This window comes from Magnolia sinica, chromosome 4, assembly GCF_029962835.1.
Source record: "Magnolia sinica isolate HGM2019 chromosome 4, MsV1, whole genome shotgun sequence".
Lineage (NCBI taxonomy): Eukaryota > Viridiplantae > Streptophyta > Magnoliopsida > Magnoliales > Magnoliaceae > Magnolia > Magnolia sinica.
The window spans coordinates 40,657,786-40,729,874 of NC_080576.1; the positions used below are offsets into that span (position 1 = coordinate 40,657,786).

At 41.1% G+C, this 72,089-nt stretch overlaps 2 protein-coding genes across 2 annotated transcripts; both read right to left on the reverse strand.

The window, feature by feature from the left end:
- Positions 1-15,894: 15,894 nt before the first annotated feature.
- LOC131243057 (uncharacterized) lies at positions 15,895-26,034 on the reverse strand. Its single transcript, XM_058242120.1, has 8 exons — positions 24,774-26,034; positions 24,432-24,704; positions 24,283-24,353; positions 23,425-23,515; positions 18,535-18,719; positions 18,064-18,169; positions 17,850-17,975; positions 15,895-16,223 (listed from the first exon to the last, which is right to left on the reverse strand). Exons 1-8 carry the CDS (start codon positions 24,963-24,965, stop codon positions 16,083-16,085), a joined length of 1,185 nt encoding a protein of 394 aa, XP_058098103.1. The 5' UTR covers positions 24,966-26,034; the 3' UTR covers positions 15,895-16,082.
- A 3,289-nt stretch (positions 26,035-29,323) lies between these two features.
- Positions 29,324-47,560, reverse strand: LOC131243058 (ras-related protein RHN1). The gene is made up of 8 exons (XM_058242121.1): positions 47,347-47,560; positions 47,136-47,213; positions 44,196-44,363; positions 43,062-43,110; positions 42,722-42,795; positions 33,526-33,619; positions 31,347-31,447; positions 29,324-29,644 (listed from the first exon to the last, which is right to left on the reverse strand). Exons 1-7 carry the CDS (start codon positions 47,383-47,385, stop codon positions 31,347-31,349), a joined length of 603 nt encoding a protein of 200 aa, XP_058098104.1. The 5' UTR covers positions 47,386-47,560; the 3' UTR covers positions 29,324-29,644.
- Between the last annotated feature and the right edge of the window lie 24,529 nt (positions 47,561-72,089).

The window sequence follows — 72,089 nt, forward strand, 5'->3', positions numbered from 1 at the left end:
CTTCTGCATTAGAACACAATCCAAACCAACACGAGATCCATCAGTGTATATCATATATCTGACCTCTTGCTCTGCCAATACTAACAAAGGGGCGGACGTTAGCTTGTCCTTTAATTCCTGAAAGGATGCTTCTACCTTCTCATTCTAGCCAAACTTAAGATCCTTTCATGTGAGCTGAGACAACGGCCTGGCTATCTTGGAAAAGTCCTTAACAAACCGACGGTAGTAGCCAGGAAGTCCCAGGAAGCTCCTCACTTCTGTAACCAAACTAGGCTGCTCCCAGTCCTGAACTGCGTTCACCTTAGCAAGGTCCACAGCTATTCCTTCTTTGGACACCACATGTCCCAGGAACTTGACTTCTTCTTTTCAGAAGTCACGTTTGTTGTACTGAGCAAATAACTGGTTCTTCCTAAGAGTATTGAAAACTGCTTACAGGTGCTCTTCGTGATCCTTTCGACTCTTGGAGTATATCAAAATGTCATCTATAAATACGATGACGAACCTGTATAGATACAACCGAAACACCCGGTTCTTGAGGTCCATGAACACTGCTGGTGCATTTGTGAGTCTAAACGACATCACAAGGAATTCATAGTGCCCAAAACTGGTTCTGAATGCCATTTTCTACACGTCTTCATCCCTGACGCGCAACTGATGGTATCCAGATTGTAAGTCAATCTTCGAGAAATAATGTGCCCCTTTCAACTGGTCAAATAGGTCATCTATCCTAGGCAGAGGATACTTGTTCTTGACTGTCACATGATTCAACCTGCGATAATCAATACACAATCGCAGCAATCCGTCCTTCTTCTTCACAAACAACACAAGTGCTCCCCACGGAGATACACTCGGTCGTATGAAACTTGCATCCAATAGATCATCGATCTGTCTCCTCTGCTCCTCCATTTCACATGGAGGCATGCGATACGTCGATAGAGAAATGGTTGTCGCAACAGGCACAAGGTCGATAGTAAAGTCGATCTCACGCCGAGGACGTAGTCCAGGTATCGTTCTGAACACGTCCATGAAATTTTAGACTACGGGCGTGTCCCCAGGTGTCGGGCCATCAATATTTTCTAACAAGGTAGCATAACAACTAATGCGGTAGTACCAATTGACCAGAACTGGGAAAGTAAAGGTCGTGCCCTCAGGTGCATGTGTTGTCACGAATCTGGTATCACAATCAATCTCTGCCTTCATCTCGGTGAGCCAATCCATACCGAGGATGACATCGTAATGATATAGCGGGGCCACGATCAGGTCAACGAGTACTGTTCTGCTTCCTAAGTCTATCGAGCAACCCTTACAAATCTTGGTAGAGTTTGAAAAAGTTCCTTTGGCGGTAAGGAGTCACACCCGAATCATAAGAGTAGTTTCCAACACTAGTCGCTTAACTGTTGCGCATGATATTATCGAGATAATGGACCCAGTGTCCACCAATAGGAAGATTGGTGTACCTTGGATATATGTTGTGACTTCGAAAGCCAATGGTGCTGCGATTGTTGACTCGGATGCTTCAGCTGCAAGTGAGTGCACATAAACTTATTGAAGACGATTCGGTTATACTACCATAGGCCGTTGAGGCAGCCTATTTCGAGGTACATTTAGTCTGTAAGAAGGTTGTGCTGGCAGTGCTGATCGCAGGGGTGGAGCTGAAATGGCTTGTGGTAACTGACGATTGATCTTCTGAGGTGGCGTGAAGCCGTTATCCCTCATCTTGATAAAGCAATAAGTGTCTGTATGGCCCAACCTCTTACAGTAGGTACACCATAGATCAGATTGCCTCTGCTGTGTTGGTGGAGCCATGAGCCTGGAAGGCGAATCTGCACGTAGCCTATTACCGAGGAATGGTCGGTTTGGCAAGTCAGGTCGGGGCCTCGGGCCCATGGGCACACGTGTACGGGATAGTCTATCTTGATCCTGCTCAACTTGCAGGGACATGCTCACTAGCTCAGCATAGTTGGGAATGCTAGCGCAACACATCTTCGTGCAAATTTCAGGCCGCAGACCCTTAGAAAATCGCCGCATCTTCATCGTCTTGTCTGCTAGTATCAAAGGAGCATATCTGGCTAGCTCCATGAAGCGATTCTCATACTCTACCACGGTCATCCCTCCTTGTTGGAGGTGAAGAAACTCACCCTCCTTTTCATTACAGTAAGTGAAGGGGAAGTATTTTCTATGGAAGCGGGTCTCAAACGTGTCCCACGTCCATACGTATCCAGGGAAAACTGTTCATAAGATGCTGTCCCACCAGAGACTGGCCTCCTTCTCGAACATGTACGTAACCAACTCTACCTGCTCTGCCTCAGTGCAGTGTAGCGGCTTCAGCATCGTAAAGATGTGGTCGAGCCAATATTTGGCCTCCTTGGGCCTATGGGTACCCACGAAGGTGGGAGGTCGAAAGCGCTGGAAGCATTCAAATAGACCGCTGGTATTCATATGTCCAGCAAACTGCACAGGTGGTGCAGGCGGGGCCATATTCATATTCTAGGCAAGGGCCCCTGCGATCGTGGTTCAAATTTACTGTTGTTGCTGCATCTAGACCATCATCTGCTCTAACCTATCAGGAGGAGGAGCCACCTGAGGCATGTGTGGCGTCGAAGTAGACGCACGATTCTGTTCTGGAACCGGTAGTGCACTAGGTGTTGGCCCATTCGTGGGGCCAGTGGCCGGCTAAGAATCCAGCATGGTGTCACTATCAGGGCCTAAACTGGGGTCCGTGTGGCTATCGCTTAGGGGAGGTACCCCGTCAAACGATCCACTAAGTACGAGACATGCAGTGCTCCGAGTGCTCTTAGGTGGCATTCCCTATATACAACATAAGGTGCAACCCGTGTAAGATTTTAAATGTCAACATTCAAATTTTTCCAAGCATTTTGCACATTCCAAATAAAAAGAAGCTTCATGCATTTCATTTAACCAAAATTATCACAATACATGAGATGCATTCTTACATGGATCATGACAGAAGATGCATGTGAGCTAACCTAACAAAAGCTTTAGAACTACTAATATCCAACTAAGCCAACAAGGGCTATTACATAGAAAGCAAGAAATAAAACAACCCAAAAGATGACTACAACATATGACTAGTCATCCGAATCTGGTGATGGTGGAGGAGCACCCTTGTCCTGCATACAGTACAGAAGAGCCTTTAAGGTGCGAGACACCTTCTTAAATTTCTGTTTCACATAAGCCGGATTCTCTTCAAGCTTCTGCTTCAGATCGGCCTAGGTCTCCTTGACTTCTTGTCTCAGAGTGGCCTGGTTCTCTTCAATCTGTGCCAGATGGCCTTCCAGGGCGGCCTGATCACGGCGATGCCCATGTGTAGCAGTAGGAGGTCCCTCATCAGACTCTTGGGCCTCCTCCTCGTCTTCCTCACTTCCTCTATTTCATCTCCTTCCTCTTCTTCATTACTCTCTTCCTCTATTTCATTACTTTCTTCCTCTTCACTTTCTGTCTCGCCCCCATACTGATCGAGTCGGGCTTGACGTTGTCAAGGGCCAATTCCCATGTTGTTGAGCGTAGTGTCATTTATGAAGTAGATTAGTGCAAGCTCATCCATTTTAAGTCTGTAGCCGAACTCTCGAGCAATCTTGCATATAAGTTGGCCAAATGGAAGTGAAACATCCCTCCTAACAAAGCATACGATCTGGATTATCTGTAGTAGGGCGATCATAAGCAGACACATCTTGTCTCCTTGCCCAGCTCTGTATAGGAAGTCCACCATCAAATGAGTGCATTCGGTACAGTTGCCCCACCTAGGAGACACATTATAAGTGAATATGTGGTGGAGCAAGTGAAAGTCATTTGTCAATTTGGTCAATGGGAGGCAATTGCCACAGAGAAACTGCGTGCGGCGATCTCTTTCTGGCATACTCTTGAGATGAGATTCATTAGCATGCACTTCTCCACGTGCAATTCCCATAATTCGGGCCATCACATTTACATCGACTATGACTTCCCGCCTTCCTACGAGAATAGTGAACTGTAGAGGTTCCAATAGTGGATCCCGAATGTGGGTGTAGAAGGCTCAGACAGTGCTCTCGCATGCATGAGACTTGCCTTCAAATATGGGACCCCACCCAGAGTTCAACAAGAGGTCCATTACTGGATATAACCCAAATAGCCTTTCGTCCACACGTGCTTCAAACACAACCTTATGACCATGAAACTTACTGTGTTCGATGCCCGCCAGTAGTACTCTTTCGAGTGGAATCTGGGGATCGAGATCCCGCTTCATCCGTTGCTCTCGTGTTGTGCTTGTACTTACTTCTACGCCTTCTTTCTTCCTTGATTGGGTTGGGCAGCTAGGCCCGGCTTCAGCTGTGGACGCTCTTCTCTTTCCCATGAGGGAAAGGAGCATGGAAAGCAAAAAGATGGCAGCTACTAGCTCAAAAAGAGCCATGGAGTGGAAAATCTTGAGGATAGGGTGGATTTTAGAAGTTTGAAAGTTATGAGACACAAAGATGTAGGCTTTGTGCTCAAATAGGTAGGTAATAGGGAAGATAGGGAGTTATATGAGATGGGTTTGAGGAAAATGGTGGAGGGAAAGGAAGATATGGAAGAAGATGAAGTTTGATGGGTATGGGAGAGAGATTTGGAAGAGAAAAATCAGATTTTTGAGGGTTTAAAGGGTTTAGGAGTTTGGAAATGGAAGAAATGAAGCAAAGGGGACAAAATAGAGGGCCCCACATGTGTTTGGATGGCCCCACACATGTGGGAAGGGCGGCGGGCTGTCGGACCCGTGGGCTTACCACGGCCCACTCGACTTAGGCGCGACTGGACCGGGCGCAGTGTCGCCACCCCTGGGCGGTGGCCACCTCCTCCCGGGGTGCTGAAAATGTGCGGAGGACCCCCTGGGTCCCACCAATTTGCGTGGTTTGGGCACCCTCATCCGTTTGAGGTGGTTTCGGGTCCCATCGTGCGCATATTCACACCTTTTGGCGTGATTTAAGTTTAGTATTCGTCGAAAAATAACTTAAACCCATCAATTGACGATTTAGAAAGGAGTTGGGATCATTTTCCATTATCACAGATGCATACGGGTCACATTTCGACGGTCAATTCCGTCCGTCGGTGAAACTCGGGATCCTATGATCATTTCTACATTTTATCGCCCCCACCTAAGGCAAAGTGCGTTAATGAGCATCATGTTACCATAACCCAGGTCCAGTTTAACCCAAATCATGCTCTGATACCAACTTGTAACGCCCCAAAAATCAGGGGTCGAGCAGAGCTCAATTCCCGAGTTCCAATGCATCATTTATGGCAACATAGATAATGATAATTAAATGTTGTCCATATTAGTGCATTAAATATGAGAGGGATTACATCAAATCAGTATATCATACTCCAAAGATATTTAAATTAAACAAGCGGAAGACTGAGATGAACATATAAAGCATGTGAGTGTTTATCAATCCCCAAAGTATATGTTGTCAGGCTAAATAAATACAAGTATTTGTTCCAAAATTTATGAAATATCAAAATGTAACTGTCCAACTAATCCATGCAACCCTTTAATCCCGTCGAATCAGAACTGGGTCTACATAGACCCATCTGATAGCTGAATATAGGAGAATTCCTCCTCATCCATGAAGTCTAGCTCCATCGTGTAAGCCACATCGGAACCTGCATCTAAATCAAAGTCTGATTGGCGTTTTAAAACACCGTCCCAGAGTGAGAGTGAGTGATCAACTCATTGGTACTATAAGGCAAAGGTTAACATGTTATCAATTCAGTCAAGCAGTAATGATGAAGCAGTACAACAATCATGTCCTAAGTACTCTTGTTAAAGCAGGAATGATATGTGTAATGATACATGCCCTCGCCTGCACTCCCTCAGCAACTTCATCTCACAGTCGCGCATGGCAAACTCCTTAAACGTGCGTTTCCTCACCAAAGCACATGAAATGTGGTGCATGGTCGTGTTAGCCAAGTAATTTATTAGGCTTATTCATCTAACAGATTCGGGAAGCTAAGGTACCTCCCTTTATATCACTTACCCAAACAATGATCCATCTAGGGTCGTCAATCCTAGTTAATCACATACGATAGGCAAGTTGTAGGGCATCATCCCTAATGAAAAGTAGTGGATAGGTAAGTTCACGAGTCTACACTCGAGGTCACTACGGGGAGGCTCATCACCTCAGCGTAGGCCTAATTTATACTCGAGGTCACTACGGGAGGCTCCTCTCCTAAACGTAGGTCGACAGCTTGAATACGGTGTCCCATACACTACCATATTCGGCTCATGAGTTTGGGTTGCTCACTGGTCACTACGGGGAGGTTCGTAACCCCAGCGTAGGCCGACAGCTCGATCACGGTGTCCTATACACCACCATGTCTGGCTCATGAGTTTTAGCGGATCTTGGTACCATGATTAAATGGGCTTTACATTGGTAAGTGGTACCTTAGATTCAAGCAGTAGTGTCCATGCATGGTGAACACACAATAAGCCAATCGGATTATTTGACAAGTGTGATTGGTACGAGCACACATTGAATTGATTGGCATGGAACACATAAGCACTCCACATGGCCTAACCACTGCCGACAACCAGCGTACGACTCGAATTCATCGAACGCATCTAATGTAGCGAAATTATTTCAGCCACTCCATCGGGAACAATTACCAATTACCTAGACTACGTAGTAGTCCCAATCATACTTAAATGCAATAAGTAGACACATGTAAGAATCATAACAGCACTTAGCAAGACAATCTAAATACAATAATCATTTGAGCATTTTATCAAACATACAAAACATATTATTATACATAGGCATTTTATACATAAATCACATATTTGAAATTAAGGCTACAAGAAGAAATTTATACCTATAGATAAGGTAGTTGAGAATCCTATCTCAACACCCTCGGTAAATGCAATTCATCAAACAATTACTCATTCAGACATTTTATCAAACACTTAGCCTACACATTATTACATACATGACCTAAAGTAGTTAAAGCATATATTATGGCAAATCCTTTCATAAGGGAGTTGTCCTACATGCAACAAATATATAACCTAGATTTATAGTCATGGCATGCACAAATCATAAGAGCAATTTCATTTAAACATTTCAACAAACACATGAAATGCATTATATATTCAACATAGTTCATACAAGTGAGATATATGGAAAGCGTTGTATCTAAGTGCATATAGCAGCAATCAAGTTAGTCATAAATAATTAACTGACATTGAAAGCCTTAAAAACTATAACCTAAACGTTTATAGTCTGCACCTTTCATCGATATGCTCGTTACAAACTCAGTTCGTACACTACACTTCCGTCTACAGCACAACGGCTACCCAAATCACGAAATAGGTTAGCTATTTCGTCGTTTCCTCTATTTGGATTTCTAAAACGGGATTAGGATTAGGGTTTCTTACCTAAATCGAAGTTGAAATCACTCATGTAGCTAGATGTAGAGGCGATCTAACGCATGTAGTCGTAAGAGAGGACCTCCGCCTCGATCGCCCACACACTCTCTCTTCTCCTCACTCTTTTCTCTTCTTTTCTCTCTTCTCTCTCCTAAGGTTTGGAGAAAATTCGTATGGAATGAGAGAGGGGTGGTTTAAGGGCATTATATAGGTCCAGAACTGATGTCAATGGCCCCAGGGCCTTGGTATACTTGAGTTATAGCCAAAAAGCATCTGTTTCAGGAAAATGGGACTCATCTGAAGGCCCATTACTCACCTATGTCATGGAGTAAATTTTCTGACCATGGATCTAAGCCAAGTTAAGGTTTTAATCCGATTGGATTTGTGGATCGACCGTGGAGGACCTGTTTCAGTTCAACGGTCATCGCCACTCGATCAGGGCCACAAGTATACTGACATGCACAGGAAAATTTTTCTGATCCACGGGTAAGGTTTGGTCTGAAACCTTCAATTTCACCCACAAGCGAATGGTCTAATTCACTTAAGTTCGAGTTCATTTTCTAAGGATATTTGCGTTTCTCACCCTCTTTGCTCAGGGCTCAAGTTGTGCATTTCTGGATACTATTTGGGCTCGATTCCTGCGATGCTTGTCAAGCCCAGTAAGGCGGTCATAACCTTATAGTTTCGCGGTAATCGAACTTTCGACGCGTGGTCCAAGTCCAATACAGAGTTTCAATGTGCTCCCGAGAGCAACTGGGTTTTGAGACTGCTCCTAGCTTTTTAGGTAATGTTGAGTTAGCGATTCTAATGGTTTTGGGTCTTGCAATTTGTATAGATAGTAATTCAAGATAATTCACTGATTAATTTAGTTTATCACTTAATTAATTTTCATCTAATTTCTAAAGGATTCGGTCATTAAGGATTTCTGCCTAAGGTGGTACTCGAGTCTTTGTACGAATTTTTTCAACACGTTACAATCTACGGCCCTTAAAGAAAATTTTCATCCTTGAAATTAGCACCTTTTCGTACTCCTCGAGAATCTGAGGGTAGTTATTACGGACTTCGGCTTCCGTTTCCCAGGTAGCCTCTTCCTCAGTGTGGTGAGTCCCCAATACTTTCACAAGAGGGATAACTTTGCTGCGCAGCACTTGTTCCTTCCTATCAAGAATACGTGTTAGTCGCAGTACATAGGTAACATCTTCACTCAACTGCACCTGCTCCCACTTGATAATGTAGTAGGATCAGGAACGTATTACTTCAACATCGATACATGAAATACGTTGTGCACGCCTGCGAGTGGTGTGGGTAAGGCGAGGTTGTATGCTACCACACCCACTCGGTCTAGAATTTGGAATAGGCCAATAAATCACGACATAAGCTTCCCCTTGTTACCAAAAATGAAGAACTCCCTTCATTGGGGAAACCTTAAGAAATACATGGTCCCCCACTTCAAATTTCAACTGCCGCCATCGTGTATCGACGTAACTCTTGTCTTCTCTATGCTGTAAGAAGTCGACGCCTGATAATGTTAATCTTCTCAGAGGTCACCTGCACTAAATCTAGGCCAATCAGGATTCTTTCGCCAACTTCTGCCCAACAATGGGGTGCTCGACATGGGCACCCATACAGTGCCTCGTAGGGAGTCATGCCAATGCTCACTTGAAAGTTGTTGTTATAAGCAAACTCTGCATAGGGAAGATAGTCATCCCAACTGTCTTTGAGATTGAGTACGCATGCCCGCAAAATGTCTTCTAACACCCGATTTACCCATTTCGTCTGCCCGTCAGTCTGTGCGTGGAACGCGGTACTAAACTTCAGTTTTACCAGTTGCATAATTCGAGTGGTCGAGAAATTAGAAATGCGTAAAGGTAGATGTGAAATAATAATTTCCCGAGCACCTTTTCTTTTAGAAAAGGGAGGTTGATCTGGTCGAGTGTATCAGCAGCACAACGTACTCTTGGTCGGAGGACTTCCCAAGTTCTCAAGAGTAGTAGATCTTTAAGTGTTCGACATTCCACGGATGAGGCAAGGGTTATCTATCCATATATTCAAGTCGATATAGCCCTAGTCACAATGTACCTGTTATTTTGTAGGGTCCCTCCCAGCATAGTCCCATAGTTCCTGAGTCAGGCTCCTTTCTGTTCTGAAAGGTCTCGCGAATGACCCAATCTCCTATCGAAACCTCCATACCTTGACTCTGGAGTTATAGTATTGGGCCACTCGTTGCTGATGGGTTGCGATCTTCAGCTGTGCTCATCCTCTCTCTTCCTTGAGCAGGTCCAAACTTAGGGTAATCTGCTCGGCATTCTGTTTCTCATCGTAAGAGTCAATCCGCATAGCGGGAAGTCCTATTTCAACTAGCACTACGGCCTCAGCACTAAAGGCTAGGGAAAAGGGGGTCTCCCCTATTGAAGTTCGAACAGTGGTTCGGTATACCCAGATGACATGTGGCAATTCCTTGGCCCAGGCCCCTTTAGATTTCTCGAGCTTAGTTTTGAGGTGGTTCTTTATAATCTTATTCACTGCCTCCACATGTCCATTGGCCTAGGGGTGCCGGGGTGATGAGAAGGCATTACGAATCCCGAACCTTTCGCAAAGACCTCGGAATCGGGCATTGTCGAAATGTTTGCCATTATCCAAGACGATAGTATGTGGGATCTCATATCTACAAATGATGCTTTTCCAGACGAAGTTGGTAATCTTCTGCTCGGTGATTTTGGCTAACAGCTCGGCCCCGACCCACTTGGTGAAACAGTCGACTAGTACCATGAAAAACTTGGTTTGGCCTTTTACCCGTTGGCAACAGTCCTATGATGTTGATCCCCCAATTGGGCAAATAGCGAGGGGCCAGTCATGGGAATCGGTTGCTTAAATGGTTGTTGAGGTATCGCAGCGAACCTCCAGCACTTGTCGCATTTCTGTGTATAGTGTTTGGCATCTTCTTGGATGGTCAGCCAGAAATATCCTTGTCGAATCACTTTATAGGCGAGAGCTCTTCCTCCCGAATGGTTGTCGTAGACCTTCATGGATTTCCTTCAAAATATACTCCACCTCATCGGGTCAGAGACACCTCAGATATGGTAAGGAGAATCCTTTCTTGTAGAGGACATCCCATACCATGGTGTGCCGAGCTGCTCTGCTCCGAACTCTCTATGCCTCGAGCTTGTCACTGAGTAATTTGTTCTCTCAAAGATAGTCTGTGATTGGGTCCATCCAGCTTGGAGTCAATACAAGGGGAAGTACTTTCTCTGATTCAGGTTGATCAATGCTGGGTTTGGGCAGGAACTCAATCAGGATCGATTTGGCGATGTCATTATCGTCGCGACTACCAGCTTTGTTAGGGCATCTACTCAGGAGTTTTGGGTCCGAGGGACCAGAGTGCGTTCACACTTGTTGAATTGGCCGAGAAGTTCTTTCGTCTTCTGGAGATAGGCGATCATCTTCTCTCCCTTCATCAAGTATTCGTCTACCACTTGGCTGACGATGAGCTGAGAGTTGCCGTGAATTTTTAAAATTTGAGCTCTTATGGCCTTTACCAATCTGAGCCCAGCAAGGAGGGCCTCATACTCCGCCACATTGTTAGTTGTCAGGAATCCAAATCTTAAGGCATATTGAGTGCAGGTCTAGTCGGGTGCCACAAGGATTATCCCCACCCTACTACCTTTAGAGTTGGAAGACCCATTGACGTGAAGTGTCCATGCATGGGGGTCGGTCTCTTCCTTGATTTCCTTGGGTTGATCCGAGAGTTCGATGTTGGTGAACTCTGTGATAAAGTCAGCCATTACCTGGCCTTTGATAGTAGTTCAAGGGTGATAGTTGATGTCGAACTCACCGAGCTCAATCGCCCATTTCGTTAGTCTCCTCGAAACTTCGGGCTTCTGGAATATTTGACGAATGAGTTGATTGGTCGGGACCACAATGATGTGGGCCTGGAAGTAGGGGCGAAGGCAGCGAGATGACCCTATCAGTGCCAACATGAGCTTTTCTATATTAGGGTACCTAGTTTTAGCTAGGACCAATGCTTTGTTGACGTAATATATGGGAAGTTGCTTGCCTTCGACCTCTCGTATTAGTGTTAAACTGACTGTTGCGACCAAAACGTCCAGGTAGAGCAACAGTGGTTTTCCTTGTTCAGGTTTGAAAAGTAAAGGGGGCGACCCCAGATATTGCTTGAGCTACTAGAAAGCTCGCTCACAATCATTTGTCCATGTCGGCTTGACTTTACCCTTCAGGTATTGAAAGAATGGAAGGCATTTGTCAGTAGCTTTGGAAACAAACCTATTGAGGGTGGCGACTCTACCTATGAGGCATTGGATTTCTTTTGTAGTTTTGGGTGAGCTCATGTTCAGCAATGCTTGTATTTTGTTGGGATATGCCTCAATCCCCCTGTGGTTGACCAGAAACCCGAGGAATTTTCCTGAGCTTACTCCAAAGGCACATTTGCTTGGATTTAGCTTTATTAGTTACTTCCTCAGGGTGGTAAACATCTACTCGAGATTGATGACTTGGTTTGCAACCTTAATGCTCTTGACCAACATGTTGTCAACATAGACTTTCATAGAGCGTCTGATCTGCTGGGCAAACATTTTGTTGACAAGTCGCTAATATGTGGCTCCAACATTCTTCAGCCCAAAGGGCATGACCTGGTAGTAGTAGAATCCCTTGTCGGTGACGAAGGTTATCTTCTACTTGTTCGGGGAGTACATGTCGATCTGATTGAATCCCGAGTAGGTGTCCATGAAGCTGAGTAGCTCATGCCCTGCTATATTGTCGACTAGCTGGTCGGTCCTCAGGAGAGGAAAACTGTCTTTGGGGCATACCTTGTTCAGGTCCGTGTAGTCGACGCACACCCAACACTTTCTGTTGGACTTCTTCACCAGCACAACGTTGGCGATCTAGTCGAGATAGTAGATTTCTTCAATGAATTCGGCTTCGAGGAGTTTCCCGACCTCCACTCCAATGATAGCATACCGTTTCGACTCAAATGCTCGTCGCTTTTGCCTTATTGGTCGATGGTTGGGATCAACATTTATCCTATGGACCATCACTTATAAGTTGATGTCGGGCATGTCCAGGTAGGACCACGCAAAGAGATCAGTGTGTTGCTTTAGTCAATTGATGATCTCGTCTCACAGACATAAGGGTAGCAGCGAGACAATCTATACTGTGTGGGATGGGTCGGTCTCGCAAAGGGAGATAGCTATCAGGTCTTCCACGAGGGATCCTTCTCAAGCGACTCCTCTTGAGGGTCAAAGGAGGTGATAGCCATTGCATGTTGTCACGCTCCTGCTCTTAACATCGTGGAGTAACATTGACGAGCCTCATGTTGATCACCTCTGACGTGCCTGATGTGCTCAGTTGGGAACTTCATAACAAGGTGATAGGTCAACACTGCTGCCCGCGTAAAGTTGAGGGATGGTCGTCCGAGGATAACGTTATAGACAAAGGAACAGTTGACAACTGAGAAGTCGATCATCACTGTAGTTTGGTTTTGTCCTTCTCCTGCGGTCACTAAAAGTAATATATTGTCTTCGGAGGTGACCTTTTCTACTGTGAATCCAAGCAAAGGAGTTCGGACAGATCGGAGTCGGGATCTTTCGATCCCCATTTTGTCGAAGGCAATGGCGAAGAAGATGTCGGCTGAACTACTCATGTCCACCAAGATGTGGTACACCTTATAGTTAGCCACTGTCATAGTCACCACTAGGGCATCGTCGTGGGCCTGGTGGACTCCACGGGCATCTTCCTAAGAAAATGTCAGGCCACAGGGGACGATCTTTTGTTCTTTTGGGGCCCTGCTGGTGAGGTGGACATGATGCTCCGAGCTGCTTATGCTCCTAGTATGAGCCCTGCGAGCTATGTTTGAGTCCCCTCCTCCAGTAAGTCCTCCGAATATTCCTATAAATGACCATTACAGATCAGTGACTCGATCTCTTCCTTGAGATCAAAGCAGTCGACATTAGTGTGGTCGTGGTCGCGATAGAAGTGACAATACTTTCATTTATCGCACTTGTCAAAGTCAGCCTTCATCTTACTCGGCCACTTCAGGATCTTCATGTCGCGTACTTCCATGAATACTTGCTCAGGAGTAGCGTTCAAAGGAGGGAGGATGTTCTTCTCTGCATTTTCGATCCTTGGGTGAGCTCCCTACACTTCGAGTGGCCTTTCATGAGCTGAAGAGTTCTTCCGCATTGGAGTACTTTTGTGCTCTGTTGAGTAGGTTGGCCAACGTGGTCAGAGGATTTTTGCCAATTGAGAAAAGAAATCGGCCTTCCTTGAGGCCGGATATCATCGCGGCCAGGGCTATTTACTCAGAGTAGCCTTCCACCTGTATTGCCTCTGCATTGAAGCAGGTAATGTAATCCTTCAGCAGCTCATCCTCCTGAGTAATGGTGAGTAGATGAGTTGTTGGTTTTCTCCGATCTTTCCCACCGATGAACTGGGTGATAAAGGCTTTGCTAAGTTGTGTAAAAGAGCTAATGGATTCTGGCTTCAGCTACATGTACCACTTCCTCGCTGCTCCTAACAAGGTCAGGGAGAAAGCTCGGCACATCATCGAGCTGGTCGCACCGTGCAATTCTATCCATGCTCTAAACAACTCTAGATGCTCAATTAGATTACCAATCCCAGAATAATGAGTGATTTGTGGCATCCGGAATCTCGATGATAGTAGAGATGCCATTAGACCGTAGGTGAACGGTGGTCTTCTTCCAACATTACACGTCTACTAAGTTAGGCCCCGAGATCGATACGCTTGTTGAATATCGCCGATCTAGCCTCGTATCTCCTTGAGCTCGGCCTCTCAAGGGACCTCATTCTCAGCCACTACCTCGGGAGCCTTCCCCTGCCTTTTATTCTCCAACGTGTGGTGTAGATCAGAGTCAACAAGCACAGTAGTTCCCGCAGTGTGGTTGGGTGCTTGATTATGCTATCCAGGTTGTTGCTTGGCTCCATATGAGTCATGGGGAATCTATGGAGATCGAGATTGCTCAGTGACTGCGGCTGCTTCTACTTCATGGTCAGGCGGCGTGTTCTGCCTCTCTAGCATTTGCACAATGCGGCCAATATTGCCAACTAAAACCCAGCTCAAATCGGCTGAGGTCCCATAGATCGAGTTAAACTGTTGGTAGTGGTCGATGTCTAAGGTTGACATTGATATCTACCCGACGTCAAGGTAACAAGAAGTCGACTAGAGCCGACCTCACTGCTGGTGTTCAATCCTCTTAGTATTCATAGAGATCGCACTTGGTCGGCAAGGCTGAGCTCTTATCTGACCTCCCTTTACTTATGCCTTGTACCCTCTCTCATTGTGGTTGTCTTGGTTGGTCCATTTTCACACACACACACACACACACACACACACACACACACACACACACACACATACATATATATATATATATATATATATATATATATAGGAAATGGTTCTATGCGTTGAGCTCATGGGAACTTCCCATGAGATCGAGCTTTGTGGGCCCCACCGTGGTGCGTGTCGAACATCAACACTGTCCATTTGATGGGTCCCCTTTAAATTATGGGATGTCCCAAAAATCAGCCGTATAAGGAACTCAGGTGGGCCATACCATCTAAAATCATGTCAAGGCATGCCTAAAACATATATAAGTACTTGGTGGGGCCCACTTGAATTTTGGATGCATCTGAAACTTGGTCTGACCCTCATCCAGGTGGGACACACATAATTGTGGGCTAGATTTGTGAACATCTTAGTGGGCCCAACAAATGATTATGAATGTTTTAATGGAGGATAACCCCTCTCAACATTTGTATGTGGTGTTGCCCACACAAGTCACGGATTGATTTAATTTGTAAGCTCCAAGCCCACCATGGAATGATGCATCTAACTGATGGGGTAGATGTTCGACACGCATCACGGTGGGGCCCACATGACTCGACCTCATGGGAAGTTCTCATGAGCTCGACCGCATAGAACCTTTTCCTATATATATATATATATATATAATGACACTAGTCGAATGAAAATGATAACAAATTGAGCAGCCATGCCTCGGAGGATTTTACCTGGATAGTCCTTTGAGATACCTCATTCCCAACTCACGTTTTCTTCGTAGAAACAACTCACAGTTCTATTCAAGATAATACGTATTATTTTAGTCAATGCTTAGTTAACTCTGACTTTCTTTTTAGTCTTGGCATTTTGATTATTTTGATGAGTTGAAGTTACTTTGTATGTATCAAAACTATAGCTACGAATTAAGATGGAAATAACAAGGATATACTTCAGAGTACTGATTCTTCTATGTAAATCTAATCCGCCCCAATGCTTTAAGGCTTGTTTGGATGCACCACTGAATTGAATTGCAAAATGACCAAATTGTAATGGGGTGCTTCCTATCAAGTTCAACTTGAAAGTCATTTAATTGCAATTTGGAGGATTCTCTAGTCCCGCAAAATGAATACTGAGGGTGGCAATTATAATAGAGTCATTTGTGCTCTGTGAGACTAAAAGCTGTAAATTCAATTCAACACTGCATCCAAGCCTTGAATTAACAAATGAAGTTTATAGTGAATAGAAAGGAACGGAGAATCATCATTCACTTGGCTACAGAGCAGTAACAACATCCCAAATACAGGCAAAACAAGAGTGTCGAAGATGCTTCTGTGATGGATTTTTTCCTTACAGGAGAACCGTGCTACAGAGTCCTTACGTCTTCCTATGCATCTTGGAATCAGGTGAATTGTGCTGCAGAGGTGACAGAGGCTGTCTCGGTGAATCTGGTCCATTAAAATCAATCACTTTCCCCATGATTGAACCAGTCGTCTTTGGACTTGATTTTCTTTTCCCCTGCATAAGAAATATAAATAAATACATATAACTGTACAAGCGAAAAGAAAACCACAAAACAAAAGAGTCATACAAAGGTTTAAATTAAAAACCATAAACTCCATCATGATTTTGAGTTAGGCTGAATTTTGAACATGATGCTTCAAAGTTTTAAGAACCTTACATCATATTCACTTTTTCTTTCTTTTCTAGTTTTTGAGTAGTCTATCAAGATTTTTGAGAATTCAATCAGGATTTTTGGGTTTTTAAGAAAAACAAATTACCCTTTTAACTGGAACAGCATTTAAACAGTGGACCATATTGAAATCCTTGTCTCATCACTTAGCATTGCAGGTATTTGTGATTTGAACTGGGCATCTTCAAATCATGAATATCAATAATAGAAACATTTCAGTGGACATTAAAAGGAAATGTTTATCCATGTTCACAGTTCCGAGGGCCCAAATAAGATGTATTAGCAAACCCCAAGCACACTAAAAGCGGACTCGAGAAGTGGCAACCATCACAACCACACACACACAACCCCCCAACAGATTGGCAGTACACCCCAGAAGACTAGGACCTGCATTTATTGATAGGCAATTTTTGAAAAGCATGGGAGGCTTGCACCTTGGCACTTGCCTCAAGGTCAGGCTCTCCCAAAAATGCCCCTAGGAATAGATCTTGAGGTTTAATACAGACAGGCTTACACGCCACATTTAGTGACATGTGAGAGGCTAGCACCTATATTTATTGGTTATGGGCAATTTTTAGAAAGCAAGGGAGGCTTGAACCTTCTTGAGGTTAAACACACACACACACACACACTCACACACACACAAAGCAATCATCCAATAACGAATTAAATAAAACATGTTTTAGAGCAGCTTTTAACCCCATTCCAGGGTTCCAATCCTTGCCTGAGTGGTAGACTCTTAAGGAGTTTCTACACGAGGTCTTGGGTTCGAAACCCATAGGTGGTGAAATCCCACTACAGTGTACATGGTTGTGTGGCGGGTGCGTGTGTAAAAAAAAAAAAAAAATTTTTTAAACATTCCAAATTTCTCCCAATTTCCTCTTTCTACATAATGGAGAGTGACCCCATGATTTTTATTTTCTTTTCCTAACTGTTTGATGTTTCCATAACTTTTTTCTTGGTTAGTTATTCATTTTTGAGTTATGCATTTCGATCTAGCATTCAAATGTAATACCAATTGAATAGATAATCAACAATATAAAATTCACATGAAACATGAAACATTAGAATATCTTATGTTTTCATATACTTTTTATAGTTTATTCTTAAATTTGTCTATTTTCCTATATTTTCATTCTTTTAAATAAAAAGAATTACACAGTTACACCACGCCTCTTAGGAGACCTAGATAATTCACCTCATACTTTCACCTTTTCAAACAGCACATATAGGGTACATCTAACATGCGCACTGGAGGTGAATCATGATCTGCAACTCATCCCCATGAACCAATGATCAAGCCATTAAATATGCCGAGTCCATGTTAGTGAATGCATATTAGAGGAACCTGTTGTCCAAATATACGAACCTCGTGATTTGAATTTCTAAAGCCCACATTGTAAACATTTATAAGTCGAAAGAAATTCAACAAAATAGAGCTTTTTTCTCACTTTGGCAGAAACACTTGAGGTATGCTTGCCATCAGATCCTTGATGGTGTCTTTCTCGGTGAACCTGTCTCAACAACCTCTTGTTCTCCTCATCCAACATATTATTTTCTTCGAACAACACTTTCACCTTGCGAATAGAAAATCAACAGATTAAACTATGATTGTGGTGAAACAAAATCTAAATAAACAAAAACTGAAGAGCTTTATCTTCATACTTCCTCTTCCGCTCTGTGAAGGTTAATCCTTAAATGCTCCTTATCTTTTTGCAGTGATTCAGCTTCAGCAGCCAACGCCAGAATATTTTTAGTTGATGGACTTAAGCTGCAAGGAAAAAAAAAAAAGTAATAAAACAAAAAGAAAGAGAGATTTCATTTGGAGTAAGAACAAAGTTCAAAGATCATTCCGCAATAATCAAAGAGAATTCCACTGTTATTCCATTTGAAGCAAGCAAAGGTTCAAGCTCAAAACAAAAAGTTTGGGATAATGCTTAGTCAAGGGGACTCAAATAGAGAATCCAATTAACTGGCTATTGGAAGGCATTGTTTACACAAAATGATATAGTAATGATGAAGACGATACACGTATAATAATAGCTCGGCATGGCTTAGAATATTGTAAATATTGCAATTTTGCAACTAAATTACTTCAAATTATTTCAAAAGAAAAGGGGAAGGAACAGAACTCACATGTCCCACAGTTTAAGCAATCCTTGGCATGCTTCTATTCCTGTATGTGCCTCTAAGAAAGAACGTGCATTTGCCGCAACTTCAACATTTATCTGTCTTGTGGCATCAGCTTTAACAAGCATTGAAGATATCACCAAGTCAAGTAAATGGCCTTCCGAAGTTGTGTTGACTCCGGATGAATCACCCTTTAAAGCATAAGTAATAAGCTCATCAGCCTACTATAATACAACTTATAAGCATTTCAACATTCTACATTTTCAATTGAATGACAGAATTTGATTTAAAATATACATTTTCTCCATTCCATATTTATATTGTCACTGTGAGTTGAAAGAACAAAAAGTAAGAAAAGGAAGATAAGGAGATTCAAAACTAAGAACCAATTTCTGAAATGTAAATATACAAATCTCATATTTTTAACATAGGAATAACTTAGTAAATTTTGCCATTTCCAATCCTCCAATAATAAATAAATAAATTGGTGAATTGACCTCTAACCAATGTTTTCAGCATCGATATTGATGGGATGTATCACACCCTCTGGATACGGAAACATGTCATTTATCGCATGGGAAATATTGTATGTATCGATTAATGTTTTGTTGTTTTTGGGAAACATTGGAAAATTGGTTGCATTTTTCAATGAAACTTCAGGGAATGTCAAAAAAGGCATCATTGCACACTTAGAAATTAAAAGATTACAAAAAATAAGTGCTTGTAGTAAGTTTCTTTGTATGGGGTCCTAAACTATGCGTTGTCTAACAGAGTGATGCACAACTTATTCAAAATTAACTAATATAATTTATAAATCATAAAAGACATGTATGAAAACACAGTCAATTAATTATTTTTAAAAATTGTGCACGTGGCGTTCAAGCTATTGAAATTAAATTGTCCATATTATATCTCGTAACCCAAAACTTAGGTTTATTTCCTCATTTGATGGGCATTTCTTGGACAGTTAAGAATAAAAAATATTAAACAAGTGTCCACGAGTCAAAGGTCGGGAATTGTTCAAACAATCTAATTTTGGGACTATGACTTGGCTTCCGTGGTTCCACAATTAACTAGTTTAATTTTGAGTTAATTTATGACACCTATCCAATTTCTGAGTGCATGCGTATAAGTGTTGTACATGCATCGTGTGCTTCGTACACGTATAATTTGTGCATACCATTAAATAGAGAATAGGGATCTGGCAGCTCAAGTGGACCCCACCGTGATGTTTATGTGTAACCCGTCCCGACCACTAGGTGTGTCACGTCACATGTTTAACCCATGGCTAAAAAATAGCCCCATCAGTGATTCAAGTGGAGCACATGATTGGAAACAATGTACAGGGCAATGTTCTCCCTCCAAATTATTTCCCTTGGTGTGGCCCACCATAATCACGAATGGGCCTGGCAGCTCAAGTTGACCCCACCGTGATGTTTATGTGAAACCCGTCCCAACCACTAGGTGTGTCACGTCACCACATGTTAAGCCCGTGGCTAAAAAATAGCCCCATCAGTGATTCAGGTGGAGCACATGATTGGAAACAGTGTACAGGGCAATGTTCTTCCTCCAAATTATCTCCCTTGGCGTGGCCCACCAGAATCACGAATGGGCCTGATTTTTGGGCCCCATGCCTAAATTTTGTTGTGGCATCTAATGGTTGGCGTGGATTTGATATGATCATCATTATGGGCCTCATAAAATTCAAGGGTGGATGTCTCTCAACCAATTGTTTCCTTTGGTGTGGCCAATCACAGGTCCACCCGATTTTGTTGCCCTGGATCTAACATGGGATTACACATATAATCGTTGGAGTGGATCTTACATACATATCAAGGTTGGCCCCATAAAAATAAAAAACAAAAAATAAAAAAAAGGTTGGTAAGATATTTTTTTAAAATATATTGGCTCAAATCAAGCGATGCACCATGATGCAGTATGTGAAATCCACTCCGACCAATAGATGTGTAATCTCACTTTAGGCCCATGGCCAAAAAATCAGGCTAACTCGTGATTTAGATGGGCCACACCAAAGGAAATAGTTGGTACATAGATTGCCGCCCTTGATTTTTACAAGGCCCACTATGATGATTGTATAAAATCCACTCTAACCATTAGATGCCAAAACAAAATTAAGAAATGGGGCCTGAAAATCAGGCCATCCATGATTCACATGGGCTGCCAAGGAAAATAGTTTGGAGGTTGATCATTGCTTGTACACTATTTCCAATCATATGGCCCACCTAAATTACAAATGGGACTTATTTTTGGACCCTGGACCTACCATGGGGTGACGCACCTGATGAATGAATTGGATTTCACATAAACATCATGGTGGGGCCCACCTAAGTCGCCGACCCCCTTCTCACCTAACATGGGGGTGACACCCCTTTCTCACTTTTCTTTATTTCGAAAAGACCGTTTGCAGTCTTGAGAGAGAGAGTCGTAATAGAGAATGAGAGAGGAAAAACGAAAGAGAGAGATGAAGAAGGAGATGATGCTGGCCCATGGTCCAATCTAACATGGATCATGGGCAACAAATTGAAATGATTGGAGGAGATCCAATCACTCAACTCTGGCGCGTCATCCCATGTTAGGCAAGAAAGGAGGAGAAGGAGAAGGAGAAGAAGAGGAAGAAGAACAGCTGAAAGGTATTTTTTTCCTTCTTTTTTTTTTTTGTTTTTTCAATAATGTATCGCTATTATCATCGATACATCGCGATAATACCACCGATATCCCACAAAACCTGAACTTATGTGGGGTTTTGTATCAAGCACATGCACTACTGATAGTATCGGCCAATATTAATTGCACTGCACTCATTGCCACTAACTTGATGGATCTTAAATAGGGAATTTAACACACTTCAAAATAACAAACATAGTTTGGCAAATTTTTTGATAACCTACAATATAGAGCCATTTCCATATACAGTTAGAAACCTTTAAATCCACAAAGTCAAAATGAAAATAAGGTGATGAAGACAGAAGAAGACTAGGTTCAAAATACCAAACATTTTGACAATTCTTCTGCTAATCATGAGCCCAAATACAACCAATACAAGAAGAAGAAATCAATTTAGTGTTGTTTGGAGTGAGGGATTTAGGGCAGGGATTTGTGATATCCACATATTCAAAATCTATTTTGTTTGTTTCTTGCTAGGATTTGCCAAATTAGGATTTCACAAATCCACACCCCCATAAATCATGGAATTAGGCAAATCCAGATCCAAATACAAAAATTAGATAAATAAATAAAGACTCGGCAAATCCACAAAATGACTCTTTCAAAAGCAATAAAAATTATTCCCATGCAATAATGTTCTGTCATCGCAATAAATTAACCACAAATTCATGGATTTGTTAGCTTGATTCCCAAACTATGGACTGGGAGATGCCAAATTGAAACCCAATGCAAGCAAATCCACGAAGTTGACTAGTACTTGTATTTACCAAATTCATATTTTCATTTCCCTAATTCCAAAGAGGGCCTTGGTTCATTATAGGCGAAGTTCACAGTTCAATGGGTCACAAACGAATAGTACAATTTGTATTAAATAACAAAGAACAAAGGGTAGAACCGGTGTTTTAAATAGCTACATAGCTCATAAAAATAGCTTAAGTCGCATGTAGCATAACTTAGCCTTAACACTACGTAGCTCATAAAAATAGCTTAAGTCGCATGTAGCCTACACTACATGATAATTTTGTATATTTTACACGCTATGTAGCTCACATTACTAATTATTTTTCACTGCAACATTAAAATCAAATAATATTTTCAATGATTAGTTACATTTATCTATTTTTAATCAAACTTGTTAATCTTTTCAATACTTGTAAAAATAATATAAATAACAATATTAATAAAACTTGTTAAATTCTATTATTAATTAATCTAACTTGGTAAATATCATGAAATTGGTGCAACCATACCAAGAACAACCTTGATTAAAAATCTAGAAGCAGCGTGTAGCTTACGCTACACTAACTCAGGTGACAATGCACACACACTATACTAGATAATATAAAACATATGCACGCATACATGCATGGACTAGTTATAACACAGGCTACATATAAAACATATGCACGCATACGTGCATGGGCTAGTTATAACATGCATACGCGCACGCATCCATATTCCGTACTAGCTATAACACATGCACGGAACATGTGTACATGCACTCAGTGACTAGACTCGAGACTTGACTGAACAACTCGACTCAGCAAGATTTCGAGCCAACTCAGCATGAAACTCACTGACAAGTTCGACTCGGTGGAGACTGAGCCAGACTTGTCGAGTCAGCTCCCTGATTCAGTCAACTCAATGCAACTCGAAACAACTCAAACCGAGTAACTCAGTTAGGAATTCTTTTCATAAAAAAAATAAAAAATAAAAATAAAAATAAAAAATTTAAAAATGTTGAATGTGAAAAAAGTGTGAGATTCAAACCCCGCTTGTTTTATGAGAGTTGAACAACTCTACCAATAAGCCATGCATATCATCGATGATGATTTATGTCAATTTTAATATTCATAGCTTCTTATTAGGTATTGTTACTTCAATATTCTTATTAAGTGAACCCAGTTGGACATCAAGTCGAGTTTTTGAGCTTTGAACTATGGACGAGAATAAGGAAATGTCATGGCATCTCATATGCATTGTTGTAGCTGGTTCTTGACTCCAAAAAATTAAAACATCGGCCCCATTTCATAAACTGATGGGAACATGCTATAATATAGAACAGGCTTTAAATATTAGTCGTTGTAGTACCATGAGAAATAGTCTTTTACTGAGAAATACGTAATAGGTTTTTATTCTACTCTATCTTGAAAACTCAAAGCTCTTTGCCTAGAAAGAATATAAATAAACCAAATGAAGTTTGATACTCACAGGAGCAGTAGCTAACAACTGCGACCGCAATTCCTGATTTTCCTTCTTCACTGAAGAACACTGGCTACAAGCAAGACCACTTCCTTGCGAACTGTTTGTTCAACATGATAAATCAAAGTAGGCTGCAATCAAATATACTAAAAAGAGAAAGTATAGCAATCCATGCACACGTGTGTAACTACTCATGGAAGACATGCACAGAATCCAAAACTGTCCAGATTATTTGCCTACTGAGGATGAGGTATAGAGAAAAAAATTTAAAAAAATTAAAATTAAAATTAAAAAAGAAGAAGCTGAACTTGCTGATCAATGGACATTTAACCAACGAGGATGGACCCATGAAGATATTTATTTCCATCCGTTTGGTGGCCACCAGTCAACCAGATAGGAGTGCGCGCAATCAGTGTATTTCTGGGAAATGCCCATCCACTCTGGAGCCCACAATTTGAACAATGGACTCGGCAAGTACATTGAATGTGGGCCCAGGGGTATGTCCATGCATATGACCCAGCAAAATCCGACAGATTCAGTATTATTCCTCTGTCAATAAATCCATAAACTCCAATTGGGTTATGCCTCTCATGTTCAAGTTCAACAATCTGCTGCTTCAGCGTCAGACCCTTCATGATATTTCTTTCCATCCATTTGGTGGCCACCAATCAAACAGATAGGAGTAGCCCAATCAGTTTAATTTTGGGATGTGCCCATCCACTGTGGAACCACAACTTGAATGATCTGGACTCACCATGTACATCACATGTGGTCGATGCATATGAACCACATGTGATGATCCAACATAATCAGACATTCAATATCATGCCTCTGCCAACAAAACCATAAACTATAACAGGATTATACCTTTCATGTTCAAGTTCACCAATCCGTTGCCTCAGTGTGCATAACTCCTCAATTGCCTTTGCTTCATTGGACTATTATTATAACATAGACATCAGATTTTTAGAGAATAGAAACACTGTCCAGGAGAAAGAAGCTAAAGAGAATGTTACCAGGAGCATCTGGCATTCATGTTTATAGTTCTCTAATTCCTCTGCAAGCCTCCTTGAGTTCTCCTCTGCCTCCAGAGCATGGATCTCAGCCAACTTCGCCCTTTCATCTGCGTCGTTCCCAAACTCCATCAATGCCTCTCTGTCACGCTCATACAGCGAGCACTCCCTCTCCCCTTTCGCGCACTGACTCAGCAATTCAGTGCACTCTGCCGCCAATCTCTGATTCTCTTCGATGTATTTCCTCAATGCTTGTGCATTCAAACTCGCTTCCGCCTGTAATAAAAACTGATCATCTAACCACAACCAAGAAGTGCAAAATCACGACAACAACAAAATACAAACCCTAGATCGCTCGATTCTTTCATCTTTCTCCTTCAAGTGATCTTGAAGCAGGAAGATCCGGTCTTGGAGTCGGTGACGTGAATCTTCGGAGGCAAGAAGCTTCAGTTCCAAGGTCTTCGAGGAGACAGGCAGGCCGACAGAATGTTGGATGGATTCGTGGATGTATAAATCAAGATTGGAAGGGAGATCCATCTCGTGAAGGAAGGAAGAAACCCTAGAAATGCAGATTCTCCGTTTTCTTCAAGATATCGAAATATTGAAAACTCTAGCGACGGAGGAAGCAGAGGATCTCAACCCTAGAAATGGATAGGACAGAGAGCGGGGGATAAAGAGGATCTCAACCGTACAAACGGATGGGACAGAGACCAAACCCTCTCTTTGAATGGAGGGTTAGAGAGAGAGAGAGAGAGAGAGAGAGAGAGAGAGAGAGAGAGGAGAGAGTTTGGGATTTCTCTTCGATATTTGGATGGGAGGGAAGAGGCGTTTGGTCGGGATTTTTTAAAAAAAGGAGGAAAGGGAATGAGCCGTTAGAGAGTTTCTGACCTTTTTCTTTTGGAAGTAACATATACTTCGGCAGCGTATGAGGCTTGATACGCAGGCACTGAGAATTTGAATACGTAGCTTATAATAACTCAAATTCAACCGACTAAATTGTTTAAAACATTTTAGATAAACCAAAAATCAGATTTGTTTTAGATATCCTAACCTTTGATTACTTGATACGTGTTTTTTAGAATATAGACCATTGGATTTTTTTTCATTTTCAACCGTTAAATAATGTCCACGAATCTGATAGCTTCCGGATAACCAAATGATTCTGTCTTTGGTTGATGATGCATCTAATCTGGGAACCATAATTTTTACTGATTAATTTAACTTACTTGCATCCCTTGTATGCAATTTCTAAGTGCATGTGTGTCATCTATCACGGTTTTCCGGAGTATCAAAGTTTCTCTCTCGTTCTTTATTTTTGAAAAAGGAACGGGGTTGGGGACCACTGGTTGATTTACACGTGGCAGCCTCACAGAGGAGTTGCGTTCTTTCTCGGGAGTTATTTTACATCGAATTCGTTTTTCCTACATCGCGTCATAAGATCTAGCGTATGTGGCCGCCCACTGCAGCCCACATGAAGGGTTTTCATATGATCGGTACCATCCATATTGTGTATTTTATCTCATACGGGCGACAGGAACAAAATATTTCTTAACAGATGATTGGAACTATTACTATCTATAAACGTATTCAGAACAGGAAATGAATTTTTTCAATGGCTTGGATTGAACTAGAACTCTAAATAGCGAAGATTAGGATCATCACTGGAGTATGATTATAAGTGTAGCAATGACGAAAAGATGGATGGTTGAAATCATTGGACCATCGATCCAATTGGTGGCGACAGACCCTCCTGGACTTGAGGGGCCCTTACTCATGCCTCGGTGGTATAGACTTATAAGAGTTTCAACAAGAGGTCATCGGTTCGACTTGGGGTGATATATATATATATATATATATATATATATATATATATATGACATGGAACACATGCGAGGTAATCCATACCATCCAAATGAATCATCATGGACCAATTGATGGACGATCTTAATTATCTGATTGGTAGCCATGCCATTAATGGTTAAAATAAACAGGATCAATGGTGGAAATTCAAATTTAAAATTTTTTAAAAAAAAAATTGCTCACTAAAATTGTATTAATAACACGATAAGATTATCGAAATAAATGTGCCGTTCTGGATTTACCTCTTCCAAAGTCACGTGTATATTGGGCATGTGTACATGCATGATCTAGCACGTGCGAAATATTCCATCCACTGATGAGGAACAAAATTCGAGTGGGTCAGGTCATCAGCTATCCCACACGCATGTTGAAATATAGAGTGCTGGTGGGTATTTCTCATAGAAGTGTGGCCTGCTTTTGAGTGGACCATCATTTAAGAGGAAATGCCTACTAAAAACCTGGCATACGCATTCCATCTCTCGCTGGAGTTGTGCTGTATTTCCATATTGTCTCACTTCTCCTTGTCTATATTTTGATATTAAAAGATGAGAGATAATAATAAGTTCTGCATATTAGGGCCTGGAAACCGGTGGAAACACGAACCAGGAACATTCCCATGCTCAGGGGAGCATGCATTGCTAACCAGCTGGAGACTAAAGGACACCTCCACTGTCTACAAGGCTTCAGCCAGCAGCAGTAGCTATGGCCATGCCTTTCTGCAATCAAATCATGTTTTAGTATCAACAAAACAGTCCTGTGAGACCGATAAAGAGTGCATTTTATTTCATTTTTTTCATAGAAAAACTCCTATACGACGCGAAACATGACCTATACTTTCAAAGAAATGATCTTATGATCTTGTAAATTGATCCATCAACAGCCTACGAAACACTACTTACATCAGTCCTTGAAATTCAGTTTCCCGCAGAAAATTTATTTTGGTTGACGCTTTGGGGCACCTGTATAGTAAGTTACTTGTACCATGAGTAGCTTATCTTGGTTTTTACTTATTAAGCTGACAACTATGTCCGGTAAACAAAATACTTATCAGCTCAAAAGTATAAAAGTATGTTTGATTTCCAACATTATCAATAATTATCCCTCACATCTTCCATCACGTGGGGCTAACCTTTGATGTGGACCGTTCATTGTGTGGGCTCTACCTTTGATGTGGGTTGTTCATCATGTGGAACCCACCTTGGATGTGGGCTATTCATCAATAGGGGCCGATCTTTAACATGCATTGTTCATTATATAGGGCCTACCTTTGATGTTGGCCATCTATCATGTGGAGCCCAACTTTAACATCCACCGCCCATCATGTAGAGCCCGCCTTTGATGTGGACCGTCCATCATGTGGGCATGCAGGCCATTCATCAATTGTATCAATGGATTTGTCAACTGTAGATCTGCAATGTGAGTAAACATGGTATAGATAAAGATCACATCCATTCGTCCATCTAGACTTCTAGTGGGACTCAACCTGAATGTGCAAGATCCTCGCCATTCATCAGGCAGGCCCCATCATGTGCCCTGGTCTGAAAGATCAGGCTGGTCCCCTACCCACATCAATGGACATGTGTGAATAAATCGTAGCGTCCATTGATGTCCCCACTGGTTGGACAGCTATAATAGTTTGATTGCTTTTATTTTGGGGCAATAACACATCCACATGATAGCCTTCTAGATAAATGGTCCTGGTCAGCTTTTGCATGTGCCACATGTACAGGAGATTTTCTGGTTAGCACTTTGTGGAACTCATGATGCCATGGAAATTTCTACTTACAAACCCACCAGAATTGTTCATCGGCCGGCCCCTGCAGTTCAAATGAATCAATTTTCATAGATGGAATGATCTTGTGTGCCCCATTAGGGAGTTGATATTTGATTTGGTAGCCCTTTTAACACTACCATTCTTGTAGGCAATGGTCAGTAACACCGGGTTATCTACCCATCCATTGGATGAACGGTTCCAATCTCATGAACTTAATAAGGGTTCATGGACAGAGAGAGCATATTCCCTTTTAAAAAAACAAAAAATCGTAAGTTGCTTCACAACGAAAATGAAGTTTTGGAAGTAGAAAAACATTTTCTTTTTTTCTTTTAAAGACTGAAAAAAATAAGTGACTTTCTCTTAGCTACTTATCTAAGTTTACTAATCAAACTTAATTAAGAAAAGTAACTTATTAACTTGTATAAGTTAAAAAAGTTGTTTATTTGGCAGTATCCAAACAGGCCGTTAAAGTGTGCAGAGTAGACCCACCATTCCACGAAACCAGACCATTCATTGGGCAGGCACAACCACTGGGTGGGCACACAATTTCCACCCTTGATTGGTTCCAACCGTACTGTTGGTGTGCAGAAAACTGGAGATTTACTCATTCAAGATGAAAACCAACTTATCAAATGGGTGGGATTTTCTGATAATGAAGATTGATGGGTCAATACTCATTCATGATGATTCACACCAGATGAATGGTTTAGATCAAGATGCGTCTACCAATATACTTGCTGGCCACATTAAGAAGACGTTTATCAAGCATTGTATATTTTCTGCATTGTTAGTAGACCCAAACCGTGAGTCAAGCTTTCAAGAATGCCTGTGAGTAGGATTGATTCACTGCTTCAGCTCCACCCATCCCAGCCCCCAGGGCTTACCGGCCGTACGGTTAGAAAAACCAGCGTGGTCAGATGACAAAAGGAGCTTTGCTAAGCACATGTATGCATGACATCCAAATAGTGCATCAGGCATCATGGAATACCATATGCATGGTTTTCATCGGTTGCATGATCCAGACAATTGCATGGTTTTCATCGTCTTGGCACAGGTGGCCCACAAATACAGAAACAAAGAACAGTGCCGAACTTGCCAAACGACCACATTCATCATACACCTGTCGCAGAAATGATGAATTTTGACGCATGGTTCTGATGGCACTGCCACATCTGCACGTGTGGCTGCCTCTGGGCTAGGCACAACTCGAAGAAGGAAACAGGTGCAAACACAGCCCCTTTGGTTCTTACAGAAACTTGAATAGAAAAGAAACAACATATATTAAGGAAAGCACTGAATTACACACCACAGTTTTCATTTGTATTCCGGAAGTGGGTACTCAAAACATGAGACACTCATTTACAGTATTCACTAGAAACATCTTCAACACATTTTCAACAGACCAAATTAGAGGGAGAGACCCTTCTTGAAGTGGTGGTAGGGATGGGCCCCACCTCGTTTTTTTGTTTTTTTTTTTTCTATTGCCCATTGGCCGATGCCACTCCAGGACTTCACAGCGTCATGCCCCTTCTACAGTTCTGTTCCCCATCACACCTTTCAAGCGCATCTGACTATATATAATCTGTGCAATACAGCATCAATTTCAAGTAAACTATAGCATCAAGCTAAGCTAAGCTAAGCTAAGCATGGACCCCCATATGGATGCACAATTGGCTCTGATTCATAGGGTTTTTTTTTTTTTTTAATATTTAAAAAAAAAAAAAAAAAAAAAAAAAAACCTCCTACTTGATTTGATGTCTAATTAGGTCAACTTGAAAACTCGACTGAGTATGTACTTCGACTCAACCAATCTAAAGTATTTACCATGGTGAAAAAGGTTTTAAAGTTGATATACTAAATTTTAAAAAATAATAATAATAATAATAAAACAAAGCACAGCTGCTTTGCGTGGTGCACTGGTGGCAGGTCCTTCCTCTCCAGAGGTTGCATGCGAGTGACTCGCTCAAGTTGAGCTAAGTCAAATCAAGTCAACCACGTTTTTGAGCTGACTCAACCAGTCTTGTCTAGACCTCGACAGAGTCAGGTTTACCCACGAGTTTCCAAGAGAGCTGGAAATCTTGCTCAGTAAAGCTGATTCGGCCAGCTATGAGTCGCTCAAAATGAAAGTTGATGGCAATTTAAAGTGGGGCTAAATCCAACACTGAACAACTTTATTGAATCTCAATTATCAAAGATCCAAAATCTAGTTCAACGGCACATCAAGACAACCTTTAAAGCATAAACATCTAGGTGAGGCCTTAAAATATAGAGGATGTGTAGGGCAAGTACTAAGTCGAGCAGTCAGAAACTCAGGCAGTTTGCTGTTGATATACAGCTTTAAAGTATCATCCAAAACTAGTAAGTACCACCAATATCAGCCTGTACCAGCCAAAACAGCCCAATACAGGGACAATATGGGACAATAGGGGGCTGTATCGGTCATGTATGATACAATACCCAATATACCGATCAAAACCTTGGTTGATACAGTCCAATGAATGCATCATGGAATACCATACAAATTGGGGGAAAAAAGTGCTTGTTGCAATCATAACCTTTGTCCATCACAGCCAAAGTCAATATATGCATTATACATACTCTTAACCAGATGCTTTGACAGCTACCCAAACACAACACCCGATAAAAAGATTGCCTCAGATTTTGGGCTATACATGCAAATTAGAATCCTGAATATTAATGTTTTATTTAAGAAGGCGTTATATGATGCCAATATAGAGAAATGGTTTCTTTTTCCTTTTTTCTTTAGTACTATTTTTTGTTTGGTTCAACCCAGCAATGGTACAGGTGGGATCCACTTTCCGGTAACTAAGGTGTTGATCTGGTGGGCAACATCGCTGGATGGGCCATCCCAAAAAATTCCCCCTGACCAGATGATCCTAGATATCCAATGAAAATGGAGAATTACAATATGGTCTACATTTAACAGGGCCCAAATCGGATGGTTAGAATAATCTTATTAGGGAGAATTTGAAAGTGATCTCCCATTCACAGTGGGACCCATCTATGCCCCCACATTTACAGTTTTTTGGGCCCAACAAAAAACTTGAATAAAGTATTCTATATTTCCACTTCGGTTAACAAGGCACATGTAAGGATAACAACAATTTTTTATTTTATTGTATTTTATTTATTTTTTTTGTTGGGGGGGGGGGGGGGGGGGTGGTTTAAAAGGTTGAAAGGATAACAAATGCAAGGAGAACACGGTGTAAGTTTTCAAGACAAAATAAAGATTTATGATAGAAGAGAAGGAACAGAAGGGAAACCTAGGAACAGCATGCAGGAGCTCGCGTTCCTTCCGCTGGTCTATCCACAAGAACCATGCCTGTGGGATTCTGAGCAGGCTGAGCTCGAGGCAACCTTTTTGCTGCTTGCACCAAAAAACACAAATACTGTGTTAAAACAGGTAATGAATGATAACCAGCCATAGCATGAATTGATTATGGAACATGGAACAAGAAATTTTAGGTATATCAATGAAGCTTGCAAAAATCAGAGGTTAAGAAGATCTCGAAGAGGCCACTACAAGGTATTTGAGCAAGGAGTCAATTAGCATCTTGTCTGTTGCCCAGCTTATTCATAAGGTTATGACATATTTAATTTATAGCCTGACATGGCACAAGTAATAGAACAAAACTAATCCATCAGGTCGACAGATGCAACCCGAAGACAATCGAGCTGAATCCAAGACAGGTTGATACAGATCTGCTAACTAGGACTGGCACCACCTCTTCATGGCATCTCGCCAAGAATCTAATGGCATCTCACCAAAATAAATCACCCGTTGCAGGAAAAAGACAAGATTTTATTTGATTTTATTTAATTTTATAATATTCATTGTAATGTAAGAGAAGTCACACACTCGATATGTCCTTATATAGGCTTTAAGCCATCAAAAAACCCTCATCTAAGAGGGAAAAAAAATAAAAAGAAGCCCTTGCTTATGGATTAGTTCACAATCAAAGCCATGCAGGTGTTTTAGACAATTCCTACATTAAAAAGGGCAAAAGTGAACAATCCAATAATTAGCTGACATAACACAAGATTGCATACACATGTGGTCATGCAGGGACAACACTTATGATCATGTGGGGTCCACCAGTGCATTGGGATCTGATTGTGTCATTGCATCATTGATCATATCATTGACATGTTGGCAAGCAGCACAGGAGATTATTCATCTTGACAAGGATGAAAGAATGGAAACCTATTCTTTTGAAGTATTCTAGAATGGTCAGTAACCAAAAACTTTGATATGATTGGACCCACTATGGACACCCCATGCCGCCATTGGATATTTGGCCTTTTCTGGTTGAAGGTTGACCATTTCTGTATTCTCTAGCTAAACCATTCATTTGTTGCCACCAATTGAAGGGTTAGGATCTTCCAATCTGGGAGATATTAAGGGAAAAGGCGAGGCCTGACAGAGCAATGGTTTGGATTGCAGAGCCACGTGCAGGTCCCAGTTGTACGAAGTGAAAACCCGATTTAACTGTAGAAATTCTCAGGCCGAGTATTAGTACTGTTCTTTAATGATAATAAAGGTACATCTTGCCCAGCTGAAGGTCCCATTGATGCTTGATGATAAACCAATAATTACAGCCGGCAATCCTGCCATTTTCATGACAAATGAAACAAAAACAAAATGCAATGAATCGGGATAAAACAGAAATGAATCAGGATAAAATGCACTACAGAGTCAGCAAGCATAGAAGGTACTGATGTTGGCAAGAAGAAATTTAGTGGTGGGGATGAGTATTAATCGACATTTTGAGATCCTTCTCTATGAACTGTCATTTCAGCCAGTATAAAGTGTCTATTCAATTTTCACAGAATGCAAGGCCAGACCACGAATCTTTGTCAGGTTCATCTACAGTATACATAAAGATGCTATGAAGAAAATTATGGAACTTCCGGACAGCATGCAATAGGGCTGGCTGCAGGCCAGACCCAGGGTTAGCAAAAGACTAAAAAAATTTAATAGGTCCAGCTCAAGCAATTCTGAACAAGGATGGTCAAGTCACAAGTTGACCCATGACGGCCATGACTCACCTGAATCGACCCATGTTTTGATGCTACTTCAGGTCAAAGAAATGCATAAACTAAGTGACAGTACAACATTGATCTGACTCTAGCAACTCTTATCAAGTTTTTTAGTGACTCAACCGAGTCGAAGAAACCCATGTTTTGTAGTGTTGTGGGTTATGGAGCCTTCAAAATGCAGGCCTGAGATCTTTCCAGGCCTGACAATTGCCACACCTATCATCTATGTCACAATAAAGATGCTAATTGGAGGCAGAAAGTAAAGATTTGCTGCAATAAGGTTGGTCCATGATGCATACTATGAAGCTAAAAGGCAAAGATTTTCTATGAAGAGACCAAGAAGGTTTACAGAGACGACATTATTCCTTCACCTAATCTAGCAACAAGAAATATAAAACGCACCTATTTCATAGAATATGTCATTCACGTTGATAGCAGTTTTGGCAGAGGTTTCCATGAAGAAAAGACCATTCTCCTCAGCAAATGTACGTGCTTCCTGCAACAGAAGACATCAGCAACATGTGATAAATGGAATTTTAAGCATCTGCCAACCAATTAGTGCAGGGAAAAAATAAAATGCATTCATATTTAAACATGATACGAGAGCACAGCTGGTAGTCCCTATGCTTGGCATGGAATCAGGAAGATAGATAGCAGGCATTTGCAAAGTGCACATGCCACCAAAAAAAAAAAAAAGAAGGCATGTGCGTGTTCTCACATCACCCAACTGGATCTGAACCATAATGCAGCACAATAGACGAATGGAATGGATCAATAAACCATAGGCCTTGCACAATCTTTAACGTCCAATCATACGCTTGCACACAGCCAGTAATCAGGGTGCTCCACTCATCAGGTGAGCAACACATTAGTGAAAATAGGATAGTTTGAACAAAGACCAATAGTGCATGTTCATATCTTAAGATACCAACTGGTGTGCAGACCAGCTTATTTTGAGGTAACAGAGTTCCTGGTAGACCCCAACTGGTGAATGGTTTGGATCTCAGACACATTTGCCTCTCTTTAATGTCTTCATTAGACAAATACAGGATCCCCTCCCTTTCAACCTCCCTCTCTGTCTTTTCATTTGTTCATCAGGTGCACTCCACAGTAGATTGGCCACAAGAAAAATTGGACGATTCGGATAGATTGGAATGCACCAATCACCAATCACAGAACGGATATGACTGGACAGAGTTTTACATCACGAGCCACATGCATGGTATGCCTATATAGATTGGACATCACAGAATAGATATAATAGGACGGATTTTTACATCACAACCAATCATAAAGTAGCACCATGATTCAGTGATTCAAACAACTGATATAAAGGCGCACCAAATCTTTTTGATGGAAAATATTAAGCATTCATAAGCTGCACTTGGGGAACAGAGTTTAAAAGAAAATCACCAACAACCTATATTCAATGCCCCTGCATGGTCATCTGATGAGTTAACAGTCACCTGTGATTTCGAGACAGATCATATTCCCAATGAGCCCCACCTAATAATATATGTTTCACCCACATGATAAGCAGATGGCAGCTTATGAATTCGAGGTGGGAAATCATGGGCTATGATCTCTTCGATGGATGTCATCTCTTAAATAACTGCCACAGGCAATCCGAGAAAAGCCCTGAGGATGAGTTTCTGGGAAGCATTGACAAAACACAATGAATACTACGATATTCCCAGGGACTCATCTAACAACATACCACAACATTTAGAAAACTTATTTCCAAGAAACACAGCTCCATGAATTAGTCTGCCTCAGGGATGTCCTCCTATCCCATGCAAACATAATTTGAACCATCCATCTGATAATCTCAACACATAAAAGGCTCTTATAACAAACTTAATATCCCTTTGCGACAGGTCCATAACACATTATCGTGGAAATGACCATGAATGAGCTTTTTGAGAGGGAAAAAAAAAAGTGTTTTCAACAAAAGTGTAATAATGACAGTCAATTTCCACAATAGTGTAATAAAAAAGCTTGATTTCCATCCCATGGTCAACAGCTTGCTTTTCCGAACCATCCGATCCACAAGCTGCACTTGGGGAACAAACATTTCAAAAGAAAATCACCAACAACCTATCTCCAATGCCCCTGCATGGTCATCTGATGAGTTGACAGTCACCTGTGCTTCGAGACAAATCATACTCGCAAGGAGCCCCACCTAATAAAATACATATGACCCACATGATAAGCAGACGGCAGCCTATGAATTCAAGGTAGGAAAGCATGGGCTATGAGCTCTTCGATGGATGTGATCTCTTAGATAACTGCCCCAGGCAATTCCAAAAAAGCTCCAGTGATGAATTCTGGTAAGTGTCAACAAAACACAATGAATACCATGGTATTCCGGAGGACTAGCCTAACAACATACTACGACATCTGAAAAAACTTATTTCAAAGAAACACATTTCCATAAATTAGTCTGCCTCAGGATGTCCTCCTATTCCATGCAAACACAATTTGAATCATCCATCTGATAATCTCAACACAGAAAATGCTCTTATCATTAACTTAATCTCCCTTGGTGACAGGTCCATAACTAACTTTCCCTACAAAAATAACTCCAAACTCATCCCCTGAAATTGGTCAACACGGAAAGTAGTAGAAATGTTGAAACGTCAATAGTCAATATACATTGTTTACTTCTCGGGCTCTCAACTTGATTTCTATGGAAATGTCAAAGGGTCAATGGTCAACAACAAGAGGTGTCTCACATTGTCATGGAAATGCCCATGATTTAGCTTTTTGAGAGGAAATCAAGAGGCTGCTTTTTCAAGAAAAGTATAATAATGATAGTCAATTTCCATGACTACTTACAATACTTTTTTGAGAAAAGTATAATAATGATTTCCTAAAGAATCCTCATTTCCAAACAGCCCCCTAATTAAATTAACAAATAGTGGGAGAGTGAGAGAGAGTCGATGAATAACTCTTTTAGAATAGGGCAAAATTAGGAAGGAAAAAAAAAAAAAAGACAGAGAAACTCTACAAATACATATCGAATATAACTCAAATATTTAGTAAACCTTTCCCAGACATTGCTCTAAATAAGAAACGTTGACTAACGGCACAACAAAAACCCTAAACCCGTGACCTTTCATAAATATATGCGCACATGTATATGTATGGAAATATACAAGTATAAGAAACCAATCATTGCTTAGTTGATGGGAGCGAAGGATGGTTGCAGGTGAAATCTCAATAGAGCTGCTTAGGTAACCAACAAGGTATATTCTTTATATAGCATTTTTTATACAAATTACAACAACAAAGGATATGCGCAATGTTGTATCAACTATCAAAACATTAAATAATGAGTCGTTCAATGAAGTTCCAAGAAAGGGTGGTGGAAGAAAGACGAGTATATCTTAATGGGGGGAGATTTAAAAATAATAATAATAATAAAAAAAAAAAAAAACAAGGCTATTTTCTTATTTAGACAACTGATGCAAACTATAGAGAAAATAATCTTGAGGAAAAAGATGCCTATTGACAAGGGTTTTTGCAGTAGGTACAAAGGGGAAAAGGGATCTTTGAAATATATATTAACATCATTAAAACCATGTATAAGGCTGATGTTACAAGATTGAGAACATCTTTTAATAAGCCAGATGAGTTCTTTATAGTTGTGGCATCTTTTCCACTTGTTATAAATGAATTAACTGCTACTGTTTATGAAACGGTCTCTTGATGTGTGTTGTTTGTGGATGGTGTGATGCTAGTCTACGACACTAGTGGGAGGCTGAATTTTAAACTAGAGGTTTGGAGTAAGGCTCTGGAGTATGGAAGTTTAAAAATCAGCAGAACCAAGAAAGAATTTTGGAATGCAAATTTAGTGAGAGTAGTTAAGCCAATGGCTAGGAGATTTGTCAAGTAAACATGTTTCATTACTATGGCTCTTTTTTATTTCTTTTCTTTAAACATGTTTCATTACTATGGCTCTTTTTTATTTCTTTTCTTTTCTTTTCTTTTAAGAAGATAGCAAGATATACGTTGATAAAGGAGGGGAGAAACCCAGGGCAAAGGAAGTGGCAAGGACACCATCCTTGCTACAGCATACACAGCAAGATCAGCACCTCCAACTTGGCTCTATAATTCGAAAGGATGGAGATACCAATGAAAATGTTTCCAAAGGAATCATAGCTGGGTGGGTGAAGTGGAGATGTGCCTCTGAGTTAAGTAATCATCACGTGCCAATGGAGCTCAAGAGAAATTTCATAAGACTGACATTCAATTAATGTTGAACAAAGAGCGTCTCTATTATCCAGAACAGGAACTAAAAGAACTCTGCCTAGCAGTAGTGAACTAGCCGGTCCCAAGCCCAAGTAGATGAGGGCTTTTGCCAAAGTAGGCAGCTGGTCGTTGAACGTTTGCCAAGAAATCACGCGAGCCAACCCGAAATAGCTCGGACAGGCTATGATGATGATGATGGACTGGCTATGGTATATGCAGTGTTTAAATTATCGGCGATAATATCGAATTATCGCCGATATTTTCGGTATCGGTGGCTCGTCGATACCGAAAACCCCAAATTTCGAATCTCTACTGGATATCGGCAAGATTTCACCGATTTTCTCAATTTTCCGATAAAATGGCGAAATTTCGACATTTTTGGTGATTGTCTACGATAAAATCGAGCATATGTCCAGCTTAAATGCTGGAAAATCTTAAAAAATTAAAATAAACATAGAAAATAGAAAATACCTTTCGAGGAGTTTTGAAAGATCTTCGGTGGTTGGATTGTGGATTGACAACTCCGGTCTTCAAAAGTACGAGATAAACCCACGAGTCTTCTAACAGTAATAAATTTTAAGAATTTTGGCGAGTTTTATGTAATCTTGCTTGATTTCCATAAAAAATATCCATTTTCCCAGTGAGAATCGACGTTGAAGATGTTTCAAACTGGATTTTAGGGTTAAAAAAGGAAAAGGGTTTCAGTTTCCCTTTGCTTACGGAGGATTTTAGGTTTCTGCTTCCCTTTGTTTGCGGAGGATTTTTAGAGTCGGGTTCCTTTTTTTAATAAGGACGCACGACGACTCTCTAGGGCCCACCTCATTGTATGAATTGTTTATCTACACCGTCCATCCATTTTTTTCATGTCATTTTAGGGCATATGCTAAAAAACGAAGCATAACCGAATCTCAAGTGGACTACACTACAAGAAACAGTCGTCATTAAACACCCACCATTAAAAACTTTAAAGGGTCCACCGTAATGTTTATTTCACATCCAAGTTGTTCATAAGGTCACACAAACCTGGATGAAGGGAAAACACAAATATCAGCATGATCCAAAACTTTTGGGGCCCACAAAATTTTTTTAATGGTGAATGACCATTGTTTCTTGTAGTGTGGTCAGTGGTCCACCTGAGATTTGGATCTGTTTCATTTTTCAGCTCGTCCTAAAATGAGCTAGCAGAACAGATGGACAGTGTAGATATACAACACATACATTGAGGTGGGATCCACAACCAGATTCTATTCCACCCATGTCGATGGTTCAGCGGAAGCGAATTACATGGTGTGCCGCACGCACCAACCTCCATGGTGTGTTGACGCCACCAATTTCTATGAGCCCCACCATAATTTTTTTTGCTATATCCAAACCATCCTTCCATTTGGCGGAGATCGTTTTAGAGCTTGAGCCCAAAAATGAGACGGATCCAAATCTTAAGTGGACCACGCCACATAAAGCAATGGGGACATTGATTCCCACTATTGAAACCTTCCTGTGGCCACCATGATGTTTATTTGCCATCCAACCTATTTATAAGGTTACGTAGACTTGAATGAAGGGGAAAAAACAAATATAAGATTTATTCAAAACTTCTGTGACCCCAAAGAAATTTTCAATGGTAGGCCTTCAATCCCCACTGCTTTCTATGGTGTAGTCCGCATGAGCTTTGGATATGTCTCGTTTTTTGGTTCAAGTCCTAAAAATATTTTAGCAAATGGACTAACGGTTTGGACATAACAATGATCATATTGGGGCTCACAAAACTTGGTGACATCAATATAGAGGTTGGTGGTGTGCGGCACACCATGCAATCTGCTTCCCAGTTTTGCAGCGTAGCAAGGCCTTTCACAAGAATGCATTGGAAGTTAGGTGGGGCCATGGGGCCCACCATGATATTTGTCAGAAATCCATCCCGTCCATTCATTTTGCCTGACCAAAATCCATCCCGTCCATTCATTTTGCCTGATCATGTTGGGTCATGAGCTAAAAATGAAGACAATTAGATTTTTTTTATTTTAATTGTCCAATAAATGTCCACCAACTGGATATTTAGATGATTAAAAAAAGCTTAATTTGGATTCATGATATAGCTTAAGCAGGATACCATAATTTGAACAATTTAATTTGACACTTGTGTGCCACGTGTTCAATTTCTAAGTACCTGTATATAAAATCCATTTTTATATTTTTTAAAATAAAATAAATCTATTTTTAAGATAAAATAAATTATTTCTTTTTTTCTTTAAATGGGGCCCATTGTGGCATGATTTATTACATGATGAGGATGGGCTAGCCTAATGGGACCCATTAGGATCCATTGGGGCCATTTAAAGGAAAATGACGTATTACATTATTTATTTTTAATTTTTGGATTTATTTTAAAATATTTTAAAATATAAATTAATAATGTATTTAATGAAAAAAAAACCTATCTATATGGATTATGTAATGAATGGTTGGATTGATGGGTAGATGGGATGGATGGAAGGTTGGATGTATAGATGGGATGGATGTTTGGGTGGATAGTTGGATGTATAGATGGGATGGATGGATGGGATGGATGGATTAGAATTTGGATGAGTTGATGGATGGATGGATTGAATGGTTGGTTGGATGGATGGGTGGATGGATGGATGGATGGATAGTTGGATGGATGGATTGGATTGGATAGATGGATGGATGAATGGATGGGTGGGTTGGATGGATGGGATGATTGGATGGGTATAGGGTCGGATGGGTGGATGGATTAGATAGTTGGATGGATGGATGGGATGGTTGGATGGGTTGGATGAATGGTTGGATGGTTAGATGTATAGATGGGATGGATGGTTAGATGTATAGATGGGATGGATGGTTAGATGTATAGATGGAATGATGGATTAGAATGTTAGATTTATTATAACAACACATGCTTAGGCCCCATTAAATGAAAACTTATTATGTATTTTTTTTTTTTTTAATTTTTTTATTCCTAAATATGTAAATATGTGTATTTAAACCTCTCCTAAAGTTTCACTAAAAAAATCCACCATTTTTCCTATGTTTCCCCGCATTTCCGGTTATCAGCGATATTATTGGCGATAACGATATTTTATCTTTATCTTTGGCTAGCGAAACTTGTAGCGATACCGACAACTTGAACACTGGTTATATGAGACAATGTTGGGCAATTAGGGGCACATGAGTTGAGGAGCATTGTAGAGACAAGGATGTTGAGATAGGTGTATGGGAAGACTAGGATAAAATCAAGAATGAGGTCATTTAAAGCAACCTAAGAGTAGGAGCACACGAGTAGAGGAGCATTTTAGAGACAAGGCTGTTGAGATAGGTGTTTGGGAAGGCTAGAATAAAATCAAGAATGAGGTCATTTAAAGTAACCTAAGAGTAGAATCCCAATATGAGATAAATGATGAAGAGGTGATTGAGATGGTTCAGGCAATGTGCAACAAAAACTAGAGATTGGCCTATTAAGGAGTGGATAACTGCTCGAGGTTAAAGGACTTGGATAGAGGTGTTGAGGGTAAATGGAACCTTATTCACTTGAAAAGGTTAGGGCCTTCATTCAATAGAGATTAATTAGTAACACGGCACTGTCCAACCGGCCCCAAATAGTGATGACGATGGCAACAATGACAGCAACAATGATAATGCATTATGAAGGTTCATTCAGAGCATAGTAAATGAAAACCAGAGATAACATCATCAACAACGTGACATTTGATCAAAGTTGAAGGGCGTGGAAGGAGATTGAAAACAAGACAAGATAGGACTACAGTTAAGGTAGCTAGAGGGGCTATGAAGGCTTATTAACATGGAATAGAGCATCATCAGGTAGAACTAGTTGGAAAAACAAGATCCTTAAAGCCAATCCTACTAGCTCAAACAAAGCAATGATGATGATGACGAGGATGATGAAGGAACACAAAATTTATAATTTTATTCAGCCGATTAGGATTGGACCATTGCTCTAAAATGCTTCACAAGGTACCGTCTTAGTGAAACTATCAATGGTATGTCCTTGAGCTTCAAATAAGACCGTAAATGAAAAATATATGATAGACTGCAAGTGTAATAAAAGAAAAACCCTAATGAATAAAGAAAAAGGATCTTAGCATACTGTCATCCATATGATGTCATAACCATACTTGATTAATCCACGAGAACACTAGTGTAGATCCAACCATCATGATCAACTATAAAGAGATGACAAGTATTTGATGCACATTGGACCACTACATAACAATCAAACCATGCTCTGTACATCAACAATTTTCCACCAATATCACAAATTGCAATAAGAATAGAGCCACATGTACAAGAAATAGAACATCATAATAATCATCGGAGCCTTATCCCAACTAATTGGGATCAGCTATGCCAATAGTTCTACCATTCCACTCTATCAAGGATCATATGCCAATTTAAACCATAGGTCATCAAATCTTTTCTTACAACTAAAAAGAGGTGTGCAAAGTTTTTTAAAATAATAATAATAATAATAATAATGACTCCTAGAACGACCGGCTTTCACGTATGAGTGCAAGCTGCCACCAAATCCATGAACGTAAAGAGATGCCATAACCATGATTCCATGGGGAAAGACCCATGAATAGGAAGGCAAAAACCTCACAATTTCTCACGGAAAAACAAAACACAAAGATTCTCCTTCATTCACAATATTACCAATAAGACTTAGAATCCTAAGCCAATATTTTAAAGCCCACACCAGATGAAGATTCTGTGGTAGCTTGCATAACCCTAAGACTCGGAACCCATGAACATAAAAACGAGAGGTTCCATAACCATGATTCCATGGGGAAAGACCCATGAATTGAAAGGCTAAAAAAGCTCACAATTTCTTACCAAAAACTAAAACACAGAGATTTTCCTTCTTTGAGGATATTACTGATGAGACTTTAAGCCTAAGCCTACATTTCAAAATCCACATCAGATGCCAAACCATTCGAGACTGTGTAGTCCAAACTGGTCAAACTGCTCCCACCAGAGAAATCAACATGACAAATGAATTAGTTAAATGCATAGAACAAATGTTGGACCAGTTGATTCAAACAGTTGGACCCAACGGGTCCAACTGAACCACCTGACCTGAATAGTTGGACTGGTTGAACCGTCCTGTTCAAATGTTTCTTCCTAAAGTGAGTCTTTTAGTGACTGGTCCATTTGTGGTGTGGTCCAGTCCAGTCAGGGTTTTAAAACATTGCCCAACCGTCTAAAGTTCCTAAAAAGCTGGATAATCTCAACCTTTAAAAGACACCTAAAACAAACTCGACTTCCCAACCACAGAGCACACACAACCCAAGGATAGAGAGTGCATGCATACCTCCACTGTCACCATCCTTTTATCTTCCAAATCGGCTTTATTTCCAGCAAGAGCCACCACCATATTTGGATTGCCTGTACCCCATTTCCAAACATGCCAAATTACAACGACGAATGGAGCAAAGATCATATGAATCCAACTTCAAACTCACATGGAATGATAAAATACCTTAATCTATATAAAAGACAACTAAAAAGATTGAAATCAAATATGAAAGACCAACCAATACATTCACCTATCTCTTCTTATTTAATACCCAGTTAGAACAAGAACCAGCTACCACATACACTCGATAAAGAAAAACTGGCAAAAGCAAATCAGTCAAAACATTCAACATCACCTTGTTTCTGAAGTTCTTGCACCCACTTCTTAGCACGTGCAAAAGAATCCTACAATATGAAAGAAAACAAGACAACACAATAAGAAAAAAAAACAAACAAAAACAAAAACAAAAACAAAAAGTGAGAAAAAAAAATAATAATTTATCACAACTTATGCTAAAGGGTGCATTTGGTTGCACAAAATATCATGAAATGATGCAAGCAAATGCGCCCTAAAATAATCCATCAGAACAACACAAATAAACAAGTCTATCACCACTATATAACCCATTGACTTAAATTGCATGAGAGGATTTCCAAGGGTGATCAATGGCAGATCTTCTGGGGGATAGGGACAGGCTAGTCTGGGCCTTCTGGGCGTTAGGCTTTTGGAATTTCTTTTGCTTTTGTAGCCTTCTTCTCCATCTTGTTTTTGAGATGGCTAGTTCGTGGACTGATAAGAGGAGGTTCGCTTGTTGCATGGACCATTGCAGTCTTTGTTCCCTATATTTTCTTTGTAAGAAATTTATCATCATTGGAAACAAAAAAGAAGGGGGGATGTACTAATTAAGCTGCAACAAACTGCACAGCATTTTTTTCCCAACTGGACATGTACAGCCTCTTGATATCATAGCAATTTTTATTTTTATTTTATCAAGCCCAAATTCAAATATTATGCAATCACAATTTGGACAATGGTTTTAAATATTGTCCGAAACCGTCAACTCAGCCGAGTCATTTTGGTTTTGGTGGGCAATGAAATAAGTCACCAGATCGAAATAGGACTGAAACAGAAAGCAGAATAAGGCGGGGCAACCGGTACTGACTTCAGTCTCCATGTGAGTCACACTCTATGACGGCTATTTAAAACCATGATTTGGGATGATTACTCCAATCTAATGTGTGACTCAATGAACTTCCAACATTTTAACTACAGTGCCAAATAACTATCGGAACATAAATCAATTCAACATCCAAACAAAGTCTTAGGAAAAAAGGAAAAGAAATTAAATAGCAAAATGGTACCAAAAAAGAAACATTGGCTGCAAAATCGAGCAACATATATCACTTCTGAGGAAATCAAATACCAAAAAAAAAAAGAAAAAGAAATGAAAACTGGATTAACTATTATAACATCAGAATATCAAAACCACCGTGCTAGTTATATCGTAGACGATGATAGCCGCAGCAGCTCCTCTGTAATACATGGGGGCCAAGCTGTGATACCTCTCCTGCCCTGCAGTATCCCAAATCTCAAACTTCACCGTTGCATCATTCACTGCAAGTGTCTGTGAAAAGAATGCAGCCCCAATCGTCGATTCCTGCCATTGAAGAAAACCCTAACCATAAGCAGAAACCCTAACTGGTCATTTGGGAGCAGAAAAGGTTCAGTCTCAATCAGGTGTGTCTAGGTCAAGACCTTGTGTATGCACTTGTCACGTGTTGGGATTCACAGAAAAGAAAAAACAAAGGCATTATCGTCTCTATTCTTTTACTGTTGGAGAGATCTCCCTTGTTGATACAAATGTTTGGTTTCTACTTATCCTTGATTCCTTGTACAGTGTTTATCCCTGTTATAATACACACCGGTATAGTCGGTTGTGATGCGCATGTGCCACATGAGCAAATCACCGCAAGTACAACCCTCGTCCATCTTTAAGCGCAAGAATTTTGCTACATGTATCATTTGAGTACCCTTCATGTGCCACATGCCAGATGCACCAAGTTGCACATGACTACATGTGTCACATGTGCCTCCATACTTACTAGGTTTCCCACATATGTCATTGTACACCTTCAAGCACCCTGCACATGCCACGTGCACAACACATTTTCAAGCACCGCATGTGCCGCATGTGCCAAGTTAGAAATATGCGCATATGTTCTACATGCCATGGATAGTCCTTCCTTATCTTGGGTGTGCGACAAGACCAGTCCGGGTTTTAGTCCAAGTCAGCTTAACTCAACCAGGAGTCAGCCTAGTCCTGGTCAGCCTGACTCTGATAGCAAGACTGGATGGAACTTTGCTTGCTTCCAAACATGCCCTAAAGAAACAAGAGGACATGCTTATTAGTCCTTCGGGCCACCCTAAAGAACAATACTAGAACCGTACACCCTACAAGTGACCCATTGATGACTACAACTATTTATCTAAGAGTAATGATAGGGCATCATGTCCACCCGACATGTATCCCTATGCATTTAATTCCCTCTCTCCCTTTGTACATACAGAACTAGTGATTCAGCAAGGGCCTCTTACGTGACGGGACGTGATGCAACCAAATGGCCACACAAGCCCATTGATCAAGATTTGAAGAAAAGGCCCACATCTCACGCGTGCACACTCCGCACGTGTGTACAAGAAAAAGACCACCTTCATTTTTTAGCCCATCACCACTTTCATTTTCTTTCAAATCTCTAGATTAAAAAATTTTCATATCTTTATTTTAGGCAAGAAATAATTTTAAATATTTTCTTATCTAAGTATCTTCTTATTTTTGGCATTTTCTTAATTAGAATGCTTTGTTATTTAGGTGATTTCCTATTTTCGCGGATTTTTAGATTTCATATCCCTTATTACAGATTGTAAGGTTGATTATAAACATGACTTATGGCCTATGGAATAAGACAAGCTGATTAATATTCACTTCATGAAATTCTCCTATTTCCTCTATGGTGGCTGTTGAAAGGAGGGAGAGTGGTCTCTAGTTCTATACTAGAGGACTGTTGAGATTTTGCTCACAGTCTTGCATTTGTGATCTCTAGCATTCGGCTAGAGGATTGTTGGGTCTTTTCCCACAATCTCTTTCTTTTCTTATTGATTTATTTGCTTTTTCCTTTTCAGGTTTTCATCAGGATAGATTAGGGAAGCATGTCAGAGATTCGGTCACGGCACACCATACATATATTATAAATCCAAACCATTCATCAAGTGAAGCACACTGTTAATGTATCACATAGCAAAATCACTGTAGCATATTCATCAAGTGAGCCACCCAAAAACATTAAATTTGGACTATTGAACACTTTTCAACTACCAGTACAAGCTTGACCAACCTGATCAGCAGACCAACAGTAGTTTTGGCACATGGCATGCCCACAATATACATTTGCCCAATGAACGGCCCAGATCTCTGACAAGTGTTCCTTATGTCCAGATCTCTGACATGTCTCCCTCTCACTGAATAACAACTCATGGTGATAATCATCAAGGACTCCTTATTTATGCAGGTCATCGGTGGTGCCTCTTCAACTGTAAACATGGCATAGTTGTAAGGCAATTCAAACTGTCCAAACAGTTGCCCTACTTTATATGGAGCATAACCAAGAACTTGCACTGAGAAGATGATATTAACCATCTGATTTTCTCCTAAGAATTAGGGTAAATTAGTATTTTTCTTTTAACAATCCATTTGATAGCAATAATTGGATTGTAAGATTTTTTTTTTGTCAATTTATGCTCCATGCACATGCACCCACACTTTGTACAGTCTGCATAGCTCTACATGGGTGCCACACATAAGGAAATAAGTCACCACCATTTAACACAGGGGCTAAGCCCCTTCAAAATTTTCAAATTTTCAGGGAAAGCGGGGAGATTCTCCACGGGAAAATTGCTGTAGCATTACTATTAATCTAGGGCACGTCAGTATAGATGGCTCACTACATATTTCTTCAATTGGACAATTATGCCCCTCCAGCCAAAGGACTGGCTGAAATTGTCCAGGGATTCAACAGATTATCCAATCAACAGCGACAACAGGATTGAAGAAGGTGAACCCACTTCTACACCTGGAATGAAAACCATCGGCCTTCCTAGTGGGATTCAATCAATCATGCAATCAGCAGAAGTTTTGCACCATGGGCCATCCAAGGTGGGCGACAACAGTGTGAACGGTTCCGACCGAGCAGCGTGGGACTCACACAGGGTGAAAAGCCCGCGGACTACGATTTCAGGCACTCCTGCGGTCTACCCACGTTTCTTCCGGAAAATAAAGAAGAAGAAAGAAAGAAAGCAGGTAGGAAATCCTTTTCCAGGATGGAAGAAGATTTCCAGAAAAGAAACCCTAGAAAACGTAGCGGGAATTACAAACCTGGAATTCAAGGAATTGGCCTTTGACGAACCGCAAGACAAGACTTGACTTGCCAGCGCCCATATCCCCAAGCAGGACCTGCAGATTTCTCAAGATCCCCAATCGAAATCGAAGACGGAGAAATTCAAATGAAAATCGAGATGAGAAAAAGGGCCGAATTTAGATCTGAATTTGAATTTGGGGAAGGGAGGGATTGTTGGAGTTGACTTACGAGCTTGGCGTTGAGATTGTTGTTGCCAATGGTCGCCATAAAAGCTAAAGGGGAGAAAAAGCTTCGATCGAGAGTTTTGGAATTTGGGCCTGTTTGGATGGAAAATAAGAAGAGAAGGAAGAGAAAACGTAGAAAGAATGGAATATGGAGGTGTTTGGAGGGTCGTGGAAATTTCGAGGAAGGAAGATGTGCAAAGGACCCTTGCTTTACGGACACGGTCTCTGCCGTATAAATATTGAGCAAATAATGACGAAAAGGCCCTCGTTCTTTTTTGGTTGCAGGTGTTGAGCATGACATGTTTAACACCTTCCGCGAAAATGACCCATTACCCTTATTCTCTCTTGGGGTGTGTTATTTGATACACCGGCCGCCTTAGATGCTCGATACGCGTGCCCTCAAAAAATAGGCTGTAATCTTTTCTATTCCCAGTATGTTTTGTCTGATGGCCAAAATCAGTATGAGCCGCACCGAGTGTACTTATTGGTTTTGATAGCAATTCTACATTGTTTCCATTAGTGCGGCTCACATGAGTACCTAATATGGCTCATCTTACAGCTCATTTGGCACTTTGTATTTTTAATGCATTGGAATCTAGATCATTATGATCGTGGAACAAAGTGGTTTAGAATCTTGAATTGAGTGCTCTAGCCACTAAATGGAATCCTAGTGAATCTAAGACTTATATTTGGCATTTGGATTTGGAATGCATTGAAATTTTATAGTATATTCATATAAACCTTGATTTAATTAAGTAAATCATCTAGAATACCCTGGATAACTCATATGTATGACACTTTAAATTTCATTGTTAGAAGCCTCTTCAAATATATATTTTAGCTATTAAAAAAAAGTGTAATTCTAAACCTTAAGGCGTCGTTTGGCACCGTGGATTAGAGGGGATTGGAGGGTGAGGGGGTTCCAAATCCCCTGGTTGTTTGGCAGCATAAAGTAACAGGCGGTTTCAAATCGAGAGGGTTTCCAATCCCCTCTTTGAGGGGGTTTGCAATCCACAGTGAGAGCTTGGATTACACATAGAATTATTTCAATAGTTGTAGGTGCAACATATGTGTCACTATACACTATTATTCTACTGGGCACACGGCCCATTAATGATGCTCAGCACCGTCCAAACATTGTCCATGTAAATCAGCACCATCCAAACATTGTCCAATACCGTCCAAACATTGTCCATGTAAATCAAAGATTAAATATCGTTAGTTAGTCACTCAGTAATAATCTTGTGCTTGTGGCCCATCCGAGACTTAGAATTTCATCATTTTCGGGCAAAGCATATATTTTAGCAGACTTATCACAACCATTGTATCAAAAATTATATATCTCACTAATTAGAGATATTAAAGTTGATTTAGTAATTAAATTCAAATCCCGATAAATATACCATGGATAGGTACTTTTGGATTAGAGTTGATTCACACTCAAGGGTGCCAAACACACTGGGAGGATTGCAAATCCAAGGGGTTTCTAATCCTGGGGGTTTCGAATCCAGGGGGTTACAAATCCACGCTCCCAAATAGGCCCTAATTGGGCCACAAAAGTGGAATCATAAATTTTATAGTACAAGGATGTAAAGATATGTAATGTAGATAAAACAAATGTGCTAAGATGGGGCTGTGGGCTCACAATCACTATGTAATGGAATCCACACCTCATCTTGGAGTCTTTGTAGGTGCAGGCACTAGTGCACACTGTCCATGTGGAGATGTCGACTCTAGATCTTAAGGATTTGGATAATGGGCCAAGCGTCTAGATTTAGGTCTAGCCCTCTTTCTTAGCCTTTAGTTGATAATGATGTGGAGTCATCATTGCCCATGGATTGCTCAAGATAGGGCCCATATAATGATGTGGAGTCATCATTGCCCATGGATTGCTCAAGATAGGGCCCATCTACTACGAAAGATGGAATAAGGATGAGAGTATTAACTCTTGCAACAAATCTCTCAAACTCTCTTTAGCTCATTTTACCAAGAAGCAAACCATGTATATTTATAAAGTTGAATCTCAACGGTAAAAAAATGGGCAGATATCTGACATTGTCGATACCATCGAAGGGTCTTCGATGCCATCGAAATTTGAATTTTGATGTCATCGAACCTTCTCCGATTGCATTGACTTCCTGCATAGAATATTCAGTTTGATGTAGGACAAATTTTGTTCGATCTCATTAAATACCCTTTGATGTTATCGACGTGCACTTTAATGTCATCGAGGGATGTTTCGATACCATTGGGATTCCTTTTGAGAAAATACATATTAGTTGTTGGACAGTTTTGTCCCTTGTTCGATGCAATCGGAATTTGAATTTCTATGCAATCAAACAGTCTTCGATGTGATCGAACATATTGGTTTTCTTGGAACGCTTACTTGACAAACTAGTCCTCATTTCGATGTCATCGATAACTTATTCTCGATGTTATCGAAGAAGGTTTGATTACATCAAGGAGCACTTAAAGTAATTTTGGTTTTTGGAGGAAATAGGCCCAAGGTCGATTCAATCGAAGTGGGTTCGATGCAATTGATATTTCCCATTAATTGTTCAGTTTGTTGCTGGACTATATGGGCTTGGTTTCGATGCAATCAAACTATATTCGATTCCATCAAAGATGTCCTCGATTGCATATCGATGCAATCGTCAGGACCTTTGTTTTACCTATTCATTTCATATTTCCTCTAATACTCAAAGTGTTAAAAGTAACCCAATCTTACCAGAAGTTTTTTAAAATAGTTAAGGATAAGTTAGGTTCTTTTAGGGGCATATACCTGTCAGGGTTTATTTTAGGTACATGAGGCTTAGTTTACCTTTTAAGCATGATCGTATTCATTCATCTTGATGAGTCTTGAACTTGATATCTTCAACTTGGAGCTCACTTGACTGACAAACTTAATACTCACGTATATTGATAACTAAGGGCACTTTCAGTACTAAATTGTTCTATTTTCTAGTTAGTGTGTTGCTACCATGGCTAAAATTGCCATTAAAAAGGATATTCAAATAGGGGGTTTACAAAATCCACCGATTGGTAGTGGCCTACCATGGTTGTTTATATAGGACGCACGCACACACGAGAGAGAGGGAGAGAGGGAGGGAGGGAGAGTGAGTGAGAGAGAGAGAGAGAGAGAGAGAGAGAGAGAGAGAGAGAGACTATGGAGGATGTGACTCCTTTTATCTTCATGGAGCCCCAATGGTTGGTGACTCATTTTATCTTCATGGAGCCCTAATGGTCGATTTTCCAACCATTGGAGGGCAAATCTTTTCAAATCTTAGTCAAGAGTTGTGATTCTATAAACACCCCACCCGAAATGAGATTCAAACTATTCTTCACCCTTAGTTAAGCTTTAATAATGATAAAAACATCTCCAAGTAGATGGACAGACGTCAAGGGACGATGTAAGTTAGACGGATGCATTTCAGGAAAGTCCTGAAAATGTTGGACAGATCAAATTAGCTAATCTAGGAGTCGTTCAAGCCAATTTCAGCCAAATCGTCAAGATCCTTTGGAAAACCCAAAAACGCATATCATGGATAAAACCATCTTCGGATGACTCGAAAAGTCTTGAAAGCTTGGATGATCCGACTAGAAAAGGTCTTTGGTGCGACTAAAAGATGATTAATGAGTTGAATTGGCAAGCCCATAACCTCACTCACGCTGATGCCTCCCAATGTGTTGAGGCGTCCGAACATTTCAAGAGTACATAGCGACGATGAAACCCGACTCTAGTGGTATAGAAATTCCACAAAGATTAAGCCAAAAGGGTCCCAAGCACCCCTCAAAGACAATCACAAGACCCAATCTACTAACACCCAAGGTCTGAAGGCATAAAGACCCCTGGAAATCTCAAAACCTCTGAATACAGTAGCTACAGTGCGGAAAATGATAAAATTTTACAACAAGTGGCTAAGGTACTGGTTATCAAAAGCAACACTCCATTGACGTAATAATAACCTCCTCGAGGGGCCCCTCTATAAGAAGAAAAAAGCAAAGGTATGGGGCTTGAACTGGTGCCTGAGGCATCAATTGAATGTCTATTTAAACCCCATTGCAACAAACCATCCAAAGGATGAAGGTAGAGGCAGAGGTGGTAGCTGCGATTACTTATAGACGTGGTTATGTTAGTTCGGAAGAATCCGAAGTTGTCGAGGTTTGCATGCAACTATCGAAGTGTTGCCTACTCTAATATAGAAATCTTGAAACGTCATCCTTCTACCCTACGTGGAAAGTATACTAACCTAAAGTTGAAGAAGATACTAAAGGCAAAAGAATTGGGTTGGAATCGGGGATATCCGACCATCCCTTCGCTTAAGGAAGGGTGTCTGGTTTCCCCCGTTCTCACATCTCATATCAGCCCACGCTCCATTCTACACATCTCAATACGCTTGTAAAGCTCATAAATTCACATGTTCTTCTTACATTTTTTTTTGTTTCTTTTACTTTTCTACTTTTGCCTACCTAGGGTTTAGACATTATGTGAAGTATAGCTTGATGTAGTAATTTCTAAAGTTGCGTTGAATATCTAAAAACAACTTTAAAATCCCGTAAAGTAGATATCGTACTTTATGCAGGTAGAAAAATGTGCTTAAACACATCCTTTTCCATAACCGAGGCCCTTATGCATATACTAACCATATGAGTCATGCGAGTAGGAGAATCTTGCGATCCTTCGGTCCATAAGAGATTCTATGATGTCTAGCCATCTGTACTCTAGGTTTCATTTTGTTTATTATGATTCCAATGTAAATATCCAAATTTATAGCACGCCCATGGCATTACATAACCAATGAAACAAAAGAAAGAAACACGAGCGCCAAGGCTGTGTGCATACGCTTTCCCACACAATGACATTCACAGATTCCAAAACAAGGACTTTTTGAGGATTTAGATTACCTTTGAATCTATTTCCACTCAATTCCTCCATGCCAAACATCCAATTCCCTCTCAAACACACTGAAACCGCCTCAAATACAAGGTGCCAAATGACCTCTTATGAATTTACGGTCTAAATGAGGTAATAAATGATGGTTCTTACCTAATGAACATGATGAATTTTATATAGACAACATGGTGGCTCATAGAGCTCAAGTATTTCGGTATTACATAAAACAAGTGTTATAAACTTTTTCAATCCCTCAAAAAATTATACAAGTTGCGTACATTTATTTGAATTAAATTGATTAACTTTAGACACACAATATTTAAGTCACTTTTAATGCAAAATCAAATTGGTTGAGTGATCCTAATTTTTAATTCATGTACGCTTCTTTGTTGAAATAGGACAATTAGGTATTTTAAAATTATAACCATCCAATGCACGTGGTGTGGCAAGTATGTGGATAAAGGAAGAAGATAATGGTATTATTAAAATAGCTTTGAATCCATAAAGAAATAGAAAATGTCTAAAATGAAAATAAAATTGATACCATTATACGATTAAACAATTGTGGTGCTTACAAATAGCCTTTTGGAAGCAAAAGAAGCCCTAAAGTTTTAATTTGACTCAAAATAGAATATTTTTAGAAATAATATAATTTATAAATTAAAAAAAATAAATTTACACAAAATAAGATTTCTATATAAAAATCAAACTTTTAAAAACTTAAAAATAAAGAAAACAAAACTTACTAAAATTAGTATGTTTCAACTTAAAATTTTAAGTTGACTCCTAAAATGATTGAATTTTGTGAAGCCGCTTGGAGGCTAATAAACATCGGTTAATTAGCAGAGCATAGAGCTTACAAACAACATGTTGTACTAGTAAAAAATTTAACCAATTGCAAACTTATGGCTGTTGGGAAGCTATAGTGTATGTTTATGCCTTTTTTGCCCAATCAGGCTCCCTCCAACCTAAATTTGCAAGATACCGGTACTCCATCAAATAGTCCTTAATCCATTCTACATCAAGATATCTACCATTCAATTGCTAATAAGACAATTGCAATTTTTGGTTCATGATACATCTACACTAAGCCCATAGTTTGCGCAATTTGATTTAAATTACTTTTATGCTTTGTGTGCAATTTCCAATTAATTTTGAAGTGCATGTGTATCATCCATCATGGTTTGCCAGAGTATCAAAGAGTTTATCTTTGTCATTCCTCTCTCCAGTGCACTTTTGCAGGTGAAAATGAGTCACATGTGCGATATAGCATAACCATGCTTTCCAGGCCATGCCAACAATGTAGAAATCTAGAAAGCTAGGCCTATGTGATCTTTAGATAGTCTATACTTGTATAAGATAAAAATAAATTAAAAAAATAAAGACCCTGATCCCAAGTTCCCGGGTGTTAACCTAATGATAATGCACATGTGACCTCATTCAGATTCACATTCATTTCGCACACGAATAATCAGATTAATGCGATTCACTTAGTGGATCCAAAGCGAGATAGAGATAATAAAAGATTCAAAATTATATAGCTAACAATCAAAAATACAATTTCAATAGTGGTGACTGTCTAAAATGAGGATTATATAATCCACAATATATATACCCAAGACGATTAAAGTGTAAAGCTTTCAGTTTACGCCCAATTCTCCAAAACATAACGGCGTTGGAACAACCCGATATAAGCCTACCTATCTGAGGTCTCACTAGTACCTACATCAATGATATGTCTGGTTGGTATTTTAAAATACCGTCCCAGGTGGGAGTGAGTAGCTAACTCAGTAGTTCCATTAGTTCTAAGTTACACATGTTATCAACTCAATTAGCATAGGTAATGATAAAACAAGAAATTAAACAATTCCTAAATATTCTTGTTAAATGCGCATGTGAAGATATGATATGGTACATGCTCTTTCCAAACAACACTCCCTCCCAAGCAACTTCAACGTCTATTTTGCATATGCTAACACTCCCTCATCACGCCACTCCAACGCCAAATCGCCACATCATATCTAATGCAATGCGATTGGTGCGTATGTTAGCCGAGTAATTATTATATTTCATTCATCTAGCATATTGATGAAGCTAGGATATTGACGTTATATCACTAGTCCTTATCCGAATCACATAGCTCGTTGCGGTACGTAGCGGCTTCTCACCTGTGTCCCTTGATCCAAATTTAGGTATCACTTGTTTATATTATAAATCAATAATTCCAAAGGTATGGTATGATACCTAAATGTATGAGGATCAACTTAGTATGGGTCGTCACCCAAACACCGAGTATGATCACTCGGTTCTAAGGTGCGGGCTTGTCAGATAAAACCAAACTACTATAAAGGAAAGGGTATACGTAACAGTAGGACTTGTATCGCTAGCTAGCATGCTACCCCAACCGACTGGAGCGCTATTTTCAAAGGGGGTTTGAATCAAATGCCTTTCCCCAACTCACGCTCGTACCACACCTCGGATGAATAGTGGCTAGGGCATTACAGCGCCTCACCCCAACCCACACTATTTTCGAAGGGGGTTTGGATCAAACTCCTCACATGTTCGAATGGTACTCTAACACACAACCATCGGCCGAGTAATTTGATAGGGGCCGTTCGAATAAGGATTTATTACCTCCATCAGTGCTCACTAGTTACTATGGGGAGGCTCGTCACCCCAACATAGGCCGACGGCTCAGACACAGTGTCCCATCTCACCATGCCCGGCTCACAAATCTCAGTTGCTCACTGGTCACTATAGGGAGGCTCGTCACCCCAGCGTAAGCCGACAGCTCAGACACGGCGTCCCATACAACTGTGCCCGGCTCATGAGTCTTAGTGGAATTGTATCACACTAACGGTTATGAATGAACTCATCCACTGGGAACAGGGTATCCTAGATTTGATTTGATCATGTCATACATTGTGAACATACATGATCAGTCGGCTAGTGGACCAATTTGATTGACCTGAGAGAACCCCAGTGCAACTGACATTGGGTGCAAGCATCCCATGTAGTCTAGCTACTGTCGATCATCCATGTTCGGCCCGAGTCAATTGAATAAGTCTAAGGTGGCCGACCTAACTTGGACCACCCGTTGATTTGGGTGATTTACTGACTGACCCAACAACTTAGCAATCCTAAGTATTTCTATGGACTAAACTCTATATCACATAATTAAAGTGGTCAGCCAGATTCGTTGGCTTCCTATGGTCGATTAATCGGATTTTTACGATTCTTTATTGGTACTGCTTGCATATAGGCTAACATTGAGTGTTAATGGTTAATAAGTGATAATATAAGTTAATTATAATAAAAATTTTTAAGGGTTTTTGGAAATCCAAAATAGCGAAAATCTAGGACATTACAGGCATATTGTTGTACCTTGTTTCTAGCCAATCTGGAAGAAGCCAATAGGAGGGTAACATGTGATATCGTCTGAGAAATAGGAGGTAAATGAAAAGATCTTTAGGATATTATCTTATAGCACTTTTTGCGGAATCATAGTTGGCATAAATCTAGTTTTACACATTATCAGATGGTCGACGAAGTAATGCGGCCGAGTTATCCAAAAGTTTAATGAGCGAAGAGAGAAACATGGTCGAGCAATTCAAGAGATAGAAGGCAGTCGAGAAACACAGAACTTGGCCGACAAAAGAGGAATAATCACAAAAGAGAAACATAATAAGAGAAGAATCTAAAGAGAGGCTCTTCGACTACTATAACTGCCAGAGTAATGAAATAAGCATCTTCAAGAATAAGCTGTAAAATAACTTTATAAATGACATAAGAAATCAACAGAGCAACACCGTGATCAATGGAGTGGCCCATCTAGGACTTGGATTTATCCCATATTTGGGCCCATAACCAAACATGATCTTGCAATCGTGATTAATGGAGTGAATTTCCTACCAAACATCATGTTGGATCCCACCTTTGCCCCAACCATCACGAAACCAAGAAGTTAACGTGCATTGCACGTAACTGATTTCCCATAATAGCCTGGTTCAATTGTGAACATAGTCCCCACGTTGACTAATGGTGTGGCCCACCCAAAACACGGATCCACCCCATATTTTGGCCCCTGGCCTAACATGACCCTACAAAATAAATGAATGAAGTTGATATCTCGAAAGACCACCAAAAGTGGACCCCACTTACTCCAATGACCGAACCAAGTTGGCACCTCCCTGCTCATGGCATCAGAGTTCGGACGAACCACGTTCGCGTGAGTTTTGCTATCGAAACTCACAAATTTAGCAACCCAATAAAATCCCAGCCATTCAATCTCCAATGAAGGGAGATCTGACTCTAGCCAAAACACCATGAGACCAGAAGGATTCCCTTGATGCCGAGATCTCCAAGGATTCGAAGCCAAACCATAAACGACGTAAGGAAAACTATCGTTGCACCGGTCCCACTAATGGAGAGATCTCAACCTTCATTTTCAAAAAATCCTAAGCATCCCTCGACCAATCCAAAGCATCCAGAGAAGATAGCTCGGAGAAAGATGGAATGGAGGATGATCTACCACTGAAGTGGGGATCATCTTCCTCAATCAAAACGAACATAAGCCATGTAATCATGCACCAATCCAAATCCACAATACTTAACCTAATGACCCATTTAAAAACCACTTAACTACTGAAAAGACGGAAAGAAGATAGTTTAGGAATACTGGAACGGGAAAAATGAAAACTGCACTTGCGTAGCTTGTTCGTGCACGATTTCATCCAGTGTACAAGTTACGCATGAACGATATAAGAGGCCTGAAATGTTATAAAATCTCCCTTCTACCGCTGGAGAATGTTCACAGAAAAACCGAGAGTGAGAGAGAGAGAAAGAGAGAAAAGAAATGAGAGGGAAAGAAACAGAGAGGGAGAGAGAGAGAGAAAGAGAGAGTTCGGGTGCTGGACCGAGTTAACTCAGTTGGGATCAAATGGGTTGAGTTTCTAGCCCATCCGAGTTCTCTCTTCGACCCTAAGAAGAAGAAGAATAAGAAGAAGAAGAAGAGAGAGAGAAAGAGAGCATGGGTGTTGGACACCAAACCATGACTCACTGAGTCGCGGGTCGAGTCAAGTTCGAATTCATCAAAGGTTAGTGGATCGTTCAAAATTTTCCTGGGTTATTTCAGACTTTAAGATGATTTCAAAATCTTCAAACTAAGTACATAGTCGTTAAGGGATGAAAAACATATTAAACCTCAAGTTTTGTCGAGATAAAAATTGGTGCTAAATGAGGTTAGTCACCCATCCACAGAACAACATATTTAAATGTTTTTTTTACCACATACTTAGTGCAAATCCTAAACTCGGATCATAGACTCAAATATAACTTAATCCTAGCTGTTCAAACCATGTGGTTTAGGATATAATTTGATGTTAAGTTGTATATGTGGGCATCTAGCCTCAAGTGAGGATGATTCGATTTAAGAGGTAAGGGATTCCTTTAAGCATACACTAATTTGAGTTGATATGATTTATCTTATTTTTGCATACTTTCATATTACAGTGATTTTTTATGTAATTGATTAATTTTTTATTATCAATTATTTATCCTTTTAGGAATTATGGTTAATGTATAATTTTAATTATAAATGATTTTTATGAATTTATGTGGGGTGATGGATATAATGCTTGCCCTTTGCCAAATCTGAGAGCGACGCGTGCTTCCACTCTATATTGAGTTGGCATTTTACTCCTCTCCCCTTATTTTTATTGAGCTAACCTATTTACTACTATTCTCTTTTATTGAGTTAGCCTATTTACTACTCTTCTCTTTTATTAAGCTAGCTTATTGTTACTCTTATCCTTTATTAGGTCAGCCTTGTGCTACCTCCCTTTATGGCTTGGGCATGTGTCTTGGAATTCCAAAACTCTCATGATTCAATTTATTTTCTCTTTAGTGCAAGTGATCACAACTAGAGATTCAAGTATTTTATCATGGATGTAATGCACTCTGGGTAAAAACCCACTTGGTCGATGCGTAATTCCATGGGTTTGGGTAGTGGTGCACAAATCAATTTAAGTAATTCACAATGTATGTTACATCATTTCTGGGATTAGATGTTATAAATAGTCACTCCATGAACAAATCATGTCACACAACTCATCTGACTCATATGTTGTACCACCTCGAGGTGTTCACGTAAATCCATAGTAGCGTTGGACATGTCGGCGAATCTCCGTAGTTATGGGATGTGGTGCGGGTTTTCTATGAATTATATTTCACATTATGATGATCACTATGTATGATGAGTCACACACACTTTGCTAGGCATGCATTCATATATGTATTGGTTGCGCATACTGATACCCCTCGTAGTGGTAGAGTACGAGGCGTATTGGAACCCTTACATTATTTTTATGCCCCAAACTCGGAAACCGGTCTCACAAAATTCCCGATCGCCGAATCCGGCGCTGACAGCCTCCGTAGTACCTCATTCTCTGCTCCCGGCACCCATACACCAGGTTTCGATCCTGAGATTCTACAAGGAGGATTTCTAACATGATTTTGATTCGTAATGAGCATAACCCATGAACAATAACTACAAGAACACCATCATAAAATCCACTATGATAAAAAAAAAACTTTGAGTATAATGCATATAAAGGGAAATACATGATAATGATAATAATGAAAACTCCTGAAGCTCGACTGTACGCTCCTACTGTGGCGAGGCTACGGCTGCGTCCTGGCGTCACTTGCATGCATCAATCGTGCATAAGCTTATAGAAAACTTAGAGGGTAGTGTAAGTGTGTGCATAATATGAGCGTGCTCAGAATGCAATATCAAAATAATGCGGAATCATGCTGATGAGTACATGAATGTAATCAGCCGTACCAAGGCCATGCGGTGCAAGATATGAATGTTATCGGCCATATTAAGACTATGCGATGCGAGATGCAAATCAAGTATGTCAGTCCTCATCCAAATCCACATATCAATATAACTCATCACTAGAGCATCAAATATCAATACAGTTCTCATTCCGGATAATCATCGGGGTTTAGTATACTTTAAATGGCACTAACCCTTTCCCAGGTGTGCAACCCAAGTGAGCGTAAGAAACCTCACTATCCACCTGACTAATAATCTGTCAATACATATTCGGCATGTCGATAGCGAATCCATTTATGATGTAAGACCCGTGTCCTAACCTGTACTGTTCCGTAGGCTTCTGCGGCCCTTTCGGTCGAATTCTAACAACCCTCGACCCGTATCCGTCATTTACGCGTGATCCTAAACCGAGTCCTACATACTGAAGTCGGCTCGACCTGAAACTTATACCCTAATGACCGTGCCATCGCCGCCGTTCCAACATCGCGACTCGCGCACCGATCCGATACCCAAGCGAGGAGATGTGGGCCCATGTTCATTCCAAAGAAACGTTGCTCGTTGCGAATTTTGAGAGAATCTCTACAACATGTCCCATCAATCAATCAATCAATCAAGTCAAGTACACTCCATACTTCAAATACAAGCAACCCATTCCTTTCCCTTTCCCAAAGTCAACTGTCTCTCTCCACCCATCCCTCTTTCACTCAAATTTCAACCCAACCTATGCCTTCCCATTCCCATCCCTTACAACAACCATTCCATCCATCCCTTTCATCCATTATTTTACTCTCTCTCTCTCTCTCTCATTTCTCAAACCTCTCAAGCAACACCCAACGTCCAAGTCCTCTCTCCCAAATCCAAGTGTGGCCCACTTTCCCACTCTCTCATCTCCCATCTCAACCATTCATTCATCATCTACCTCCATCAAAATTGAAGGCAATGAGCATAGGAGTCCAAGGGACTAAGAAGAAGGCCGATAGGTGGGTGATCAATTGTTGATTTTGATTTTTAAGGGCCCACTTATTGTGGGACCCACTTGATGAATGCATTGTATTTGGGAGGGCCCAATAATGGCAGGGTCCCTCCCCTTCACGTGTATCTCTCTCTCTCTGATTTTGTGGCCCACCTGATGAATGAGTTGCATCCACGCTATCATGGTAGGGCCCATTTTGCTGTATGAAATTCATTAGCATCGTCCATCTGGACAGTACCGATTGGAAACCCTATGATGTATGTGAACGTCCTAGCTGTCCATTGAATGGATGTGGACCTTACCACAGCAGCGTGTGGGCCTACCATGATGGATGTGCATCCAGACCATCCATTCATGTGGAGCCTACCATCAGGCCATCCGCCTAGCTCTCTAGACGCTGGGCACTGACAGTCCCACCCTCCCACACACTCACGTATATATATATATATATATATAATATTATATTATGGTATATGTTATTATATAAATATAATATTTTATATTAAATGATAATATGGTGCACTCTCACGTGGGACCCACCTTACCTCAGTAGCTATACAACAGCTGTATTGATGTCAGCTACATCTGACGTATGGTGAGATCCCCACCGTCTATTCATTTGGTGAGCTTGTCTTGGACCACACCGACCATACATTTGACGTTGCTATGGGCCCCTCTCTGATGGGTATTTTCCATCCAAACTGTCCATCCACTTGGCAGATTTTGGACCGTCCATCTGCTGGATGGTCAGCGCCCCACCCATGATGGATATTTTCCATACAAACCGTTTGTTCATTTGGTGGACAACCACCTATGTGGTCCCCTACCTTGATATATTTGTTCTATATCCATCCTGTCCATCTATCCTGGCACGTGGACCCCTCTTGATGTACGTGGTTTATATCCACACCATCCATCCTAGGTGGAAACCACTGTGATATATGGGCTTTTCCTACATCGTCTGTGTAGTGGACCCCACCAAGATATAAGTGTTTCAACCCAACCGTCCATCTGTCTGGTGAGATCGTTTTAAGGCTTGGGAAGAGAAATGAGGTAGATCCATATATCAGGTGGACCACACTACAGAAACAGTGGGGAATGAATGCCTACCATTAGAACCCCCCTTTTTGGGTCACAGGAGTTTTGGATCTATGTGAAATTTATTCACCCTCTTAATCCAGGTCTTTGTGACCTTATGACTTGATTGGATGAGGAATATGGTGGGCCCTACCTTGATGTATTTATGGCCCATCCATGAGGCCTACCTGGATGGATTTGTGGCCCATTGATGCGGCTCACTTGTAGATGGTGTGGCCCATTGATGCGGCCCACTTATAGATGGTGTGGCCCATTAGTGCGGCCCACCTGTTGCGTATATGAGGCCCATTAGTGCGGCACAGGTGATGAGGCCCACCTTGATGTATCTACGGCCATCCATGAGGCCCTATCTTGCTGTATTTACGGCCCATCCATAAGGCCCATTTGATGTATTCGAGGCCTATGGGCAAGGCCCATTGTGATGTATTCATGGCCTATGGGTAAGGCCCATTGTGATATGTATTAAGCCCATGATGCGTGGCCCATTTGATGTATTCGAGGCCCAGATACGTGACCCATTTGATGCATATAAGACCCATGTGTAAGGCCCACATGTTATGTATTTGAGGCCCATGTGCAAGGCTCACCTATTGTGTATACGAAGCCCATTAGTGTGGCCCACCTGTTGTGTATATGAGGCTCATTGGTGCGGCCCATTAATGTGACCCACTTGTTGTATTTGAGGCCCATGGGTTGTGGCTCATTATGATGTATTTGAGGACCATGGGTCGTGGCCCATGGTGATGTATATTAAGCTCTTACATGAGGCCCATTATATTGTGCACGAGGCCTTTGTGTGCGGCCAATGGTATGTGTATTGGGCCATATTGCGAGGCCATGGGCCCACTGTACGTTTGGCCCTATGTGGGCCACTTCTTGGGAGCAATGTTGTTGAATGTCCACAGTGATGGGCAGTGATGGTTAAATGTCCACATTGTGACCTTCCCTTAGGCCTGGTTAGGCTCATTCTCATCATTCTCTAGTGGATTAACCCAGATTATTAGGCCCTATTGATATTGCTTGATTCATCATTGGTCGTCCATCTATGGACCTTGTCTTGCGTCGAGCCAGATTCTGATTGTCGAGGCCGATTTCAATTTTAATTGTCGAGGCCGAGTCAGATTATCGAAGCCGATTCTGATTCTGATTCTGATTGTTGAGGCCGATTCCAATTGTCAAGGCCGAGTCAAATTGTCAAGGCGAAGTCAGATTGTCGAGGCTGATTCTGATTGTCAAGGCCAATTTCGATTGTCGAGGCGGTTGAGTCAAATTGTTGACGTTGATTCCGATTGTCAAGGCCGATTCTGATTGTCGAGGCCAATTCTGATTGTCGAGGCTAAGTCAGATTGTCGAGGCCGATTCCGATTCCGATTGTCGAGGCCGAGTCAGATTGTCGAGGCTGATTTCGATTGTCGAGGCCGATTTCGATTCCAATTGTCGAGGCAGATTCTGATTGTCGAGGCTGATTTCGATTGCTGAGGGTGATTGTCGACACCCATATGATGTATATGCAGCCCGTAGTTGGGACCCATTGTGATGTGTATTTGTCCTGTGTTTGAGGCCCAATGTGATGTATATGCAGCCCGTGTTTGAAGCTCAATTTGATGTATATGTGGCCCATATTTGAGGCCCGTTGAGATGTGTATTCAGCCCGTGTTTGAGGCCTAATGTGATAAATATGAGGTCTATGTGATGAGGCTCATTGTGATGCATTTAAGGGCCAAGCGATGAAGCCCATTGTGATGTATATTAGGCCCATGTGAGAGGCCCATCATGATGTGTATTAAGCTCTTGAGTAAGGCCCATGGTGTTTTATATTTGACCCTTGTGCGAGTTTATAGGTCCAGTATATGTTAGGTTCTATGTGGGTCATTCCTTGGGGGCAATGTTAGTTAAATGTCCATATTATCGAGGCCGATGGTTGATGCTGGTTATTAATACCGATTATGAGTATGTGATAGGATAGCATCATGATACATGCCCATACGCGTCATCTGCATGTTTGTTATGAGATGTGGTTGACCATTGCATATGTCATTGAGCAGGTGGTTTATGAGGCTCCCTGATAAGTAGAGTTATCCCACATAAGTGCATAGTATGCGCAGGATTAATGCATGGTTAGACTACATGACTCATGCATCTTGCATTGTGTGATTGTGATTACTATAAGCCCTAGCAACATCAAGGTTGTAACCTCCACAGGCATGTCGTGGATGGCCAGATGAGAAACTGAAAATGTTTGGTTCGAGCATCTGGGTACTTTCGATGTCCGTAGGTGAAAGTCCTTAAACCTCCAAGGCCAGGAGACGCCCCAACGTCTAGACCGAGTGGATACATAAGCGCCCGAGTGCCGAATACCAATAGGCCGCGTCTCCCACTGTGTTGTGGTCGGTTGGGAGGGGGTGTGGCCTTATCCGCCCGAGTGAGGGGGCTATAAGCTAGGCTGAGTTTGACCAGCTCCCAAATTGGTTTGCTATCGATGAGCCGGGTAGGCATTGGTATACAACTGGCAGGCGGGTAGTGAGGTCTTTTCCACTCGCTGGGCTACGCAGTCGACTGGGGCTATAACCAGCTTAGAGTGTACTAGACCCCGGTGATGATCCCAGATATGTACATTACTGATTTGTGGAGTAGGAGTTGTATACTTAGTATTATGTTCATTTATTCATTCACTATCCACTCGGGCTGGTGGTGCGCAACTAATCATTATGTATACTTTCGCAATGGCTATGATTTCAGTTAGGACATGCGACTAACCTGAGATCAGGAGCTTACCACATTGAGTCTATCTATCCAAATTTAGGTATGGGACTGGTTTGGATAAAAGTCCTTTGTGATAGGCCCCATAGCCTGCGATACCACGTACTACCATCTCGAATTCACACTGTAGCTTGATCATTTCATTCGCACCACGTATTACATATTGCATTGCATCCTTAGCATATGACATTCTAGGTTGCTACATTTCTGCATTTATATGATCTAGATGAGGTTGATGGTATTTGTAGCTCTTCCGAATTACATATTGTATTGCATCCTCGATATCTGATATCTGGCTTATCTGATATCTGGCTCATTATGTTTCCACATTGTATAGCCGATTTACATTACTTTCTCAGTATATGACATTGGCTTACTATGTCTTTTCATTGCATATCCTAGATGAGGTTGATGATATCTTTATGGACTTGTCAGTATTTCTTCTTACTCCGATATCGTATGATTCATGATCTTACCAGTATTTCTGATATTGTATGATTATAACATTATATTGAATACTTGGCACTTACCTTATGCACACACTTACACCACCCTCTAAGCTTTCTATAAGCTTATGCATGATAGATGCGTGCATATGATGTTAGGTTGCAGCAACGTGGAGCTTGGAGCATGTAGCTGACTTCTGGAGCTTTGATTTTGACATATGTATTTCTCTTGTAGCATTGTATTCAAATGTTTATATTAGTGGATATGTGATGATGATGTTTCCTTTGTGATTTGGGTAAACTTGTGGTTATGCTTCTTACGAGATAAATGTACGTTGGAAAATCCTCATTGTAGGATCCCAAGATCGAAACCTGGCATATGGGCACTGAGAGCCGAGAATGGGGTACTATGGAGGCTGTCGGCACCGAATTCAACGATTAGGATTCCTGTAAATCCGAATTCTAGGTTTGGAGCGTGACACATGAGCTGGTCAAACTCAGCCTAGCAATGCCCCCTACATTCGGGCGGGTAAGGCCACACCCCTTTCCAACCGATCACGACACGGTGGGAGACGTGGTCTCCTAGTATTCAGCCCTCGTACGCTCATCTATCCACTCGATCTCAACGTTAGAGTCATCCTCTGATACCATCGGATTTAGGAATTTTCACCCAGGGACATCTATGGTACCCTGATGCTAGAAACAGTATTTCCGGTATCCAATTCGGCCACCCACGATGTGTCTATGGAGGCTATGACACTGATGTCATTAGGGCATACAGTAATCACAATCACACAAATGCAAAGTGCATGAGTCACGTAGTCCAATTATACATCAATCCTGCGCATACCGTGCACTCATGTGGGATAACTCTGCCTATCAGGAAGTTGTATAAATCACCTTCACTAAGGCATATGTAATGGCCAATCACATCATATAACAAACATACAAATGATGTGTATGGGCATGTATCATAATGCTATGCTGTCACAATCTCATAATCGGCAACGGTAGCCAGCACCAATAATCGGCACTGATAATCAACCTCAACGGGAGGCGGGGTCCATAGATGGATGGCCGATGATGGACCAATTAAAATCAATGGGGCCCAAGCATTTAGGTTAACCCGCAAGAGAATGATGAGGAAGGGCCTAACAAGGCCTAAGGGAAGGTCACAATGTGGACCTTTAACCAATATTGCTCCCAAGGAATGACGCTCATAAGGTCAATCGTATAATGGGTCCATAGTCTCATAAAAGGGTTTAATACACATCATCATGGGCCTTGCTTATGGGGTATATACGCATCACATTGGGCCTCACTTATGGGCCAATATATATATATATATATATATATATATATATAACATCGGGCCGTATCAAATGGGCTGAATCAAATGGGCCGAGTCAATGGGCTGAGTCAAATGGGCCGATTCAAATGGGCCGATTTAAATGGGCCGAATCGAATGGGCCAAATCAATGTGCCGAATCAAATGGGCCGAATCAATGGGCAGAGTCAAATGGGCCAATTCAAATGGACCGAATCGAATGGGCCGAGTTAAATGAGCCGATTCAAATGGGTGAATCGAATGGGCCGAATCAATGGGCCAAGTCAAATGGGCCGATTTAAATAGGCTGAATCGAATGGTCTGAATTAAATAGGCCGAATTAAATGGGTCGGGTCAAATGGGTCGATTTGAATGGGCTGATTCGAATGGGCAGAATCAATGGGCTAAGTCGAATGGGCCCAAACCAACCACACCATTCATCTATAGATAGAGATCATTTTAGAGCATTATCACAAAATGAATCATATCCAAGGATCATCTGGACCATACCACAAATGGCAGTGGTGATAATGATTTCCCCTGTTGAATTCCAGTGGGCCCCACCATAGTATTTATTTTCCATCCAGTTTGTGCATAAGGTCATAAAGACCTGAAATGGGAGGAAAACAAATATCATATTAGTCCCAAACTCTGTAACCTAAGGGGGTTTCCATGGTGGACGTTCAAACCCATTGCTCTTTGTAGTGTGGTCCACCTGATGACTGGATCTATCTTATTTTTAGTCTCAAGCCATGAGGCGAGTTAGCCAAATGGATGGACGGTTAGGAGGCGAGCTAGCCAAATGGATGGTCGGTTAGGATGTAACATATACATTAGAGGGACCCACAAAGCTTGCTGCCGAGATGCAGTAGCTGTGGCTGTAGGCCCACTGTTCATTAGACGGACGGCGTGGATTACACAATGATGGACGATTAGGGTATACACGGTGGCCCCATCCACATGGACGATTGGGGTGGTGCAAACCGCTCAGCAGGTGGTCCCACAGACCCCGCTGATGTCAATACAGCAGCTATATAAACTGCTGAATGAATTCAAACGACACAGGTGGGTCCCATGTGGGGCCCACCATAATTATATAAAATCGAATATATATAATATTTTTATTATATATATTTAATTATATATATTATATTATACCCACCTAGCATCCAGCGTCCAGCAATGGATGGCTGGATGTATTTAGTGGAGATATCACGTGGGTGTGGCCCACCCAAATACAATTAGGGATAATATATTATATAATATTATATATTATATATACACACATATATATAATATAGTATAATATATTATAATATTATTTGAAAGTTTGGGAGCTCCCAACGTTTAGAGAGTCTGGACGCTGGCAGGTCTCATGTTGGGTAGTGTGGGTCGGCGTGGTGTGGTCCACCAGAAATTTGATCGTTGAAGTTTGTGTTTTGCCTGGATGGTACATGTGCAACATATATATATGGTGGGGTCCACACCAGTGGGCCACTACCCTGATCAAGCTGATATTTATGCTCTCCTTCAGTCATGCCTGTCCAAATGGATTGCCACGTGGGCTCACTTGGTGGCCGGCATGGATAAAATACATTCATCATAGTGGGCCGCAGAAAAATAGGGAAGAGAGTGTTAGAGAGAGAGAGAGACTAGAAGAGGGCAGGGACCCCGCCACTATGTGCCCTCCCTTGTACAATGTATACATCAAGTGGGTCCCACAACAAGTGGGCCCTAAAGTTAAAAATCAACGGTGGATCACACACTTGTGGCCTCCTTCTTTAGCTCCTTGAGCTCCTATGCTCCTTGCCTTCTATTTTAATGGAGGTTGATGGAGAATGAGTGGTTGAGATGGGAGATGAGAGGGTGGGAAAGTGGGCCACACATGTTTTTGGGAGAGAGAGCTTGGATGTTGGAAGCTCTCATGGGAGTTAGGAGGTTGCTTAGAAAATGAGAGAGAAAGAGAGGTGATGGATTGATATGGGATGGGTGTTGTAAGGAAGGGGATGGAGAGGTATGGGTTTGTTAGAAATTTTTGTAAAAGAGGGATGGGTAGGGAGAGAGAGAGTTGACTTATGGAAAAGAAGGAATGGATGCTTGTACTTGGGATAGGGTGAGGTAGTATGGGGTATGGGTGGTGTACTTGACTTGATTAATGGAACATGTTGTAGAGATTCTCTCGAAATTTGCAACGCGTGACATTTCTTTGGAATGAACATGGGCCCATATCTCCTGACCCGGGTATCGGTTTGGTGCACGAGTCACGGCGTTGGAACTGCGGCGATGGTGCGGTCGCTAGGGTATAAGTTTCGGGTTTAGCCGATTTTGGTATGTAGGACTTGGCTTAGGATCGCGTGCAAGCGTTGGATACAGGTCAAGGGTTGCCGAAATTCGACCGGGAGGACTGCAGAAGCCTAAGGAACAGTACAGACTAGGATACGGTTCTTACAATTACTTTTATGAATCTCTTAAATTATTATTAATCTCAAAGGATAACTATCACTATGAGTAGGGAATTGACCCTCTCCAAGCATACAGATAATGCATGTGATGTGTAGATTGAAGACACAGATGGAAAACTCTCTACTGAAGATTATTATGAATAAATAAGGAGATAACTTTATGCTTAGTTTTATTTATTTTTCGTTGCAAACTCAATAATGTAATAAGCTCCCATTGGGCATTTAATGGTTTGTTGAATTCTTTTACTTTAATAGAATAATAAAGATAGTTGATTTTACTCTTGTGAATGGTTGGTTACCTTCATGAATGTAACTGAATGTGATTTAAATGAAAAAAAAGGTGCGATTTTGAAGCATCTAAGTTTTATATTATTAATACCTAGAATTCTCAAGCATGAGTATGTACTTGGGCTGCGAAAATTTCGGGATGTTACAGCGTCTCTTTCCCTTCGCTTATGTCTTGCTTCTTGTGTATAGAGGCGATTTTCGACGGATTTTCGACGATCCACTTTTGTTGAAACTACCAACGACATTCCCCCTCTGGTGAGCTCTACTCCTCATCTCATCCCCTCTCTTCTTTCCTTTCTTCTTTTTTATCAGTTTTCCGCAGTTTTGGCCTATTTTCCATCATATTCGGGTAAACGTCGCAATCATCGCGGGTGCTGGAGAGGTCCCCGACATAACGGCCGACGAGGACAGAGGATGACCTGCCCAAACAGGAAGGATTGGTCGGATCCTCTGACGAGGAGAGCGAGGACGTTGAGAAAGGTCCCGTGGGATCCATCCTCAAGGAGGCCGACTTAGTGAGGATTACGTTGGGTTACCACATACCCCACTCTGTGGTACTCCAAGTTCCCCCACCTGGCGAGCTTCCCAACAATCCTTTTGAGGGAGCAATATCTATCTTTTAGGTCGTCCTTCAGTGAGGCCTGAGGCTCCCTCTGCAAAAGATAGTAAGGCAAGTGCTCGAGCATCTGGAGCTGGCTTCAGGTCAGCCAATTCCCAATGCGTGGAGGGCATGGTGGGCTACTATATCCTTTGGTCCAAGGTTGAACAGCCCGACCTTTCCGTAAGCAAATTCCTCCACTTATACCAAGTGAAGTCCAGCCCTCTCCATGATGGTTGGTATTACTTCTCTTCTTGGAGGGGGACCGGGAGAGGTATGGTCACGAACGTCCCGACCTCCAATAAAATTGGAAGGAAGATGGTTCTGGGCTTCGGGGAGTTGGGAAGTTGTTGAGGGTCAAATATTACATATTATCCCCCATTTATATCTTAGTTTTATGAACATGATAATGCTTAATGTTCTATTTTACTCATGTTTATGTTACAAGGTGAATTTAAGAGCTTGGATTGAAAAGGATGTTAAAAGTATGAATTTGATGCTCAAGAATCACCAAGGTAAGGGATGAATCTTAGGAGACCAAGATTAAAGAATTCATATGCCAAAGATCTAAGAAAATCAAGTGAGGAATGAAGAGAATTAAAGATTTGAAGTGAAGAAAAGGAATCCTGAAATCATGCTTGAAAAGCATATTATGAAACTTTGGATCATTTTGTGAAATTGCGTAGAGTGAAGTCTATTTTGAGAAATTACGCAGAGTGAAGTCTATTTTAGCAAACTGCGTAAATTTGAGGTAGTTTCTAGAGTTTTCCAACTAGGTGCAAAAGTTGGAGTTTCACAACTATAAATAGGATCTCTAGGATGTTCTTAGGCATCTTCTAGGGTTTAAGGAGTGGAGCAAAAGGGTAGAGAAGCTGTCGCCAAGAGTTTTTCTTTTTCTTCCTTAGTTGTTTTCATGCTTTTCTTAAGAGACTTTGGTCCAATCATGTCTATGGTTGGCTAAACCTCTTAGCTGGGGCTAAGAGGTGAAGCTTATAGCATGATGGGATGTTTCTCTTGCTTTAATTCATGTTTATGTTAAACCTTGTTTGATTCTAATTTGATTTTAAAGGAATAGTTTCAGTTTTTAATGATTTATTGTGACTTAAATTACAGTAGATCTGCAATAGCTATAAGTATCTTCTTTTTCTTACTTTGATATTATGGGGTTGGTAAATCTTGTTGTTGGCCATCGTCCGATGAGCATGGTTTGGTGATGGAATCCCTCTAAGTATCACAATTCTCCCTCTTTGAGAATTAGATCAATGAAAGTTCAGATTTGGTTTTATTGATATATCTTCCAATTAAATAGGATAGGACTCCAATTCCAATTGTGTTACTTATCAAGTAAGAGGGCTCCCTGATCACTACAAGTGAATCCATGGAAACCCTAGTTCCCACCTTTGAATTTCTTAAGTTTCTAATTACACACTTTACAATTACTCCCTTTAATTCTAAATTTAGATTTACATCTTCTTCTAGTTCTACTCCTAGTTGCTTTCAGAATATACATGAGTTTAGTCCCTATGGATTCGACCTCGATCTCACTTAGATTATTACTACATCGCGACCCTACACTTGGGGTTGTGAACAGAAGTGCCGGGAATGACCATGCGTCTTAGTTGGGTCCCCATTGTTTTCTCTGATCCAAGTCAGTTTTATTCAGTCCGAGTTCTTTTTCTTTGCCTTTAACTTGGTCGGCTTTAGCATTCTAACTCGTTTGAATATGCCTCTTTTTCACAGCCATTCCCAAGTTTCCTTCTACACTTGGGGCTGAATCTCTTACTCGGATCAAAGAAGCAACTCGGTGGACCCCGACGAGAGATCTTGGAGGAAACTCCTCTAACTCGAGCTTCTACTTAAGTCGGGCCTTAATTCTGAGCTAACAGGTATAAATTATGGACAACCTTAAGACTTAGAAAATTCGTAAATTTGTCGCTGACTTCCTCTCCGTTCTTGTTGATGTAGTCATGCCTCAAGCTTGGCCCGCTCCAAAGCCTATTTCGAAGCACAAGGCACCCCTTCCTGAGGAGTTAGCTCCGAAGAAGAAGAAGAAGAAGATGACCTCCCAAAAGAAAAGGGAAGGTCGATTCCTCAGCTCTCACTATCATGGAGGTCGAGGATGAGGCGGTGGTCGTAAAGCCTGCTTCCATTGTTACCGAAGTGGTGGTTAAGACGACCTCGCTCAAGCCCATCTGACTAGGACGACCTTGCTTGATGAGGCCCGTCTTGTTGAGGCCCAGGAAACTGTCGGGCCTTCTATCGAGCCTTTCACACCTCAAATGAAGGAGGGCCAGCATCCTCCTAAGGTAGTGTGAAGGGCTCTGGAGGTTCTATTACCTTAGGTAGATCGGCACATACCTAACACCGAGTTCGTCTGCGTACTGGACTCACTGTCGGATGCGATCCTCGGGTTGCTTACGAAGACCTTTCTTGGAGTAATTGGTCTTTGAGATGCTTGTTGTTTTTCTTTCGACTTGTTCTGATGTTCTTCTTTCTTCCCGGATAGTTTGCCCCCTGCCTGCTGAGCGTACATCGTAAATTTCAGTGTTTATGAGAGGAGGCAAAGGAGGCAGAGGCAGAGGCATGGTTTCTGCGAAAAGGAGTCAAGGCTGAGCGATTTCGCCTTGCGGCTGGGCAAGCACAAGCCAAGGTCGAACAACTTCGCTTGACCATGGAAGCCCAAGCGCTAGAGACGAGGGCCCAGCTAGAGGTGATGAAGAAGTTGCTTGCCGACGCTTCTACGAGGGCAGCTTGATGGAAGGCCGGCAACGCGAGGCTGTAACGTAGTGTGGAGGTGAAGCTTAAGGAGGCCCAAGCAAAGGCCCGGGCAGCTATCTCCTCGGCTCGAACAGCCACTATCGAGGAGTTTAAGTCTTCTGAGGAGTACTTGGAAGACAGCGATGTTTTCTATCGTTCTGCGTTCGAGAGGTGTCTCAAAGAGGCCAAGGGAGTTTATCTCGAGCTGGACCTTTTAGCCTTCGAGGGAGCCAACTCCGACTCTGAGACCTCTCCTGAGGATGTGCCTGCTGAGCAACCCCCTGAGGCCTAAGCGTCGGTTTT

Coding starts and splice junctions, on each gene's coding strand:
- LOC131243057 (XM_058242120.1), bottom strand. CDS start 24,965: ATGGATCTCCCTTCCAATCTTGATTTATACATCCACGAATCCATCCAA. Junction 17,976..18,063: donor TTCACAGAGCGGAAGAGGAA/GTATGAAGATAA, acceptor TCTATTCGCAAG/GTGAAAGTGTTGTTCGAAGA. Junction 16,224..17,849: donor CCTCAAGTGTTTCTGCCAAA/GTGAGAAAAAAG, acceptor TTTCTTATGCAG/GGGAAAAGAAAATCAAGTCC.
- LOC131243058 (XM_058242121.1), bottom strand. CDS start 47,385: ATGGCGACCATTGGCAACAACAATCTCAACGCCAAGCTC. Junction 47,214..47,346: donor ACAATCTCAACGCCAAGCTC/GTAAGTCAACTC, acceptor AGAAATCTGCAG/GTCCTGCTTGGGGATATGGG. Junction 43,111..44,195: donor TCTACGATATAACTAGCACG/GTGGTTTTGATA, acceptor TTCATATTGTAG/GATTCTTTTGCACGTGCTAA.